Source organism: Rhinoderma darwinii, chromosome 3, assembly GCF_050947455.1.
Source record: "Rhinoderma darwinii isolate aRhiDar2 chromosome 3, aRhiDar2.hap1, whole genome shotgun sequence".
Taxonomy (NCBI): Eukaryota; Metazoa; Chordata; class Amphibia; order Anura; family Rhinodermatidae; genus Rhinoderma; species Rhinoderma darwinii.
The window spans coordinates 122,788,372-122,860,460 of record NC_134689.1 but is presented as its reverse complement, the minus strand read 5'-3'; the positions used below and the strand labels follow the sequence as shown (position 1 = coordinate 122,860,460).

The 72,089-nt window shown below is 44.0% G+C and overlaps 1 protein-coding gene across 3 annotated transcripts; it reads right to left on the bottom strand.

Annotated features, from left to right (window-relative positions):
- Window positions 1-20,673: 20,673 nt before the first annotated feature.
- On the bottom strand, window positions 20,674-56,467 carry B4GALT7 (beta-1,4-galactosyltransferase 7). Of its 3 annotated transcripts, none has more exons than XM_075860055.1 (6): window positions 55,921-56,467; window positions 50,921-51,259; window positions 48,207-48,432; window positions 26,249-26,332; window positions 21,058-21,162; window positions 20,674-20,963 (listed from the first exon to the last, which is right to left on the bottom strand). In XM_075860055.1, exons 1-6 carry the CDS (start codon window positions 55,968-55,970, stop codon window positions 20,808-20,810), a joined length of 960 nt encoding a protein of 319 aa, XP_075716170.1. In that variant the 5' UTR covers window positions 55,971-56,467; the 3' UTR covers window positions 20,674-20,807. The 3 variants fall into 3 exon arrangements, with proteins under 3 accessions (XP_075716170.1, XP_075716171.1, XP_075716172.1); XM_075860056.1 differs by having other exon boundaries at window positions 56,329-56,467; XM_075860057.1 differs by lacking the exon at window positions 26,249-26,332.
- Window positions 56,468-72,089: the final 15,622 nt, after the last annotated feature.

Genomic DNA, 72,089 nt, shown 5'->3' with positions numbered 1-72,089 from the left:
ACACTGACAATACATCTCACACTCAGCACTGCTACATACATACACACACACACACACTCAGCTCTACTACACAGACACACACACACACACACACACTCAGCCCTACTACATCTGACAAGCTTAGCTCCACACACCGTCCACACTGAGAATACATCTCACACTCAGCACTGCTACATACATACATACATACATACATACACACACACACACACAGCTCTCCTACAGACACACACACGCTCAGCTCTACTACATCTAACAAGCTTAGCTCCGCTCACCTTCAACACTTAGAATTCATCTAGCGAAAGGGGGGGACGGCCCGTCGGGTGGGGGGGCCCGTCGGGGGTTACGAGAGCGGGGGTCTGTGAGAGAGAGAGGGACAGACAGAGACACACACCATGCCTGCAGTACAGCCGGCTTCTCTGCTGTGTGACTCTGACCTGCGTCTGCGCAGTACAGAGCCAGATATGCCCTGTAGCTGCCGTATTCCATCTCTGTATGTGTCGTTAATCGACACATACAGAGATGGAAAAAAAATGGCAGCCCCCATAGAGAAGTAAAAGTATGAATACATTAACCCCTTTAGGACACAGCCTGTTTTGGCCTTCAGGACACAGCCGATTTTTTCAAATCTGACATGTGTCACTTTATGTGGTAATAACTCGGGAACGCTTTTACCTATCCAAGCGATTCTGAGATTGTTTTCTCGTGACATATTGTACTTTATGTTAGGGAAAAAATGTGGTCGATAAATTCAATATTTATTTGTGAAAAACTTCAAATTTTAGCAAAAATTTGCAAAAATTAGCATTTTTCTACATTTAAATGTATTTGCTTGTGAAACAGATAGTAATACCACACAAAATAGTACTAGTTAACATCCCCCATATGTCTACTTTATGTTTGCATCATTTTTTTTCACATACTTTTATTTTTCTAGGACGTTACGAGTCTTAGAACTTTAGCAGCAATTTCTCATATTTTCAATAAAATTTCAAAAGGCTATTTTTTCAGGGACCAGTTCAGTTCTGAAGTGGCTTTGAGGGCCTTATATATTAGAAAGTCCCCATAAATCACCCCATTTTGAAAACTGCACCCCTCAAGGTATTCAAAACCACATTCAGAAAGTATTTTAACCCTTTAGGTGTTTCACAGGAATTAAGGCAAAGTAGAGGTGAAATTTACAAATTTCATTTTTTTTGCCGAAATTCATTTGTAATAAAAAAAAATCTGTAACACAGAAGGTTTTACCAGAGAAACGCAACTCAATATTTATTGCCCAGATTCTGCCGATTTTAGAAATATCCAACATGTGGCCCTAGTGTCCTAATGGACTGAAACACAGGCCTCAGAAGCAAAGGAGCACCTTGTGGATTTTGGGGCCTCCTTTTTTTAGGAATATATTTTAGGCACCATGTGTGGTTTGAGGCGGTCTTGTGGTACCTAAACAGTCGAAACCCCCAAAAAGTGACCCCATTTTGGAAACTACACCCCTCAAGGCATTTTTCTAGGGGTATAGTTAGCATTTTGACCCCACAGTTTTTTGCAGACTTTAGTGGAATTAGTCTGTGAAGAAGAAAATCACCTATTTTTCTGTGGAAACATAGAATTTTTTCATTTTTACAAGGAATAAAGGAGAAAAAGCCGGCCAACATTTGTAAAGCAATTTCTCCAGATTACGGCAATACCCCATATGTGGTCTTAAACTGATGTTTGGACCCACAGCAGGGCTCAGGAGGGAGGGAGCGCCTTTTGGATTTTGGAGCGCAGATTTTGCTGGATTGGTTTTTAGTGCCATGTCGGGTTTGCAACGCCCCGGAGGGACCAAAACAGTGGAAACCCCCCAAAAGTCACCCTATTTTGGAATCTACACCCCTCAAGGAATTTTTCTAGAGGTATAGTGAGCATTTTGGCCGCTGAGGATCTTTTTTAGAGCTAAGGTGACCAAAAAACAGCAATTTTGGCGCTTTAAATTCTTTATTTATTACAGCGTTCACTGTGCGCAATAAATTACGTTTTACTTTATTCTGCTGGTCGGTACGATTACGCCGATACCATATGTGTATAGTTTGTTTTACGTTTTGCAGCATTTGCACAATAAAATTAAGTTTCTATAAAATTATTTTTTTTCTTGGACACGCTATTCTGAGCCTTAACTTTTTTATTTTTTCGTCAAAAAAGCTGTGGGTGGTCTTGTTTTTTGCGGGATGGGTTGTAGTTTTTATTGGTACTATTTTGGGGTAAATGTGACTTTTGATCACTTTTTATTCTATATCTTGGGAGGGGTGGTGACCAAAAAATAGCGATGCTGACAGTTTTCCGTTTATTTTGTTTGCGGCGTTCACCGTGCGGAAAAATGAACATTATAGTTTCATAGTTTGGGCCGTTACGAATGCGGCGATACCAAATATGTGTACTTTTTTTAACGTTTTCATTTTTTCCCTATAATAAATGACTTATTATAGGAAAACAAAACCTTTTATTTTTACACTTTTATAAAACATTTTTATTAACTTTTTTTTACTTTTTACACTTTATATTTTTGTTTATTAACTTTTTTTTTACTTTTTACACATTATTTTTTTGTCCTGCAGCTTTGATCGCTGCTAGAATACATTACACTACCTTGGTAGTGTAACGTATTCCAACTGTCATTGTGACGTCACAGTCACTCTGACAGTTGGTCTACGAGGATCAGCAGAGGCTGATCCTCATAGGCTGACATACATGGCAGACTTGGGGGCCGTGGTTTGGCCCCCGGGTGCCATCACAAGCATCAGAAGCCCCCACGATGGCATGGGGGCTGCTGATGCGCTACAAACCCGCTACATGCGGAGATCGCAATCGAGCCCCGCATGTAACGGGTTAATTGCCGAAATCAGCGACGATGAGCCGCTGATCGGCAACACTGGAGAGTGTCAGCTGTCGGGGACAGCTGATCTCCAAGTTCCCGATGCACACTGTTGCCGACAGTGTGCATCGGGAACGGCACAGTGACTTTCTGTCACTCTGACAGGAAGCATATCAGGACCAGCCCAAGGTTGGTCCTGATGGGCTTCCGTCCATGGCAGACCCGGAAGCCATTCTTTGGCTTCCGTTTGCCATACTAACTATCGGCAGACCCCGCGATTTCGGACGGGGGTCTGCCGATATGCTAGAAACCCCTAAAATTCGGCGATTGCACCCGATCGCCGAATTTAAGGGGTTAATTCGCCGAAATCAGCGGCAAAGGACTGCTGGCCGGCAAGAGGGGAGTGTAAGAGCTGTCGGCGACAGCTGACCTCCCGGTTCCCGGTGCACACTGTCGCCGACAGTGTGCACCGGGAAAAACTCAGTAACTGTACGTCCTCATGCGGGAAGTAACCTCCCGCAACGACGGACAGTTACGTCCTGGTGCGGGTAGGGGTTAAAAAGTAGAAAGTGACAACACAAATTAATACAAATTTTGTTTACATTATATTAAAATCAATATAATATAAAAAATACAAATCATGTCACCTTCCCTTTAAAGTAGTTGTCCAGTTTAGAAAACCCAGTTTTATATACTGTATAAGGAAAATCTGCTTAAATAGATGGAGACTCTCTTGCTTTGGAGGACCTGACCAGTTCTGAATTACAGACAACTAATGATTTGAATAAACACTGTGTAATGCCTAATATCCCGTGTGGTGGCTCTGCGGGGAAAGTAAACACTTACTGACAGGTTTCCCTACAGATTACAGCTGATCACTGTGGGTCCCAGCAAAGGGAGTCTTTGTGATCAGCTTATTGTCAAGGGACCTTTCTAAGAAGTAGCAGGAAACCCCTTTAAAGGAATCGATAGTGAAGATCATTTACAACAATCATCATACTAAGGTCTCTGAGCTTCTGTGTCTTCTTCGATTTAAAGACAACATTATCCAGAACCAACGTAAATAAATGTTCCCCTAAATATAATGGCTGAGGAATTTCTATATGTCTTGTTATAACATCTGCCCAAAACATTTAATAGAAGGGATGGATGAGGGCATTAACTTACATCATGTTCACACCAAGAAGTGACTAAAATTTTATATGCAGAGTCTGGTGTCGAAGTCCGTGTTTAAAATTACTTATGTATGGCCTCATCTACTCGGCCGTGCCAGTAATCACGGCCCGCGATTGAAGGCACAGCTGGCCACTGACGGCCCGCATTTTCAGTCCGTGCTCCCATACAAAGTATGGGAGCACGGCCCGTAAAATACAAAAGGTAGGACATGCTCCATAATTCCCGGCACAGACACCTATCCATAGCGATACGGAAAGCGGAAAGGTGTCCGCACCCAATAGAACCGAACGGGTCCGAGATTTTTTTAGGGTCATGTGCATGGGGCCTAACAAAGAACTGTAATTAAATTAGAATAAAACACAGAAATTACACATCCTGCTATATGAGGCCTCATGCACACGGCCGTGTTTGCGGGCATGGCTGGCCGCAGACGACAAACAGCGGCCTGCATTTTCAGCCCGTGCTCCCATACAAAGTATGGGAGCACGGACCGTAAAAAGCAAACTATAGCACATGTCCTATCTTTTTGGTACATTTCTATGGCCCCTTCCCGTAAATAAACGGGAAGGTATCCGTGGACAATAGAAGTGAATGCGATTTTTACGGTCGTGTTCATGGGACCTAATGAGAGGATTCACAATACTCAAACGGCACACACAAGGAAACCTTATTATTGATGTCATTATGGCTAAACTCAGAGCGTACTAGAACAAAAATCCTGACATTCCAATGAGAAACTACCTGCTGCTAAATTTTTTCTCTACATTAATTGCTACCTAAATCCATGACACACACCTACAAAGGTCACATTTGTTTCCTCTGTTTTACAGGAAACATCTAGCTGTCCGATACAAACGCATCAAGTTACTAAGGGTTAGGTCACACGGGCAGATAGCCTTTTGGCTATTTCCAACTGCATACTGCAGAAGGTCCAGGTCTTGACAGTGCTACTATAGCTCATCATTTAAACCCAGCCTCACATGGTAATGGTGGTTACAGGTCGTAGCCCAAAGCAGAAAAGTAGTAGAAAACTCCAGAGGTGGAGTCATTAAAGTCAAACCCAACAAGGCCTTCAGATGCCTCACTGTCAATTTGTTTTATACTGGATCTATACTGGCACAGGTGGGGTTGTATTGTGGTACCAAAAGCAAACCAGTATCTTTAAGTTTTTCTAGTTTTATATAGGGTAAACATAGCAAAAATTAGACATTTGTTTTCTAATTTAATATAATTACTACAACCAAAAAGCTTTAAAGCACAATATAATCCTCTAACTCTCGCCTGTACAATACCAATTATGTGTACTTTGCCCAACATATAAGTTGCTACATGCCCAAGAACAAAGGGCGTTCTATTTATTCTAGCTTTTCCCTCAGTAATAGTTGGTAGAAGGCATCTATAAATCGGTGCATAGTATGGGTGTACATATTTTTATATTTTAGTTGTTACGAGCAGGTAGAGCAGTGCTGGGGCGCCAAAGGCTCTGATAGCTAATCTAATAGGCGCTGATACACTGATAATGCTAGTGAAAATTGCACTAAATCCCAAAACTTTTATTATTTTAAAAGTTATGAGCTTTTTTCTAAATGTGCAAATTAGTCTATACTAGACAAGTGGGTGTCAACACAAGGGAATATCCTGAGGTGGAGCTTCCTCACAGCCTCTGACGCTGTCCTATCAGCATGAAGCTGCTTCACACAGCGTGAGAGACTGAGGCTGGAGGGAAGGGGAAACACTTCAAATTGCCATATCTCCGGCTGTGGACCACCTAGAACTGGTTCTGGAGGAATATGAAAGATGAGATTCTAATCTTTCATGTGACACCAGGATCGCAGTTCTAGCTGTGACACAAGCAGATATATCACCAGTTGAATACACAGTCGAGAATGGAAGCTGTATACTATATCATCACGCTGTGTTGCTGGGCAGGGAAGGGTGAGAAGCTGTCTGCTGATTGGACAGTGTCCTACAGAAAACATTACACCGCCCAGAGTTAAAAGAAAGAGTCACCCCCTAGTTGGCTATTAGAGGCACATTAACATATTTAGGAAAATGTAATAAGGAAGGATTGTTTAATTTTCATATTATTCTATGTGTAATTCTAATATCTTTTTATGCCTATGTGTCAAGACGATGTTTATCTCACATTACGTGACTTGTGCTTAGCTTATCTTGTGTGGTCAAACATCTCAGACAGATCACGCCTTTATTCTGTACATTTCAGCAAATAGCTTGACCACATCTTGCTGAGTAATTGTGGTTTTGTCCTATATATATATATGTGTTATACTTGCCAGTAAAAACAGAGAGATATTCTGACAGAAATTCATGACTGCTGTGCCTGATTTGATGTACAGAGGGCCCATATATATTTCTCAAGGCCGACATTAATTTGAACACCACTCAACAAAGAAGGTAAGTCCATTTTTCTTCTGACAAACACGGTCTACCTGCCGGGGGCTTCCATGACAAATGCTTATAACTTTGCAAATAATAAAGTTTTTTTTTAAACAAACCACACTATAGTGGTTAGCAGCATCATAGAGCCTATTAGATTAGTTAGGAGATAGGGAGTTAATAAACTGGTGACAGATTCTCTTTAAATATTGGTGTGGATTTGGGATAATCCTATTTTGAATGACATGGACACATTATTACAAGGGTCCATGTCAGAGGATAATCCTAATGATACAGGCCTATAGGAGGACGGATTCCAATTTTTTTTAATTTTGATTCTGGTAGCATTCTTAGTGTGTATATATATATATATATATATATATATATATATATATATATATATATATATACACATACAGTTAGGTCCAGAATTATTTGGTAAGTGGCACAAGTTTTGGCATTTTAGCTGTTTACCAAAACGTATTGAATATACAGTGATATAATCAATATGGGCTTAAAGTGCAGACTCTCAGCTTCCGTTTGAGGGTATTCACATACTAATTTGAGGAAGGGTTTAGGAATTACAGCTCTTTAATATGTAGCTGCCTCTTTTTCAAGGGACCAAATGTAATTGGAAAATTATCTCAAAAGCTATTTAATGGGCTGCATGGGCTATTCCATCGTTAATCCATCACCACTCCACCTCTGATCGGCAGCCTCTTCTCTCTACCTGTGCTGGATAGAGAGAAGGGGCAGCCCTTTTGGGCAGAGTTTCCGCAGCGGAACACAGTGATAGAAAGAAAAAGAAGTTCATATGTACCCCGGCCGTTGTCTTGGTGACGCACAAAAATACATGCACAATCAATTGGGAGCTCAAAACATAAAGCAGGATGAAGTATAAAGTACATAAAAAATCCCATAATGCAGTCACATCACATTTCTGGCGTACAATAGCATGTAAAATCCATGACACAGTAGGATCCAAACAACAAATGAAAATTAAAATGAAAAGAAAAGAAAGGAAAAGAAAACTAAAACTAAAACTAAGAGGTACTCATTACTACCAGTTAGTGCCCTTTCAAAAGGCAACTCTTGAATTGTCGAAAAAAGAACTCATTTTGAGTTAGAGAAATCAAAATCCGTACATTTGCAGAATAAAAGAGGGTGCTAGTTCACGTTAGATGGGTCGACTCCCAAGTGCACCACGGGGCCCATAGTTCTATGAATTTGTCATGCGTTCTAGATTCCCAGCTGGACAATTCTTCCAGCCGAAACATTTGCCTGACTCTATTGAGCCACAAAGATGTCAGGGGGTGTCTTGTCTAGCCACTTTATCGGTATTAGAAGATTGGCTGTCATAATGAGCAGTGAAGACAAATCAAATCTAGTGAGACTAGTCAGATGATGGTAAATTGACCAATATTAGAGAGGGAGTGAGTGTGATGGACGTATTACAAATAGTGTTAAACTGCGATTCAATGGATGACCAGTACGGTTTAATTATAGGGCATTCCCACCAGTTGTGTAACAGATTACCAGGAGATCTCCCACATCTCCAGCACCTATCCGATGCAGTATCATACATTTTTGCTACTATATCCGGGGACCTATACCATCTTGTAAGCAGCTTATAGGCGTTTTCCTGAGTTCTAGTACATCTGGATAGACCATGAGATCTCTTAAGTACAGCTGAAGTGTCCTGTGGGGAGAACACCATATTCAAGTCTCGCTCCCAAGCACAAAGATATGATGGCTTTTCCTCCGCATCATAGGTAAGTACCTTGTTATATAGAATGGAAATCAGTTTTTTGGGCAAGGGTGTAGAACTCATCAAGGCCTCGAACCAAGAGAGGGAACAAGTAATATGGTACCTTCTCAGGAATTCTGAACTAGTAGCTTTAAAGTGGTCATATTGTGCTCTGGACCAAAGTCATCCCACTCCCAAGACCTGGAGATATTCTATTGTAGGTACCCTGCCCCCTTTATACAGATCCTCTATTGGAGTCGTTTTCAGTGAGCTCCACAAGTTCAAGGGGTCGTCAAAACTTTGGGAAAGGATGAACGGAATCACGTTTGCCGTCATCAAAGGCGAGGGAAACGAGACTTTGAACATTGGAGTCGTATGAAGTTTCCACAAGGACAATAGATCCTTCATCAATGAATCATCTCTATCCACCCTCGCCAACCCACACACCCCTCCCCATAGAGCTATCAGGGTCTGGGTCTTGAAACTCCTCAAAGCAATTTGTTTAGCTAAGGCCGTATGAGAGCCAGACAATAGTTCCAAATGTGATCTAAGTTGTATAGCCTGGTAGTAGCCTAGTATGTCCGGGAGAGCAAAGCCACCTCTTGCCTTTGGGAGTGTCAGTTGTCTGTAAGAGATTCTAGGCCTAGACTGTCGCCATAGGAATCTAGAGAACAATCTCCTAGTCTCTGTGAAAAAGGTAGCTGGGATGAAAACTGGGGCAGAAACTTAGGTACGATAAAGGATTTTAATAAATTCTTCCGTCCCATCCACAAAATCATTGGCACCTTTAGATCCCTTAACTGAGTGGAGACGGATTTCAACAGGGGGGGGGGGGATTAAGATCATATATATCCTGTAAATGAGTGGATATTTTAACCCCCAAATAAGTGATGAACTCTGGTGCCCACCTAAACGGGAAGCTCCTCAAGAGGCTAGAGACCACAGGTGGATACAGTGTACCATTTAGAGCCTCACATTTGGAATGATTGATTTTAAAATTGGATAAGGTCCCAAAGTCCTCTAATAATTTCAGTAAAGCAGGGAACGCAGACATAGGGTTGGAGATAAGTAAGAGCATATCATCTGCGAAAGCGGCCACCTTATGTTCCTTATTCTCCACCTGTAGTCCCTTAATATTAGTATCTTGTCTAATAGCTTGTATCAGCTTTTCCAAAGTTAAAATAAATAGAGTAGGGGAGAGTGGGCAACCCTGCCTCGTACCATTAGTTATTGCGAAAGGCGAGGACAATAACCCATTCGCTCTCACCCTAGCCGAAGGCGAGGCATATAGAGTAAAGACTGCTTCCACATACGCTGAAGGAAAACCAAATTTAATCAATGTGAGGTACATATACTGCCAGTCCAAACTATCAAAGGCCTTTTCTGCGTCCGTACCTAGCAACATTAAGGGCCGATTAAATTTCTTTGCGTAATTTATAGCATGCAAAACTCTATAAGAGTTATCTCTACCTTCCCTTCCCCTCACAAACCCAGTCTGCTCTGGTGCAATCAACCTCGGCAAAACTAGTGCCATTCTATTCGCCAATAACTTTGCCCACAATTTAATATCGGTATTTAGGAGTGAAATGGGACGGTAGTTCCCACAGTGAAGAGGGTCCTTTCCCTCCTTATGTAGAATGGCTATGTGTGCCTCATGGGCCTGTGGATGTGGAGGACAACCTGCATTTAATGAATTAAAATATTCAACCAGGGGGGTTTCTAAGACGCCCAAAAAATTTTTGTAATAGGAATTTGGAAAGCCATCCGGTCCAGGGCATTTCCCATTCTGGATGGTCTTCAAGACCTTTTTAATCTCGTCTGAAGTGACAGGGGCTAGGAGAGATGTCTCCTCCTCCTTATTCAAAGTAGGTAGTGAAAGTTTATCCAAGAAATCCGATATGGCCCGTCGATTTCCCCCCACAAACGTGATGGGTGCCCTAGGTGAACTATTAGGAGTCGTAGCGTTTTTTTGTAAATTATATAGTGAGCTATAAAAGGAAGCAAAAGCGGCAGCTATAGTAGATGGGTCTTCAGACATGGAGCCCCGCTCGGTCAGTATGTGTTTGATTTCGGTTTTCTCTCGGGCTTTTTTAACTAACGCAGACATAACCTTCCCCCCCTTGTCTCCATGAGAGTAATATTTATGTTGCATACGAAGATAGGCCTTGGCAGACTTCAAATTTAATGCATCTTTAAGAGAATTATGGAGATAAGACAGTGTGTCCTGTTCCAAAATAGCAAGCGACTTCTTATGTATCTTTTCAATTTTAGCTATTTGAGACAAAAGTTCACTTATTCGCTTGGCCCGCAGTTTTTTCCGAAATGCACCCAGAGCTATAAATTATTCTCTCATGCAGGCCTTATGGGCCTCCCATCTGGAAGCCTGAGTAGTGTCTCCAGACCTATTGGTAAGACTTCACCTTCCCCTCCAGAGCCACCAGCGTCTCTTGACTATCCAGTAGAGTCTCATTTAATCTCCAAGACCACTCTCTGGCCGCTTGACCCACAAGTTTAACCTTAAGATAAACAGGCGCATGATCAGAGATCGTTATATTACCTATTGAGGAAGTCAGAATGTGTGGGAGGCAAGAGTCCGAGTAAATATATAATCCAGCCTCTGATATGAATGATGGGCTGTAGAGAAGAAGGTGAAGTCCTTAGTGTCTGGGTGCAGAATCCTCCACACATCAACCAGCCCGATCTGTGCTAATGACGCCATTATACGTCTCTGAGCCCTGAAAGAAACCGCTGACCGCTGTGAAGTAGAGTCTAACATTGGGTTTAAAACTAGATTCAAGTCCCCTCCCAAAAACAGTAAACCATCCGTGAAAGCAGTGACCTTCTCTAGAACAGCAATCATCCAGTGCACAGTATTAGTGTTTGGAGCATATAGGTTACATATTGTAACTTTTTGTGTGCCAAAACTCCCCTTCAATAATAAGTATCTCCCTTCTGGGTCAGCCAACAGGTCTTCGTACAAGAATGAAGAGTGCCTATGAAAACCAATGCTTACTCCCCTAGATGCAGAGGAGGAGCTAGTGGCATGATACCATTTATCGTAAAGACCATATTGTAAATCCGGAATATGACCAGAACGAAAATGGGTTTCTTGTAACAATACAATTTCAGACTTTGTTTTAGACAATAGAGAGAAGATACAACTTCTCTTATGTGGAGAATTACATCCCTTAACATTGAATGTACATAAGTTTAAAGTCACCTCAGCCATAGTCGTAGGAGTAGAAAAATCTCGATAGAGCATGTAGGATGGGTACCAGTAAAACTAAAAACCAACATAAACTGAAACAATGTAAAACCAAACGGCATATCATACAAGAATCTTGCAGAAGTCGTCGTGGCATCTCGAGCAACATCTATTGTATAAAAGACTTCCTTATATGTCCATGCGAACCTGTAGGTGGGGAAAGGAGTGAGGAGAAGGGAGGGGGGGGAGGGAAGAAGTAAGAAAGTGGAAGAGTGGGAGAGCACAGAAAATAGTATCCCTGATCGGAGGAGCTACCAGAAACCTTGTAAGCAGATAAAAACAAGTGTTACCGGCCAATAGTAGCATCTAGGACTTGTGTGTCCCCTTTTTTTTGTTTTTTTGTTTTTGTAGTATAACCAGAAATCAGAATGCAAAAAGGATATAGAATATAGGTATGTAGAGACTTTGCAATGGGAGTCCTAGTTGCGAGATGATCTGGTGAGATGTTTTTTGTGTCTCTGTGATTTCGTCGCCTCAGCAGTGGTCCAAACATCCACAGGTGGAAGAGTGGGCAGATCATCGCATTCATCTATTGGCAACCAGGAAGGAATATCCATCAGGGCAATACGCAGTTCACCCCAGACATATCGGAGGTCGCCTGGTTGCCTAATCATCATCTTCTTACCTCCATGTGTGATGGCCAGGCCAAAAGGATACAGCCAGCGGTAGGGAATTTTGGATTCTCTAAGCTTATCCGTTCGTTAATGGTTTTAGAACTCTGCGTTTCTGTAGAGTAGGCGGTGCCAGATCTTGAAATAACTGGATTGCTGAATCCTCATAAGAGAGATCTCCTCTATCCCTTGCTGTGGAAAGGATAAGTGAAGTGTCCACATAGCTCAGGAGCTTGCAGATGATGTCTCTCGGCGGATCCGACTGTGCCGGCTTCGGTCTTAAGGCTCTGTGCATCCTTTCTATGACTATAGGCGTCGCTCTGTCCCGTCCCAATAGTAATTCAAAAAAATGTGAGACCGTGTTATGCAATACATCTGGGAGATAGGATTCAGGTAGCCCTCTTATTCGTAGATTATTTCTTCTGCTCCTGTTCTCCCGATCCACTATTTGTAGCAAGGTTTGGTTGATATGAGCTTGTTGCGCAAGAACCTTGTCTTTCAATGCAGTGTGAAAGATAATGGAGGATTGGTGTGCTTGCTCCAGGGCCTCCACCCTGCCCCCAACTTGCCTCAGGTCCGATTTAATGTCTGCCAGTTCATTGACCACCGGTGCCAGTGCGGTAGTCAGAGCTCTCTTTAGGAAAACCCTCGATATAGGAAGGTAGTCATCACTTGCCTGTGTATCAGAAGCGCTTTCAGCCTCCGAGTCCTCAAAGTGTTGGGCAGCATCTCGTGGTTCCGGCGCCATTTTAGAAGCTCGCACCGGAGAAGCTGGCAAGTTCTTCTAGAAGAACTTATCGACATCATGCTGGTTCCGAGAGGTTTTCGGAGCCGGTGTGAGTTCTCGGTTCTTCTCTTTGCCTGTCATCTTCCCCATGATCGAAAAACGGCCGGTTTAGCAGGGTTTCAGGTGCTCGACAGCAGGAGACGAGGTATCACACGACTGTAATGTACCGCGGTCAGGCTCCGCCTCTCGCGTCCCTCTTTTGACATCCAGTCCGACCTCCCTGGATGACACGGCAGTCCATGTGATTGGCTGCAGTGGTCACATCGGATGAAACGTTATCCCAGGAGGCTGGACTGGAGGAAGAAGCAGGGAGTTCTGGGTAAGTATGAACTTTTTTTTGTTGCAGGTTTTTGAAGGAAACATTAGAAATCTATATTGTGAGCGTCGTGGATGGTACTCACTGTCCAGCGGTAGTCATGGTCCAGTGTGCTGAAAGAGTTACTGCCGATCAGTGCAGCCCCTTCTCTCTATCCAGCACTGATCGTTTAACTCTTTCAGCACCCTGGATAGTGACTACCACTGGACAGTGAGTACTATGCGTAGCAACGCTCCCGTAATTACGGGTGCACTGTTGTAGCCACTCGTAATTACGGGAGCCCCATAGACTTCTATGGGCCTGGCCGTGCCGTAATTATGGCCTGAAATAGGACATGTTCTATATTTTTCAAAGGCCCGGGCACCTTCCCGTAAGCAAACTGGAAGGTACCTGTGGCCAATAGAAGTCTATGGGCCTGTAATTACGGGACGTAATTACGGGCGTTTTTACGGTCGTGTGCATGGGGCCTAAGCAGGTAAAAGGTCTGGAGTTGATTCCAGGTGTGGCATTTGCATTTGGAAGCTGTTGCTGTGAACCCACAACATGAATTCAAAGGAGCGCTCAATGCAAGTGAAATAGACCATCATTAGGCTGAAAAAAATGTAAGAAATCCATCAGAGAGAGCAAATACAGTAGGTTCACCACAAGGTGCAAACTATTAATCAGCCTCAAAAATAGAAAGGGCAGATTAGACTTTGCCAAACCACATGTAAAGAAGTTCTGGAATAGCATTCTTTGGGCAGATGAAACTAAGATCAACCTGTACCAGAATGATGGGAGGAAGAAAGTATGGAGGAGGCTTGAAACGGCTCATGATACAAAGCACACTACATTCTCTGTAAAACATGGTGGAGGCAGTGCGATGGAATGGGCATGCATGGCTACCATGGTCACTAGTGTTTATTGATGGTGTCACTGAAGCCAGAAGCAGCCGGATGAATTCTGAAGTGTTCAGGGATATACTTTTTGCTCAGATTCAACCAAACGCAGCAAGGTTGATTGGAAGTCGTTTCACAGTACAGATGGACAATGACCCAAAACATACTGTGAAACCAACCCAGGAGTTTTTTTACGGCAAAGAAGTGGAATATTCTGCAATGGCCAAGACAATCACCAGATCTCAACCCCATCGAGCATGCATTTCACTTGCTTAAGAAAAAACTTAAGGCAGAAAGACACACTAACAAACAAACAAACAACTGAAGACAGGTGCAGTAAAGGCCTGGCAAAGCATCACAAAGGAGGAAACCCAGCATTTGGTGATGTCCATGGGATCCAGACTTCAGGAAGTCATTGCCTGCAAAAGATTCTCTTGAAAGTATTAAAAAAAAAACATTTTGTTTATGGTAATGTTAATTTGTCCAATTACTTTTGAGTCCCTTAAATGAGGAGGCTGTGTAGAAAAATGGTTGCAATTCCTGAACGTTTAAAGGGAATGTGTCGCTAGAATTTTTTTTTTTTTTAGTTAAAGGCATGGTGTCGCCCCAAAAACATGTTTTTTTTTTAAAATTTAAACATTTAGTGTGTGGGTGATAAAACATTGTTCAAATTTTTTTTATTTTTTTCGCGAGTCAGGAAATATTATAAATTTTTTTCAAATTTATAATACTACCCATTTTTGGTCACTAGATGGAGCTGTTTGGAGCTAGTTCCCAAAATTGCAGCATTGCAACATTGGGTTAAAAGCTATCGCTCTAGTGAGCGCTCAGCATCCCCCCCCTCCTTTATCCTGGCTAGTGCCGGGATAAACGAGGGGTTTGAAAGGTTTAACCTCCTACACTGTGTGTCGCCATTTTTTGAGGTAACCCACAGTGTAGTAGGTTTACATGCAGTAGTAAACACACACAAACACTAACATACATTGAAATCGCTTACCTGCTCCTGCCGCCGCGGCCCGTCCGCTCCCTTTGCTGCCGCTGTTCCATGTGCACTTGGAAGCCGCGACCGGAAGTAGTAATATTACTGTCCGGCCGCGACTTCCGGTCCACAGGAAAATGGCGCCGGACGGCGCCAATTTCGAATAGGACTGTGTGGGAGCGGCGCATGCGCAGTTCCCACACAGACGCCGTACACGGCAGTCAATGGGACGGGAGCCGTTCGCAGTCCCTATGGGACTGTGGCTGCCGTATTCCATGTCTGTGTGTGTCGTTAATCGACACACACAGAAATGGAACAAAAAATGGCAGCCCCCATAGGGAAGAAAAAGTGTGAAAAAAAGAAACAGTAAAACACAAACACACAAATGAAAATAAACGTTTATATTAAGGCACTAACATCTTTAACATATAAATAAAATATTTGTGATGACACTGTTCCTTTAAACAGTTAGTATATAAATGATTACAAATTGTTCTAATTTTTTTAATTTTTTCACAAGTCAGGAAATATTATAAATTAGATTCTAATTTATAACATTTCCATGTGCTGGTCACTAGAGGGAGCAATTCCCAAAATTGCAGCATTGGCATGTGATAAAGCAACCTCATTGCTTTATGCTGCAAAATTGGAGAAGATACACTCGCTCTAGTGTGCTCAAACAATCCCCCCCCCCTCCTTTATCCTGGCTGGTGCCAGGAGAAAGGAGGGGGTTGAATGTTCAAACCTCCTACACTGTGTGCCACCATTTTTTGAGCGAATGCACAGTGTAGGAGGATTAGATACAGTGGTAATCACACAGTATAACACGAACATACACACACATCACATACACAAACATAACTTACCTGCTCCTGCCGCTGCCTCCGCTCCCTGTCCTTGCTTCTGAACATATGGACGGAAGCCGCGACCGGAAGTAGTCATCTTACTGTCCAGCCGCGGCTTCCTGTCTACATGAAAATGGCGCCGTATGTCGCTCTGCTGAAGACCGTCCTTTTGGACTGTGTGGGAGCGGCACATGCGCAGTTCCCACACAGACGGCGTACACTATAGTGAATGGAATGGCTCCCGTTCGTATTCTCTATGGGGATGTATGTCGTATTCCATCATTAATCGACACATACAGAGATGAAAAAAAAGTGGCAGCCCCCATAGAGAAGTAAAAGAAAAAAGTAAAACACAAAAACACAAATAAATCAAATTTATTTTAATAACATACTAAAAGCACTAATATAAAAAAAAATAAAAAAAATTTGTGACACCTTCCCTTTAACAGGATATTTTTGTTCAACCCCTTGAATTAAACCTGAAAGTTTACACTTCAATTGCATCTCAGTTGTTTCATTTCAAATTCAATGTGGTGGAATGCAGAGGCAAAATCTGCTGGAGCGGAATCCCCAATCCCCAATCCCCGGCCACAGCGTTGTCGAATCTGTGGCTAGGGATAGGGGATTCTGCTCCTACAGGGAGCAAAAAAAATACCCTCCTCCTCCTCACATGCACTTCGCACTGTGAGGAGGAGGAGAGAGAGCGAGCGACGGAAGACACAGTCGTCACTTGGAGCACATTCAAGTGATGGCCATATATTACCCGGCCCCATAGACTTCTATGGGAGCCGGGCGGGCGGCCGAAGATAGGGCATGTCCCATTTTTTCACGGCTGGGTTTCCCGGGCCATCAAAAAATCGGTCGCGTGAATAGCCTCATTAGGGGTCTATTGTTCCTACTGCAGCCGTGTGACGGACACTTTCTGAACGGTCGTTATACGGCCGGGCAACCCTGTCCTGTGCATAAGGGCTTAGGCCCCCCTGTAGGTAATACCACACAGCCTCCCTGAAGGTAGTGCTACACAGCACCATTGTACATAGCCACCCCCTCAGATGGCATCCCCCACATCTTCCTGTAGGGGAAAGCTCCAGGAGAAGTCACTGACTTCACGGTCAATATATGGACAGTGAAGTCAGGGACTTCTCTTGGATCGGAATCAATCGGCCACAGCACCAGGGATTCCGCTTCGAAAGTGCCTGACGTCACTGTCCATATATGATGGCCAATCCGGCTCTGCCCGGGGGGTTGCGCCAATCTGAAATGAAAAAAGCTTAATGCGGAAATCCAAACTCTTAAGGTGTTTGGCATAAGGTTTTTATTTAATCCTGCTTGGAGAAACTCTAGTATCAAGGGTATATCTGGTTTGGCTAGGGGATCTATGTTTATTCCCGCAAAATGTATAAATGCCTTCCAGGCTCTCAGATATCTCCGAGGTAACCAGTTTCCTGCTTACTAGCAGAGTGGAAATAACGTACTCTGAGAACCCTCTGCTTAAGGATTACCTTTTCAGTTTCCAGGCTGTCAGATAGTTTCTGTATTTCTGGGTGCATTACTGGTATAGGAGATCTGGTATGGTCAGGGGAATCCAAGGATAATCGGAGGACATTCTTCTTAACCACGTGAACCATGGTCTCTTCGGACAGAAGGGGGGTTACTAGTATTATTGAGACCCTGTCTTCCCTGATCTTCCTCATCACTCTTGGGAAAAGACATATGGGGGGGGGGGGTGGAGGCATAACCCCTCTCCCGACTCAAACACTGGGGAAAATGCATCGCTGTTGGGAAGTCTGTGGGAGCGAGGTAGGAGAGTCTTTTGACCCTTCTGTTCTTCCTGGATGCAAACAGGTCTATTGAGGGAACGCCCCATTTGAAAACAATCTTCTGAAATATTTCTATATTCAGAGACCATTCTGACTGGCGTAACCTCTTCTGGCTTAGGAAGTCCGCTGCCTAGTTGTCCCTTCCCTTGAGGTGGACAGCTGAGAGGGATAACAGGTGGCACTCTGCCAGAGAAAATATTTGGGAAGATAAATTCATCAGTGGAAATAATCACATCCCTCCCTGATGATTTATATAAGCCACTGTCGTGTTGTCTGAATATATCTTCACATTCTGAAATTGCTGGTATATAGTTTTTCATCGTTTGAAAAACCGCTGCCAGCTGCCTGAAGTTTGAAGACCTTTGGGCAGCCTGACAGTCCCACTGATCCTGAAGAAAAAAAGGAGTCGTAATGAGCTCCCCAACCCCAAGGGCTTGCATCCGTGGTTATGTTGAGAGTGGGTGTTGTTACCCATGGAATGCCCCTCTTGACGTTCCACCTGTTCAACCTCCACCTGAGCGAAAGCCTGGCTGTGTGATCTAGGGAGAGATTGCTGTTGTGCCACTGATCTAAAATGTCCATTTGTAGAGCCCTGGACCTGAAATGAGCCCAAAATACTGGCGGGATGCATGACGTCATTAGGTCCAGAACAGACATAGCTTTCCTGAAAAATGTCGTATGGTTTAAATTTAGCTCTGAGACCCTGTCTATTAGGGGATTGATCTTCCCTTCTGGAAGGAAAAACATCTGCCTGAAGGAGTCTAGACGAATACCTAGAAACACATCTGTTTGAGGGAATCAAGTTTGATTTTTTTTTCAGAATTATGTTCCATCCCAGGTTCAACAGGATAGAACGAATTTCCTCTGTTCGCCGAATCAGGGTCTGAGTAGTTTTTGCCACTATTAGGAAACTTTCCAGTTAGGGAATCAGGAGGATGTCTCTCGTCCTGATGTATGACGTCATTTCTGCTATTAACTTTTGAAAAACCCTTGGGGCTTGTGAAATACCAAAGGGGAGGACTCTGTACTGGAAGTGAAACAAGAATCTGTTGAGGGTTACTACTACCCTTCGATATTTCTGGTGAGGCCTGCATATTGGTACATGATAAACACGCATCCTCCAGAATACCAATCTTTCTATCTGGGTTTTTCCATTCCCTCTTAAGAAGACTTATATTCTTATGGAGGGGAAAGGCTCTCAGTTTTTTTTGGGCCCTAAGCCTTCAAACATAATGTCCCATACAGAACAGGGTACTTTTGGGTCCTCAATATACATCGTTGCCACCTCTTCAAGTACCGGCCTAGAGGATCATGTGGCATCCAAGCGGTCAATGCGTCCTGCTGCTTCTTCTGTCATTTCCATTGTGGAAGGAGATACTGGAGACAGTGGCTCAGTTTTTTCAGGCCTAAAGAGGCCTTGGACTGGTTCGGTAGGCCCTCTGCTTCGGACACCATGAAACACCTCCTCCCCATTAGGGCCACCAGAACCACCACTTCCCGGGACGTGGAAACGTCACTCACCGGAAGTGACACACCGCCACGACCAGAAGTTTCTCCAGAAGGCGGCTTCCAGGGCAAACACAGGGACATGCTTACAGCCCTCAAGGAAGCTGAGCAAGGCCCAGGGAAAACCGCTCTCCCTCCAAAGGAAGGTGCCACACAAGTGATGGACTGGGAGGGGAAGGGAGTACCTACCCCAGGCTTAAGGTTGCTCCCTCCAGAGGAGACTTATACCATCCAGAGCACCCCTAGGGAGAGAAGGTAAGAACCTGCTAGGGGGTCTGCAATCCAGGGAGAAGTGCTATTTTCCAACAGGACAATCCCATCTGGAGGACAGGAAACCGGAATGGATGTGTGGAGAGGTGTGTAAGTTTTTTTTAATCAGGCAGCTTCCTGTCCAGGGGTGCTGTCATAGGTGAAAGCGTAAAAACTGTTGCTCTCTACATTAAAGCGCCTATTAGATTAGGTAGGATTTAGGGTAGTTCTAAACTGGTGACAGAGCCTCATTAAAAGGGGTTTTCCAAAGGTAAAACTGATATGTGTTAATGCTTTTAACTTGTGAATGTAAATACATTTGTAATGTACTTGAAGTTTCCAAATCAACCCCATTTCCCGATGCTGCCGTGGGGCACATGACTGGTGATATCACTCTGCCACTGTGTTTATCATCAATTTTATTCCTGGTACAAGACACGTCACTAGTGTTACACAGCCGGTAACGCACATGCGTGGTCCCTGCTGTTCCACGCACGCGCGGTCCCTGCTGCTCCACGCACGCGCGGTCCCTGCTGCTCCACGCACGCGCGGTCCCTGCTGCTCCACGCACGCGCGGTCCCTGCTGTTCCACGCACGCGCGGTACTTCATGTACAACGTGCATGTATAACGCTCATGCGCTGTCCCTGCGCGTTACTGCCTGTATAACAGAACAGGCCATACATACACGGCACATCACTAGTGACGTATCGTATACCAGGAAGAAAATGGATGATAAACACAGTGGACAGAGAGTGATGTCCCCAGTCATGTGCCCCACGGCAGCATCGGGAAATGGGGCCAATTTGGAAACTGTAAGTACATTACAAACGTATTTACAGTCACAAGTCATAAGCATCTGTATACAAAAGAATGCGGGGAGGACACAGCTCATGTCCTCCCAGCATGCCCCTTCCCTCCATGACAGTTGGAAGCCCGTAACATCCCAGGTTTCCATAGAAGCAGCTCGAATGCAGGAAGGAAGGACCATCTGCACCTAGATCCCATTTTAGGAAGAATGTACTTGTTGTACAAGGTAACCACAACATTACACTGACACCTACCTGTGTCACATGGACTGTTGCTATGCAACACCCTCCAGATACTGTATGTGATTATAAAATATTAATGAAGAAAAAAAAAACAAAAACTAAACTTCCTCTTTTAACCATTTCTATAATCCATCACATCGGAAGTATTTGCCACAATGACTCTTGGCATCATAATATATGAGCCCACCAAATAACAAAATCCGATTGTGCATCATTTTATTACAATATATAAAATTTCTTACAGTTCATTGCCAACTACAGTCGTACATCCTCCAGGTGTACAGACTGTTTGCTCTGTTTCAAGACGCTACAAAAAAATATTGACTTAAGAGTTCAGCTAAAAGCACACCATGGAGTCTCATTCAAGTCACATTCCAGCAGTATATTCAGTACAGTACATGGGGCACCACCAAAGGTCAGTTCAGAACGAGACTCTACGCGATACTGGACATTGTGTACTCCTCCCTCACGATCCACTTTGAACTGCTCCTAGAATGCATTGAAAAAAAAAAAGAAAAAAGGTCAATCATGAACAGTGGGTGGTGGATTGGTTTCAATTCAGTAACCTGCAAGTAATCTATACCTGCTTCTGAGCTGCTATCCTTTTTTGATCCCGCTTCCTCCACGCAGGGTCATGAATATGACGGAAGGTTTGGTATCCTGTGCTGATTCCAGTGGGTCGCAACAACTAGAACGAAAATAAAATATATATGTCAGCGTGTTTTTAAGAGCAATATAATTAATACAAAACCCAAAATACATGAAGGGGCACATCAAGGAAGTGCATCACAAAAATATGCTGTATATCAATACATCCAACAGAAAAGAAAATCCAATTGTGGCTAAATACAAGGGACACATACACGGCAAAAGGAAAAAGTAGTAAATAGTAAAATTTGCAATAAACTCATCATTCATCACTAAATGTCTGTCAGAGTTTGAGAAAACAGTAATTTGCCAAATACAAGTTATAATTTGCTCATAGTATAAAACAGATCTAGCATTATATATAATAAACACATTGTTATGATGGCGACACTTAATTGCTGGGGAGGTCATGCAATTCGAAGAAAACCTTGAATATATTGTTTAATTACATATTAGAGAATCTAAATCTTATATATAAAAAAAAAAAATTAAAACAAAAAAATATATAAAAAGAACGAGGCGGTCAAAGGTGAATGCGTTAAAAATAAGGTTTGGTGGAACTTTTAAACATAGAACAACTGACAACTCCCTGATATTTTTAGAAGTGCTCCCTTATAAAGAGGTAATAACCTGATAATAACCATGCAGAAAAGTGTACATGAGAGGCTGACCCACTTTACACCAGGGTTCTGGATTTCAATGGAACTAAAATGCAACCCCTTTAACAGGCAGTATTCTACAATTAAAGGGTATTCCAAGAAAACCGGATGTAATAATAATTCTGCACTTCTCCAGCACTGCAGATTTCTGGCAGTTCGCAGTCTGTCATTTACCAGCTGTACGTTATGACATGACATCATGTGATCAGGGTGGGCAATCAGTGTTGTACTGTAGGAGATCAGCATGGATGCATCATCACAGAAGGGGGGGGGGGCTTTACTGGTTTCTGCAATCATGTAACGAGATGTCTCATGGCTGTCAAGTCATCGCATAAAGCTTGTAAACACAAAAGGATCAATGACAAAATCGGACTGGCCGCACAGGAATAGCAAAGAATCAATAAGGCAAATAAATTACAATTTAATATCCCTAAATGGGATTACTACAAAGCTTATTAATAAATGGCAAGAAACCCATTAAAGGCTATGTACAACTTTGAAAGATATTTTTTTTAATAAAAAGGTCAGTGTGTTTTATGCAACTTTATAGTTCGTTTTTATTAAAAATTCTTTACTTTGAAATACAGCTGCTCTGCATACAGAGCAGCTGTATCGTGCGCGAAGACCTGAATCCACCTATTATCCATCACATCTAAGTTCATAACAAATAGATTTTTTTTGTAAAAGGAGTAAAACATCAGAAAAAAAACTGTATATCGTATTGAGCAGCAGAATAAAGTTAATTTGTGGTTTTTACCGTGCAGTGAAAGACGTAAAAACTAAAGCCAAAAAGAAAATGGAGGAATCAGTTTTTTCTAATTCCACCCCACATAGAATTTTTTCCAAGTTTCCCAGTACATTGTACAGCACTTTAAAATAGTGCCAAAAGAAGGTACAACTCCTCCCGCAAAAAAAAAAAAAAAGCCTTTACACCACTCTATTGATGGAAAACGAAAATAGTTAAGGCTCATGGAAGGCGGGGAGTGAAAAACGAAAATGGAAAAAAAAAAAATGGCTAGGACTTCAAGGGGTTAACATGGATCACCCGCTGCGATTTGCCTCGAGCTTTCAGTACTTCGGCTTCCCCAGCTACACTGTTAAACGTAAAGACTGTAAACTCAGGGAGAAGAGAGGCCCTTGGGAGCGCAGATCATGCTGAAGAGGTATGCACCAGGAAACATCGGCTAGTAGAGCTACCACGTCAGTGTACCAACAATGGCACGGACATTCCAGAGTAAGGAGGATGGTTGAAGTCCCTTTGGCCTTGATCCTCACGAGAAGCTTGGAAAAAGTGCCAGTGGGGAAAACAGGTAAATCATGCTAAAGCTAAATCAACTGCATACTCATCGGGATCCCAAGACCTGGAGGAGGAGAGAGACCTGGCAATGGAGTCCAGAGGCCAGCGTGGCATGCTCCACCTTGAACGGATTTGTTTGTACACCTGGTCATGCAGGGCCCACTCCCATGCTTTGACACGTTCACTACCGAGATATGTGACCCAATGTTCAACCTTGGGAACGTCGGCTGCCAGGAGATATGGAACATAAGGCTCTGCCTACTCCAGAATCTTTGATGCTTCAGTCATTGGCTAAGTGACTAAGATAGAGGAAAATCTTCATTCCAAAATGTCGATGGGGAGAATAGCTTCCTGTTGGGACTAGAGGAACTCGGCCATGAGATTCCAGAAGGCACCTACTCAACCCTGGAGGCTGAAGTTCATGGATCGAACCTGCCAGCGTAGCGAAAAAAAGGGGCTGATCTGAGGGATCGCCAGGCACGAGAGCCATTAGTGCAGAGATCGGCGGACATTCAAGGGAAGGAAGATGTGGCGGTCTAGGGATTCCAGAGAGCCACTTTACCGGGAGAGGATCGTCCAATGGAGTGGACAATTGTGAAACGGAGCAAAGGTAATGGCATTGATTGAAGCCACCATGGTGCCCAGAACCTTAATACAAAAGCTGAGATGGGTGGGAGTACCCTACCACATAGCTTGGACTGCCTGTTGCAGGGCAGACAGTTTCTCCAGAGGAGGGGGACACCTGAGCAGAGTCTGTGTTGAACACCATTCCCAGGAACGTGATTCTCCAACAAGAAGTTAGGCAGGATTTGGATTGGTTGACAATCCATCTAAAACAAGTTAGGACACCCAGAGTAATTTGTAGGCTCATCGGCTTATCCTCCTGAGTGGGGTTTGAGGAGGATATTATCCAGATAGGGGACAACTTAAATCCCCCTGGAAAGAAAAAGCACCACATTCACAGAAATAATCTTTGTGACAACCCAAGGGGCCATTGTCAGGCCGAAGAGAAGGGCCACAAACTGGTAGTGAGAACTGGAAATCGAAGGAAGCGCTGGTAGGATGGGCAAATCGAGACATGCAGATACATGTCCCCGCTGTGCAATGAGGAGAGGCAGTCACCCTGTTCCATGGAAGGGATTATTGACTGGAGGGACCATGGGGAAATTACAGAGTCCGACAAAGGCGTTCAGCTGTTTTAAGTCCAGAATGAGACAAACTGAACTTTAAATTTTGGGGACTAAAAAATAAAATAAAAATTTGAGTAAAACCTTTAAAATTATTTTACTCCTTGGAGAGGTCACCGACAAGAGGGAAGAAGTCAATTTCTTGACTTGAGCATTAGGCGTGGGCATTGTGTGGGTGGCTGAGATGGCTGGTCGTACACAGATGATTGGCCTGGTCGCCGGCACGCATCTCACAGAGGAGTAGGTTGACCACAAGTGGAACAGGCAAAGTTAACTACATAAGGTACCTTTCAGGAGGATTGTTCTCTGGCGTCTGACATGGCAGTATAGGGGTCACCATGTTTTCAGAAGATAAAGAAAAAGACTGGCACTGTTCCGACTCTTGGAGCACCATAAGTCCCAGCACCATCCACGTACCACAGTCCCCAAATGGTCTCAATTAAATCCACAACAGTTGGTGCTCAGTAGTATGTAGGGTAAGAACTGGCAAAACAATATAAGGAGAGAAATTCCACAGCACAAGTAAAGGCAGCATGGATGTGGAGCAAAAGCCTACGTCCGTTTCTCGTGTACCCCCCGCTTTGTCTGAGGCCTTGACAAAAGCGTGGGTACACGTGAAACGGCCATAGGCTTGTTCTCCACATCCATGCTGCCTTTACTTTTTGCCGAAATAAAAGAATATTTTACTGCATGGAGAGTGCCGTGGAATTTCTCTACTTATATTTTTTATAGTGGTCACGATGTTCCTCAGTTACAACTAGTGACTATGAGTCCACTCAATATACTGAAATAGGCAGGGGTGTGACTCCCACAAAAGAGAGTGTAATACCAGCCTGAGGTTACCTAGAGTGTTTTAGTCAGACACTTAACCAGCAAATTACAGCAGGAAAGCATATGAGTAGAGGTTTAGAAATGAAAAAAAAAAAAGTGCCAAAGGCAGATCATACCCGTTTGGAGATTGAACAATGCGGTCCCAGCGCCAACAGCTGCAGCCCTGGAGGGGTCATGTGATGCGGTGTCCCCGTTGGTTTGTGAGCAGAAGAGCGCAGGAGATCATGACAAGCCCCCTCATTTTGCCGCAATTGTTTGATCGGCGGTCATGTGACTGCTATGCACCAATCACTAGCCAGGAACAGGACATGAGTATCACGCCCCACCCCCTGACCGAGCTCCGAAAAGGTGGCGACCAGCATAGGCAAATGTCGGCTGTGGGATGCAGGACAAAGGCGATCGTGAACCCATATAAGGTTCTCCAGGGGAAAAAGCCTGCGGCTCGCACATATCGGCGCCGTGATCAAGGAGTCGCCCAACGCAGGAGCTGAGTAGAGGAGTGCGCTGAGGGATGTGCCAGAGAAAGGTGCTACAAAAATGTGCCAGGTGCATGGAGCACAAGGATGGAAGGGGGTGTAATACTCACCTGTCCTGAAGTCCACTTCAATCATAGAATGAAAGACCAGCAGGGAAGACTTCTCCGTGTGACCGCTACGTTGAGGAGCAAAGGGGGTCAACCCTTAGGCTGGCGGGAAACAGAGGAGCTTACACTCTTGTCCCTCGTTTTCAGCATGGAAGGGGGACAACAGTGCATTGAAACACTGAGCGCTTGACAGATGTTGGAGAAAGTATGGGGACAGCGTCACCCGTTACTCAGATGGAAGAGAAGTGGAGAAAAAAAAAACGAACATAGAAAATGCAAAATAAACTGCTGTACCAACAGGGGTGTCTGCTGCCTACTGACACTGAGCTAATATGGACTACCCAGTGCCTGTAGAAGGGTATAAACTGAAGGAGGGGGCAACTTTTTTATTCTTAGTGTTATGCCTCCTAGGGGCAACAGTGTATACCCATGGTCTTTGTCCCCAATGGACTAGATGAGAAAACTTAACTTTCATTTAGGGAAGTACTTGGTTCAGACAGAGTTAAATAATAACAGTAACTAAGCACAAATTCAGATACCACCAATCTACACAAATAATATTCTGCTACCTGCAACCCAGCTCCTCTGATTCTTCGGTAAAACTCATCGTCTTCACGACCCCATCCCCAAAACCGATTTGACATTCCATTACACTGTATGAGATAAGGAAAAATAACGTCAAATAAAAACCTGTGTATTGGTTCTGTTTCTAAGTGGTGCCATATTCCATATGTATATAAATCTGTGTTAGCTGCTTATCTTCCAATATAGTACAGGTGAGAATGCAGTGAACGATGTTCGATTAAGCGACCAAATTCTGAATTTAGAATAATTATTTACCAATAAACGGTTAGTGTGAATGCATGTCTAATCGCTGTGAGGTCACTGACAGCGATGCGGATACAAATATCTGCTTGTGTAAATGGGCCTTCACAGTGAGCTAGCAGAGGAGTCTTGGTGGCTTATCCAATATTTTAAAAAACCTGACTTTCGTTTATAGGACGACAACCAAAAGTATAATTTGGGATGTTTTACAGCAGTCACATTATGTGATCATTTATAGATTGAAACAATGAAAACGTGTTACAGAAACCAATAAAGTAAATAGAAGAACCTTGTGTGACTTATAATTATTCCACATTCTAACTACCTACAGAGGGAACAGTCATGCCATGTATTACTACCCCTGTGCTGATGAGTAACGTCCTATTATGCATTTGCTTGCCTCATCAAGTTCTTTAGGCCTCCTTCACAAACCATTTTTTAACGTAATGAGTTGAGCCTTTTTTTTTTTTTTTTTTTTTTTTTTTTTTAATTTAGTATCATTTTGTACATGAATTTTCCCAGCTGTTTTTGAAGTCCTGTAGTGGAACCTATGGAGAACCAAACCTAGAGCATGCTGTTTTTAATTTTTTTTAAAAACGCCCCAAAACAAAAATGCTGTGTATGTAGGCTCACATACTTTATTTTATTTTTCATAAACTTTAACTCCTTAAGGACACAGCCTATTTTGACCTTGAGGCAGCCCAATTTTCCAAATCTGACGTGTCACTTTATATGGTAATAACATTGGAATGCTGCTACCCCTCTTAGGCCTCATGCACACGACCGTATTTTTTCCCACCCGTAAATACTGGCGTAAATACGGGTCCGGTGTCACACGTATTCGACCCGTTTTGCACCAGTATTTACGAACCCGTGCCCGTAAATATGGGTCCGGTGTCACCCATATTCCACCCATATTTACGGGCACGTTTTTGGCGGCAAAATAGCACTGCACTAATCGGCAGCCCCTTCTCTCTATCAGTGCAGGATAGAGAGAAGGGAGAGCCCTTTCTGTAATAAAAGTTAAAGAAATTCATACTTACCCGGCCGTTGTCTTGGTGACGCGTCCCTCTCTTCACATCCAGCCCGACATCCCTGGATGACGCGGCAGTCCATGTGACCGCTGCAGCCTGTGATTGACCTGTGATTGGCTGCAGCGGTCACATGGCCTGAAACGTCATCCAGGACGTCGGGCCGGATGTCGAGAGGGACGCGTCACCAAGGCAACGGGCGGGAGACCGGACTGGAGAAAGCAGGAAGTTGTCGGTAAGTATGAACGTCTTATTTTTATTTTTTACAGGTTTATCCTGATCGGTAGTCACTGTCCAGGGTGCTGAAAGAGTTACTGCCGATCAGTTAACTCTTTCAGCTCCCTGGACAGTGACTATTTACTAACGTCGCTTAGCAACGCTGCCGTAATGACGGGTGCACACATGTAGCCACCCGTCATTACGAGAGCTCCATAGACTTCTATGGACTGTCCGTGCCGTTATTACGGCCTGAAATAGGACATGTTCTATCTTTTTCAACGGCACGGGCACCTTCCCGTGAGAAAACGGGAAGGCACCCGTCGCCAATAGAAGTCTATGAGCCCGTTATTACGGGTCGTAATTACGACCCGTAATAACGGGAGTTTTTACGGTCGTGTGCATGAGGCCTAAGTGATTCTGAGACTGTTTTCTCACGACACATTGTACTTCATGTTCATGATAAATTTTGGTCGATGTTTTACATTTATTAAAAGAAATCCCAAATTTACAGAAAATTTTCAATATTTGAATATCTCTGCTTTTAGGACAGTCATACCACACAATAGTTAATTAACATTTACCATGTCTACTTTATGTTTGCATCATTTTTATTAAGATCCTTTTATTTATTTTTTTAGGATATTAGTAGACTTAACTTTAGCGGCAGTTTTTCACATTTTCAAGAAAATTTCCAAATCGACTTTAACCTCTTCTCGCGCTGCTCCTCAATAGTACGTCCTGCAGAGGGGTTGCTTCCCACATCAGGACGTACAGTTGCAGAGTAATTCCCGGCGCACACTGTCCTAACGGACAGTGTCCGGGAACCGGGAGGTCAGCTATTCCCGACAGCTGACACTCCAGCCTTGCCGGTCAGCGAACAATCACCGCTGATTTCGGCACTTAACCCCATAAATGCGGCGACGATTGCGTTCGCCACATTTAAGGGGTTTGAAGCACATCGGCAGCCCCCACGAAGTGATTGTGGGGGCTGCCGATGCTTGTCGTGGCAATCTGAGGTCAGACAATGACCTCCGGGTTGCCATGTACGGAAGCCTCGGAGGAGCAGCCTCCGGCTGGTCCTCCGAGGCTTCCTTTCAGTGTGACTGGCACGTCACAATGACAGTTGGAATGCATTACACTACGTAGGTAGTGTAATGTATTCCAGCAGAGATCAGAGCTGCAAGTCTAAGTGTCCCCTAGTGGGACAAGTGAAAAAAGTAAAAAAGTAAAAAAAAAAAAAAAAGAATAAAAAGGTTTTAAAAAAAAAAAATTTCAAAATAAAAGTTATTAGTTATATAAAAAACACTGCATTTTTTTCCTATAATAAGACTTCATCATAGGAAAAAAATGAACACGTTAAAAAAAAAAGTAGACATATCTGGTATCACCGCGTTCGTAACGACCCCAACTATAAAACTATAATGTTATTTTTTCCCGCACGATGAACACCCCAAAAAAAAAAAAATGCAATAAAAAAACGACACCAGAACCACAAAAAAGTGATCAGAAAGTCGCATGTACCCGAAAATAGTACCAATAAAAACTACAACCCGTCCCACAAAAAACAAGCCCTTACATAGCTGAAAAATTACTGAAAAATAAAACAGTTACGGCTCTCAGAATATGGTGACAGAAAATAAAATTTTATAAAAAAGTGATTTTATTGCGCAAACGCTGCAAAACATAAAAAAAACCTATATACATCTGGTATCGCCGTAATCGTACCGACCCGCAGAATAAAGTAAAATTGTCATTTATAGCACACAGTGAACGCTGCAAAAAATAAACTAAAAAAAACATTGTCAGAATTGCTTGTTTTTGGTCACCCAGCTTGCAAAAAATTTTAATTAAAAGTGATAAAAAAAAAAAGAAGACCCAAAAAAATAAACAAAAAAATAAATAAAAAAAACTCGCATGTACCCCAAAATGGTACCAATGAAAATTAGATTGTCGTCCCGCAACAAATTAGCCCTCACACAGCTCCAGTGGTGAAAAAATAAAGAAGTTCTGGCTCTCAAAATATGGCATTGCAAAATGTGCAGTATTTTCTAAAAGCGGATAAGATCGGGCACCATTAATCAGTGGCGCTCCCTCGCTTCTGAGCCCTGCAGCGTGCCCAAACAACAGTTTGCGTCCACATATATGGCATCGCCATACCCAGGAGAACCCGCTTAACGTTTTGAGGTATTGGTCTTCAGTGGCACAAACTGGGCACAACATATTATGCACTAAAATGGCATACCAGTGGAAAATTGCAATATTCACACCATCCGCTGTGCATTAACCCGTTTGCGCACTATGACTTAATAGCCCGTCATGGTGCGGGGGTTGATGTATGGAGCGGGCTCACGTGCTGAGCCCGCTCGATACGCTGCGGGTGTCAGCAGTGTATTACAGCTGACACCCGGGACTAACGGACAGTAACCGAGATCGTGCGGTTACAGAAGCCTGTAAAAATAACAATATACTGCAATACATTAGTATTGCAGTATATTGTACCAGCGATCCAACAATCCCTAAGGGTATGTTCACACGACAGAGTCCGTAACGGCTGAAATTACGGGGATGTTTTCAGGAGGAAACATCCCCGTAATTTCAGCCGTAACGGCATGTGCAGGCGCTTGAACGCTGCGTCAATTACGGACGTAATTGGCGCTGCCTATTCATTGGAGTCAATGAATAACGGCTCCAAATACGCCCCAAGAAGTGACTGGACACGTCTTTGACGCGGGCGTCTATTTACGCGCGGGCGTCTATTTACACGCCGTCATTTGACAGCGGCGCGTAAATATACGCCTCGTGTGAACAGACAAACGTCTGACCATTGCTTTCAATGGGCAGATGTTTGTCAACGCTATTGGAGGCGCATTTTTCGGACGGCCGAATTACGTCCGTAATTAGTGTGTGTGAACATACCCTAAGGGGACTAATAAAATGTGTAGAAGAATTAAAGTTATTAGTAGTGAGAAACAAAAAAGTTTAAAGTTAAAAAAAAACAAAAAACAAAAAAAACACTTTTCCCATTTTTCTTCTAAAGTAATGTAAAAAAAATAAAAAAAATTGATATCGCTACGTCTCAGAATCGCTTGGAAAGTTTAAAGCATTCCAACGTTATAACCACATAAAGTAACACGTCAGATTTGAAAAAAATCGTCTGTGTCCTGAAGGCCAAAACAGGCTGGGTCCTGAAGGGGTTAAGGACCGATTCAGTTCCTAAGTGACTTTGAGGGCCCTATAGAATAGAAACCCCATAAATAACCCCATTTTAGAAGTTGCACCCCTCACATTATTCAAAACTGCATTTATAAACGTTGTTAACCCTTTAGGTGTTCCACAGGTATTGAAACAAAATGGAACTGACATTTCAAAACTTTATTTAAGTTTTTACAGATTTTCCATTGTTTTCTGTAACACAGGAATAGTTAACAGAAAAAGAAACCTTAATATTTATTACCCTGGTTCTGCAGTTTGTATAAATATCTCATATGTGGCCCTATTGCGCCACTAGACTCAAACACAGTCCTCTGAAATAAAAGGAGCACCTTATGTATTTTAGGGCCTTGATTTTATTGGGAAGATTTTTAGACACCATGTTGCATTTGCAGAGCCCCTAAAGTACCAGTACAATGGAAACCCCCAAAAGTTACCCAATTTTGGAAACTACACCCCTCAAGGAATATATCTAGGGGCGTTGTTTGATTTAGTACTCCATAGGGGTTTCATATAGGTTATAAACACTGGGCTGTGAAAAACATTACATTTTTTCCAATAAAACGTTGCTTTAGCCCCAAATTTTTCATTTCTACAAATGGCAATAGGAGAAAAAGCACCCCACAATTTGTTTTATGCAATTTCTCTTGAATACGGCAATACCCCATATGTGGTTGTAATCTGCTGTATGGGCACACTGTGGGGCTCAGAAGGGAAAGAGCGCCATTTGGCTTTTGCTGAAATATTTTTAGGGCGCCACAATGTATTTGCAGAGCCACTGGAGGTACCAGTACAGTGGAAACCCCTAATAAGTGACCCCATTTGAGGAAGAGGAAGAATTTAATGTGAAGTGGATGGTGCAAAGTGAAAATTGCAAATTTCCCACCATCATGCCATTTCAGGGCCCAGTTTTTGCCACTACGGACATACACCCTGTATATTTCTATGTGGGTTGTCCCGGGTATGACAATACCCCAAATGTGGCTGTAATCTGCTGTCTAGGCACACGGTAGGGCTCAGAAGGGAGAAATGGACCACCATTTGGGCATTGGAGCACAGATTTTGCGCAAGTGATTTTTGGGCACCAGGTCACATTTGAAGTGCCCCTGAGGTACAAGTACAGTTGAAGTTGAAAGCTCCAAAAAGTTACCCTGTTTTGGAAACTATACCCTTCAAAGAATTCATATAGGGGGCTTAGGGAGTACTTTGAATCCACAGGTGTTTTTGAGAGCTTAATGCGCAGGGGATAGTGCAAAGTGAAAATTTCCAACAATTATGCCATTTCAGGGCCCAATATGCTATGCCCAGCTTGTGCCACTGGAGATATACATCCTGTGCGAAATAATACTCCATATATAGCAGTTACAAAGTTCCAGGTTTTTAGGGCCTACTTTTTCCTTGGATGATTTTTAGGAAACACCTTATGTTTGCAGAAGCTCCAGAACATAAAGGAAGTTCAAGAAATTCCTCATTTAATAAAATTACACCCTTCAAAGCACAGTATTAATCTAGGGGTATAATGGGAGTTTTTAGGTTTTTTTCTTTGGGGGCGTGAATGGAATGGATGTGATGTCAACGGAGAAGTAAAAATTTAATTCAATGAATATCAACAGAGGTGTGATAAAAATGAAAGCATTTTCCGATGCAGTGGCCCAGTTTAGGAGGGACAGGTCATACAGTAGTGAGTAGTGTCTTACCTAATCCCTCTACTTGAGCAAACTAGACACCTTTTCTGGGGGGGGGGGTTCTGTGTGGGGTAGTACTTCAGGGAAATGCTGGCCATGTCCTATTCTGGAGAGGTGCTGCTGCCATAACTGCTGCCCTCTCCTTACTGGTCTCCAAAAATCTGGTTTTTTTAATATATTTTTTCCTGAAATCCCAGGAAAGTCCCCCTATTGAGGTTGTTCTGTAGAGAACAAAAGGCGTTAGAGTGTGCCACTTGGGTGAGGTATGCAGACAATTTTTTTATACCACACCCTAGATTTTCTTACTGCACTGTAGGGCTGCAGTACTTGGTCCGAAAGATCCACCCCCTCCCATGTATTGGTTATAGTTCTAGATGCACACAGGCTTGATGGTCTGCTCTGTGGCCCCACTGTCTCGGACTGGAACTGGGGTGGATTGATCAGCATGGAGTGTGGTCAAAACAAAAATATCAGGCTCGTCTTTGTATTTGACAAGCATTACTTTTTCGGAGCAAACAGTAATGCTTTCCCCACAGCGCAGTGTCTGTTCTATAAAGGACTTGGGGAGACTCCAGTTTTCGCCGAATTGTGCCAAATGTTAATGTGCCCCTGGCAGCAAGGCACTTCAGGAGGGGGACGCTGTTGTAATAATTGCCCAAATACAAGTGGTATCCGCGGTCCAGTATGTGGAGGAGAAAACCCCATACTATCCTCCCACTTAGGCTATGTTCACACGGGGTATTTTGCCGAGTTTTTTGACGCGGAAACCGCGTCGCAAAACTCGGCAGAAACGGCCCGAGAACGCCTCCCATTGATTTCAATGGGAGGCGTCGGCGTCTTTTTCCCGCGAGCAGTAAAACTGCCTCGCGGGAAAAATAAGAGACATGCCCTATCTTCGGGCGCTTCCGCCTCGGACCTCCCATTGACTTCAATGGGAGGCAGGAGAAAGCGTATATCTTGCTGTTTTAAGCCCGCGTTGCTCAATGGCCGCGGGCGAAAAACGGCGCGATAATTGCTGCGAAAATCGGCGTGCAGGGAGAGGAATATCTGCCTCAAAGTTCCAAACGGAATTTTGAGGCAGATATTCCTCCCCCAAAATACTCCGTGTGAACATAGCCTTATTCTCTGGACAGGGGGACAGTCTGGTGGCTCGAACTTTAAATACTTCCCTTCATATATCTTTGTAGCAAGGTTCGGATAGCACTAGGTTAAGGCGTGGGTGCATAAGTAGGGTCCCAACCCGATCCAATGGAGAAAAAGCACTATGCACACCAAAGTGGAAATTCTTTTGCAGATAAATAATTATATTTATAGCCAATGACAGTGCGACGTTTCGGTCAATACCATGACCTTCCTCAGGCACTTCGTCAATGTATGATCCTGTATGGATGGCGCATTCGTATGGCGGCTGAATTACAGCGGTCAGCCGCCATACAAATACGCCATCCTGGGGGGCGTGGCCAGCAGTCGATGGCGCCAGACGCATAATCTAAGAGCTCCGCGCCCTGCCACACAGATCCAGCAGCCTACAGCGGGGAAAGGTGCCTCATATGGGGAAAAAAAGACCCCAAGGGTCTAGACTCACAGCACCAGGTCGCCACCGCTCCACCAACGATAGACGGCTACTTTCTTCGGCGGCAAGCAACGCCGGTCCCTCAGCCTCAGCAGCGGCCATCTTGGACAGCCTCGTGTTGGAAGGAAGGGGAGATGTCCGAGCAAGGAGAGGAGGCAGCTCCCCACGTACAGGGTAAGCTGAATAGCCGGATGGCTAAAGTTAACCCTCCCAGCCCCCCTATGCTGCCCTCCACCTCGTCCTGTGAACAGCAGGGAGGGGGATACCCTATCCCAGGAGCAATGCAGGCCAGGCCACGAGGAGCATCAGCTCAGTCAGAGGCCCCAGTACACCTGCTTGAACCACCAATGTCACAGCCCTCAGCACAAATGGCCCTGCAGGTTTGGCCTGCACCTAAACCTCAACGGCCCACGATCCAGCAGCCGGGGAGGGGAGACGATCTGGGGGATACACCATCTTTGACCCCCTATGCCCAGGCCCCTGTATATGCCTCAGATTCTGACCTGGAGGATTCTGCCTCGCTACCCTCAGATGTGCCCCCTATGTGGAGGGAATGTTTCTCACAGTTGCCCACTAAAGAGGACTTTAAGAGTATGATACAGGAAGTTAAGGCAGCTTTTCGCTCAGAATTGGCGGGGGTGTCGCAGCATATACAGCAGATTGCTACTAGGGTGGAGGCCCTAGAAAATGACCACGATGCCACTAGGCGCCATGTCTCTGTGATACAGTCTTCAGTTTCCTCCCAGCTGGCGTCCATTAGAGATATGCAACTGCACCTGGAGGATTTGGATAACAGAGGTCGCCGTCATAATATAAGGATAAGTGTATACCGGAGCCCTCGGGGTATGAAGACCTCCCCATCGTGTTAGAGACCATCTTTAACGACCTTTTGGGTGCACCCCCCGCTAATCGGATACCGCTTGACAGAGCACTGAAACCAAAATCCATTACATCTCAGCCCAGAGATATCATCTGCTGTGTCCAGGACTTCCGCACTAAGGAGGACATTATGCTTAAAGCCCGTCAGCGTAAAGATCTGGAGTATGCCGGTCTGCCGATTCAGTTATTCCCGGATCTCTCCTGGATTACGTTACAGAAAAGACGTCTGCTTCGTCCGCTACTCGCAGTCCTGCGGGACCACAATATTATTTATCGATGGGGGTTTCCGTTCTCCCTCACAGCCCGAAGAGATGGTGTTTCTGCAACTCTGAGGTACCCGGGGGATTTGCCTCATTTCTGTGACTCCCTTGGTATACCAACGCCCAAGATGCAGAATTGGGAGACTCCTTTGCCGCCTTCGTCTCCACCTCCAGTCTGGCAGTCGGTCCGAAATAAGCGGAGGACCTCTCCAAGACGACAGTCTAACCGAAGTTCACCGAAACCAGATTTGATGTGATGGACGCTGCGCTGATACACGGCACCTCCGTAATATATGTGAAGGAGCCTGGTCACCCATACCAGCTGCTCCCTTCGCCAGTTGCACTATCCTAGGCTAAAAATGCACTTTGAGAGAGTTGCAAAGGGTAATATTGTATTACCAGTTTTTTTTTGCTTTAATATCACCCGCCCCGGGGTATAGTATTCTCCCTGGTAGTACTTTCTGAGTTTGTTTGAAATTCATTGATCTCATGCATTTCTCTTTGTTCTCACTGCAGATATGTGTATTGTCTCCCTGGTACGTCTTTACCCCAGTGTCTTTCCCTTCCCTCCTACTTTCATCCGAAATAACACCTGAGACGACAGTGAATCCTCCAAGAACCTCCAAGGTAGAAGGACGCCATAGAACACTGCCTGCTTTGAAACCGACATGGGACTGGCCCCGACATAACTGTGAGCTGTACACATCCGCACTTTCCACATCCTTCTTTGCTCTTTCATACATCTTTGACCATGGTTAAATTTGTCACACTTAATGTCAAGGGTCTCAACTCCAATGTGAAGAGACGTTTATTTCTCAGGGAGTTGAAATCGCTTGGAGCGGAAGTCGCTTTTCTGCAGGAAACACACTTAGATTCATCCGGAACTTTCCAATTTGCCCGAGGGGCGTATCCTGCTGTGTACTCTGCTTCGTCAGGTCGCAAAAGGGATGGGGTGGCCATTTTGATAGCAGCTTCCTGCCCCATACAAGTTCACACCTCACATCTAGATCCGAAAGGCAGATATGTTATAATAGAGGGGACTTTGTTTGGACAGCCCATTGTTTTATGTAACGTTTACTCCCCTAATACCGCACAGATTCCATTCTTATGTAGACTCCTCTCTAAACTCCAGAAGCTTCCTAGGGGTGCATGGCTGATGGGAGGAGATTTTAATGTCCCGTTCTCCACGTCCATGGATAGGGTCTCTCTTACACACGCTACTCCGACGCCCACCCTTACAGGACTTTCTACACGTTTTAGGCAACTAATTAGGGAGCACCAGCTCTATGATTTGTGGCGAGTGGATCACCCAGGTGATAGGTCCTATACCTTCTTCTCCCATACGCACAGCACTCACACGCGCTTAGATTACTTCTTTGGTAATGTCCCTGCCCTCCGTGCGCTCCAGGGGGCGAATATAGACCCCATCTCTTGGTCAGATCAGTTTCTGTGTCCCTGCAAATAGGGAAACCAAATACGAGAGTATGACATTGGCGCTTAAACGAAACTTTGATTAAGTCCCCTGCTCTTAGGGACAGCCTGGCCGGACATATGCGGGAATTTTATGCACTTAATGAGGGATCGGTTCCTTCTGTATCCACTCTTTGGGAGGCGCATAAGGCGGTGATGAGGGGGCAATGCATAGTAATGGGATCTAGATTGAAAAGAGACTCTAGGGCCAAGCGGTTGGCTCTCCATCGGACAATTGCTAAGCTGGAGAGAGAAATGGGGATTAAACCGGCGGTCCCGACACTACGGAAATTGATAGAGGCTAGAGCACAACTCAAGGACTTAGCTATGAAGGGGGTAGAAAAGTCATTACTATACACGAAAAGGAAATATTACGACAAAGGTAATGAGGCGCACTCGCTTCTGGCCAGACTATTGCGGGATCAGGCGACTGTTCGTACCCCACAGGCGGTTCGGGATAAGGCGGGCGTACTCCAGCATCACCCAGACACGATAGCCACACTTTTTCATGACTATTATAAATCCTTATACCACCTGCCGAATACCTTACCACCTGATCCGGCTCGCCGGAGGGAAACGCTGCAAGCCTATCTCTCTTCCTGTGCTCTCCCTAGACTGAAAGATGAGGAGCTTTCATCCCTGAATGCCCCGATCTCTGCGGAGGAATTGTTTGATATACTGAAGGACCTCCCTAGTGGTAAGGCCCCTGGACCAGATGGCTTTACATATGGGTACTATAAGACCTTTGCGGAGATCTTGGTTCCACGGATGGCTTCGTTATTTAATGAATTCCTACAGGGTTCTCCCATCCCTCAAACATTCCTGCATTCTCACATCACGCTGATCCCTAAACTGGGTAAAGACCACGCAGAGTGCTCCAATTACAGACCCATAGCCCTTCTGAATTCGGATCTAAAAATTTTCACCCGTCTTTTAGCTAATAGACTCAATGTTTGGCTCCCTTCTTTGATTCACAAAGACCAAGTGGGCTTTGTGCCTCTTAGGCAAGGAGGAGACAACACACGAAGGACCCTTGATCTCATTGATGCCCTCCAAAAGCAAAAGGAATCGGCGATCCTTCTTAGTCTAGATGCAGAGAAGGCGTTTGACCGCTTGGGATGGCCATTTATGTTCAAAAACTCTAAATTCATTTGGGATTTCGGGCACTTATTTGACAGCGCTGCGTGGTCTCTACTCCAAACCGACAATTAAACTCCCACACTCCACCTCCCCTCCATTTCAAATCTGGAATGGTACACGTCAGGGGTGTCCCCTATCCCCACTTTTATTTGTGCTATGCATCGAACCCTCAGCAGCTCAAATACGGAAATCCAGCGATATAGCGGGGGTCCAGATACAAGATAAAGAGTTTAAGGTTTCCCTGTTTGCAGATGACGTCCTCTTGACTATCACTAAACCTCATACCTCCCTTCCTACAGTTCTCCGTAGGTATGGGAGGCTGTCAGGGTATAAAACTAATACATCTAAAACGGAAGCGCTCCCTCTTAATGTCCCACACCAGGAGCTCCAGCTACTCAAACACAACTACACCTACAACTGGAAGGAAACCTCCTTGACCTACTTAGGAGTTCAACTCACTCCCTCCTATACGTCGGTTTACAAGGCTAATTTCCCCTCTTTGTTTGTAGAACTACGTCAGCTAATGGCCAGGTGGGATCCTCTTCCCATGTCATTTTTTGGGCGCAGAGCAGCGGTCAAAATGAACTTGCTCCCTAAATTACTGTACTACTTTGAGACTTTGCCGGTAGCAGTACCTATGAAGGAATTGCGGGCCATGCAGTCTTCTATCCTCAGGTTCATATGGCACTCCGGCAGACATCGAATTCCGAAATCAGTCTTATTATCTGGTCGATCTGCGGGTGGGCTATCGGTCCCTGATGTGGTGAAGTACTACTGGGCGGCACACCTCCGTCGCATACCCAGCTGGGTGTCTTTAAGGGCGTACAATAAATGGACCGAAATAGAGAAGCTATGGATGGCCCCGGTTCACACAAACTCCATGTTATGGGGCGACCCACTGGTAATGCCGACTGCATCTTTATTGGGTCCCATGAGATTTCAAAGGGAGGTGTGGGAAACCTGTAAAAACCGCTTTCATTTGGCGTCTGGTTGCCCGCCCTTGACTTCGATACTCTACACTCCCACTATTCCGGGGGGCACTACCTCCCGAATAGTCCGATTGTGGACGGGAATTGAGGTATTTCACCTGCCTGATATGGTTGATCCCCACACGCAAGAGCTTCATCCGTTTTCATACTTTCAAAGACATCATAATATTCCCTCCTCTGCATTTTTTCACTATCTTCAGGTCAGACATTACATGCAGCAAACTTTCAGATCCATGCGGGTCACTGCACCTACAAGCTTTGAAAGGTTATGTCGGTATGCTACCACCACTAGGGGGCTTATTTCAGCCATTTATGCAATACGGCTATCCCCAGAGGGTTCCCCTCCGCCTGGGCATAGATACATGTTGAAATGGGAGGCCTTACTGAATAAATCCATCCCTCTCTCATTATGGCAGATTATTTGGTCGCAAGCAGCTAAAACCTCCATCTGCACTGCATATAAGGAAAACCAATATAAAATCCTTATGTTTTGGTACCATACCCCTGCCATTCTGCATAGCTTCAATCCGGGTATTCCGTCGGATTGCTGGCGTTGTAGAAATCAGAGGGGGATCTGTTCCATATTTTCTGGAGCTGTTCACTGGTACAACAGTATTGGTTGGAAGTTAAGAACTTGGCATTGGCGGTGTTGCAGCAGGATATTCCCTTAGATCCTCTTCATTACCTCCTGAATGTTCCCCCTAGGTCTTTGGGGAAATCACCAGCTCGACTCTTTCGACACTTTCTCACTGCCGCTAAGACGTTGATAGCTTGGAAATGGAGACAGACAACCCCTCCCTCTCACATCGACTTAGTAACTAGAATTAGGGAAATACGTACAGTGGAACATATGACGGCCTCTACTGACAATGAACTGGACAGGTTCAAAGTGGTGTGGGACCCGTGGGACAAGTATTGGATACAGGGATCTCTAGATTAGGTTGTAGGTGGAGCTCCGACTACCCCCCCCCCCCCCCTCACCCCCTTAACCCCCTGTGTCTTTTCCCAGATGTCTTGTTTGTCTATTGAAAGTTACTGTTTTACCATGTGAATTGCATGGCCCTCCATGCTGCTCTAAGCTATATGTATATTTTGAAAAATTTTCAATAAAAACACAGTTGAAACCAAATACGCCATCCATACAGGATCATACATTGACTAAGTGCCTGAGGAAGGTCATGGTATTGACCGAAACATCGCACTGTCATTGGCTATAAATATAATAAATTCTTTATCTGCAAAAGAATTTCCACTTTGGTGTGCATAGTGCTTTTTCTCCCTTCATATACCAGGACACACTTTCACAGGCCTTCTACAGCTTCATGCCATACCTAGCCCTTTTGTTGGGCAGGTAGTGGCAGAAGTGTAATCAGCCTTTAACCCCTTCCCGCAATTTCATGTACAGTTAAGTGATGGGAGCTGGCGTTTTCCCGCAATTCCACGTAACTGTACGTGAAAGAGATGGAGCTGGCTACATAGGTAGTGCAATGTATTAGAACATCAAACAAACAGTTGGAGCTTCAAGTCCTCTAGTGGGACTAAAGAATAGTGTAAAAATAAAAGTTGTAAAAAAATACAATAAAAGTTTCAAGTAATAAAATAAAACACAATCGCCTTTTTCCCTTAGCAAGTCATTTATTATTGAAAAAAATAATAAAGCCATACATATTTGGTATCGCTGCAACCGTAACGACCTGAACTATAAAAACTATAATGTTATTTATTCCGCACAGTGAACGCCGTAAAAAAAAAAAAAAAAAAGCTAAAAAATACTGACCCAATTGTTATTTTTTGGTCACTTTTTTTATTTAAATTTTTGGAAGACAGTGATCAAAAAGTCGCATGTACCCAAAAATGATACCTATAAAAATTATAAATCGTCTCGCTAAAAACAAGCCCTCATACAGCTCAGTCGACGAAAAAATTAAAACAGTTATGGCTCTCACAACTTGGCGACAGAAAAAAATCCATTCTCTTTACAAAAATTTTATTGTGCAAAAAGTTGTAAAACAAAAAAGTGCTATAAATTAGGTATCACTGGAATCGGACTGACCAGCAGAATAAAGGTAACATGTAATTTATAACGCGTGGTGAACGCTGTATAAAAAGAACTAAAAAAATATATGCCAGAATTGCTGTTTTTTGGTCACCTTGCCTCCCAAAAAAAAAAAAAGGATAACAAGTGATCAAAAAGTCGTATGTACCCCAAAATGGTACCAATAAAAAAAACTACAGCTCGTCCCGCAAAAAAAAAACAAAAAAAAAAACAGCCTTCATATCACTATGTCTATGAGAAAATAAAATTAGTTAAGACTCCAATAAGTCAGGAAAGAAAAAATATGCAGTTGTGCCGGCCCGAGGGGAAAATTTCTTCTGTTTCAAGTGGCGAAATATCAAGGCCCCTAAAATTAGGGAACCAGGAAGGGGGGGACCTAAACATATCTGCTGGAAGTGAGGGTGCCCGTATTATACCATGACAACACTTCCAAGCAAAATTCCTCAAACTGCAAAGATGCAGAGTGTGGAGTGTGGACCAAAAGGGGGATAAGTAAGGACCATTTATTAGTGCGACACTGGCCTGTGTAGAAAGGATTGTGTCACAGCGTAACAAAATATCTATGGATTATTTTATTGTTTTTTTTTACCCCATTATTATACCACCTGACTATGCCCCTTATATACTCCGCCCGCCTTACATGTACCCCCACATTATAAACGGAAACACGAGTAAGACTCCAAACAAAACTACTGCCAAGCAAAATCCACGCTCCAAAAGCCAAATGGCGCTACCTCACTTCTGAACCCTACAGTGTGCCCAAACAGCAGTTTACTTCCACATAAATGGCATTGCCATACCCGGGAGAACCATTTTAACAATTTTTGGGGTGTGTGTCTCCAGTGGCATAAGCTGGGGAAAACACATTTCCCACTAAAATGGCACATCTAGGGAAAAATTTAAATTTTTACTTTGCACCTTCCGCAGCGCAATCATTCATGGAAAAGGCCTGTGGGGTGAAAATGCTCACTACACCCCTTAATAAATGCCTTGAGGGGTGTAGTTTCCAAAATGGGGTCACATCTCAGCAGTTTCTTCTATTATTTCACATCAGAGCCCTGCAATTGTGATCCAATACTTTGTAAATTGCCAAATTAGGCCTTAGGGGGGATTCACACGAACGTGTATTGGGTCCGTGCGGGCCGCGTGGTTTTCACGCGCCATGCACAGACCAATACAAGTCTATGGGGCAGTACAGACAGTCCGTGCTTTTTGCGCAGCGTTTGTCAGCTGCGCAAAAAGCGCGACATGCTCAATATCTCCGCGTATTTCTCGCATCACGCACCCATTGAAGTCAATGGGTGCGTGAAAACCACGCAGGTCGCACGGAAGCACTTCCGTGCGAACTGACTGAAACAGCGCACCAGCTGTCAAAAGGATGAATGTAAACAGAAAAGCACCACGTGCTTTTCTGTTTCCAAACATCCAAACGGAGTGTCTTTGCGATGAGCGAACCCGGACAACCGAACCGAACTTCACCGGGTTCGGCCGAACTCGTTTTGGCCGAACCCGGCAAAAACATTTCCGGTACGCGACGTCAGGAGATAGTCACTGTCCAGGGTGCTGAAAGAGTTAAACTGGTTCAGCACCCTGGACAGTGACTTTCGATCCCAATATACGTGAACTTGTAAAAAAAAAAAAAAAAGAAGTTCTGGCTTACCGATAACTCCCGGCTTCTTCCTCCAGTCTGACCTCCCGGGATGACAATTCAGTCCAAGTGACAGCTCCAGCCAATCATAGGCCAAGCACAGGCTGCAGCGGTCACATGGACTGCGGCGTCATCCAGGGAGGTGGGGCCAGATGTCGAGAGGCGCGTCACCAAGGACGCGTCACCAAGGCAACGGCCGGGAGGGAAGTTCTCGGTAAGTACGAACGTTTTCTTTTTTTTTTAACAGGTTTCTCAATATTGTGATCGGCATTCACTGTCGAGGGTGCTGAAAGAGATACTGCCGATCAGTTAACTCTTTCAGCACCCTGGACAGTGACTGACGTCGACTAGCCTCATCTCTATGATGGCGGCTGCGCGAAAATCACGCAGCCGCGCAATATACACGGATGACACACGCAGCTGTCAAGTGGTTTTTGCGCGCGCAAAAACGCAACGTTCGTCTGAATCCGCCCTTAATTTCACATTGTACACTTTCACTCCTGAGCCTGGTCGAATGTCCAGGCAACAGAATAGGGCCACACGTAGGGTGTTTCTAAAACCGGGAAACAGAGCATAATAAGAGAGCTGTCTTGTTATGGTGACAAAAGCTGGGCACCACATATTAGGATATATATGGAAAAAATCCCATTTTCATTCTGCAACATCGAGTGCACACCAATTTCTGCCAGTCACCTGTGGGGTTAATATGCTCACTACACCCCCAGGGGAATACCTTGAGTGGTGTAGTTTCCAAAATGGGGTCACGTCTGGGGGGGGATTCACTGTTTTCGTCCCACAGGGACTTTGCAAATGCGACATAGAGCCCAGAAACCAATCCAGCAAAATCTGTACTCCAAAAGCAATATCTGGCTCCTTCCCTTCTGAGCCCTACTCTGCGCCCAAACAGCAGTTTATGACCACATATGTGGTATTGCCGTACAAGTGCTTTACAAGTGTTGGGGTGCTTTTCTTCATTTATTTGTTGAGAAAATGAAACATTTTCAGCTAAAACTACATCTTATTGAAGAAAAAGTATTTTTTTTATTTTCACTGCCCAATTATAATAAAATCTATGAAACACCTGTAGGGTCAAAATGCTCACTACACCCCTAGATGAATTCCTCAAGGGGTGTGGTTTCGTGAATCGAGTCACTTTTGGGGAGTTTCCAATGTTCTGGTACCTTAGGAGCTTTGCAAAAGTGACATGGTGTCAAGAAACCAATCCAGCAAAATCTGTGCCCCAAAAGTCAAATGGCGTTCCTTCTCTTCTGATCCTTGCCATGTGCTCAAACAGCAGTTTATCACCACAAATGGGGTATTGCCGTACTCCAGAGAAGTTGCTTTACAAATGTTGGTTTTTTTTTATTCCTTTATTTGTTAAAATGAAAAATTTTCAGCTAAAACTACGTCTTATTGAAGAAAAAGGATTTTTTTTTATCTTCACTGACAAATTCTAATAAAAGATATGAAACCCCTGTGGGTTCAAAACGCTCACTACTCTCCTAGATGGATTCTTCAAGGCGTGTAGTTTCCTAAATGGAGTCACTTTTTTTGTGTTTTCACTGTTTTGGTCCCTTAGGGGCTTTGCAAATGTGATGTCTCCGCAAACCATTCCTGCTAAATTTGAGCTCCAAAAGCCAAATGGCGCTCTTTCCATTCTAAGACCTGCAGTGTGTCCAAACAGCCATTTATGACCACATGCGGGGTATTGTTTTACTCGGGAGAAATTGCTTTTTCAAATGTAGTGGTGCATTTTCTCATTTAGTCCTTATGCAAAATTAGAAAAAAAATTAGCTAAACCTACATTTTCTTTGAAAATCTACATTCTTTCATTTTAACGGCCAACTTCCAATAATTTCGGGGTCAAAATGCTCACTATACCCCTAGATCATTTCCTCAAGGGGTATTGTTTCCAAAATGGGCTCACTTTTGGTGGATTTCCACTGTTTTGGCACCACAAGAGTCTTTCAAACCTGACATGGTGCCTAAAATATTTTCTAATAAAAAGGAGGCCTCAAAATCCTCTAGGTGCTCCTTTACTTCTGAGGCCTGTGCTTCAGTCAATAAGTGCACTAGGGCCACATGTGGGGTATTTCTAAAAACTGCAAAATCTGGGCAATAGATATTGAGTTGAGTTTCTCTGGTAAAACTTTGTGTTACAAAAAAAAAAGATGAAAAATGAATTTCTGAAAAAAAATAAATAAAAAAAATTTCAAAATTTCACATCTACTTTGCCTTAATTCCTATGAAACGTCTTAAAGGGTTAAGAAACTTTCTAAATGCTGTTTTGAATACTTTGAGGGGTAAAGTTTTTAAAATGGGGTGACTTAGAGGGTTTCTAATATATAAGGCCCTAAAATCCGCTTCACAACTGAACTGGTCCCTGTAAAAATAGCCTTTTGAAATTTTCTTGAAAATGTGAGAAATTGCTGCTAAAGTTCTAAGCCTTGTGATGTCATAGAAAAATAAAAGGATGTTCAAAAAACGATGCCAATCTAAAGTAGACATATGGGTGATGTTAATTAGCAACAATTTTGTGTGGTATTACTATCTGTCTTACAAGAAGATGTCAATTTAGAAAAATGCTAATTTTTGGCTAAATTTTGCCAGTAACAAAGTACAATGTGTCACGAGAAAACAATCTCAGAATCGCTTGGATAGGTAAAAGCATTCCGAAGTTATTACCACATAAAGTGAAACATGTCAGATTTGAAAAAATTGGCTGCGTCCTGAAGGCCAAAACAGGCTGCGTCCTTAAGGGGTTAAAGTAGACTAGGGATTCATCCACTGCTAGGCATTTTTGGGGGTATAGACCTGACAATTTTGGGCTGTAATGGGGGTAGTTTCGGTGTGGGCACTTATTGTTATGTGAAGGAATTTTAGTATACTTTCAAAACGGGTCCTGGGCATTACAAGAAAATAAAGAGGGGAATGATAAAGGCTGTCTCTTTTCCAAAAAGAACATATTGTGGGTCTTTTGGTAAAGCCCATACTCAATAAAAGGTCCCAGAACTTGCGAATTTCAGTGGGGTCTGTGAGAGTTCATTTTTGAGGCTTGACATAATAGAAATTAGGATTGAAGGCAATAAATTGCTCTCCAGAGATATTTGTTTGTGCCACTATCCAGTTCACAAGGTCATCAGTGAAGAACAGTAAAAAAAAAAAAGTTAATTTCACTGATGCCTGGAGTCAAAGTAAATTCAGTGACCTGGTGCACAAAATTATCTGCGGGGAGTCAGCTGTACTGGACTGCGATTGTGCACTATTGTTGCCTACCCTTGGACACCTATATGGCGGTTCATCAGAAGATGAGTCACTTGAGGAAGATGACACTAAAAATGTCACCTCATCCGCACTGCTGGAGTCAGATTCCTCAAAGATCAAGGCATATGGTTCTTCAGCAGTAGACTGCCGATTACTCGTTTTGTTTTTTTAATCTTCTGTAAAACTAATGTTAAATATTTTTTGCGTTTTTTCTTTGTTTTTAAACAATAACTAATTCCCTATACCCAATGTATTGTGTCCCTCAACAAAACCGCATGGGTAACATGTGTTAGGTCCAGGTGGATGGAGATGAGGTACAGGAGTTTGCTGTGGGCCACAGATTCGTCCCAATTAGGCAAAGGATACAATGAGGGTAGCGATGAGAAGATGAAGGGGTTCATTTATTTTACACCCATCGCTGGGAAGTAAATTACAGGGATCACAGTTGATACTGGAGACACAGAGTGCTGATGAAGCCGATTGGTGCCGATCAGGCACAGGAGGGTAGTAATGCGGCAAAGAAGGGGTTAGTAATTTAATATTTTCCCCACTATTTACACACTTCTATGGGAAGTGAATGACAGGTGACAAAGGAGACTGGGCATTGAAACTTCGGCAAAGGAGACTGATAAGGCACAGGTGGCTGCGAGTCTTATGATGGGGCATCAAGGTTACTGTTCTGTGGTGCAGATGGGCACAGGACAGGTGCATGGGGCACAGTAGTCTGGCTAATGGGTGATCCATTGGTTAATTTTGGTACTTTGTAGGCACTAAATTGTATGTGGCACCTTTACAGCTATGAATCTACACAAGCTCAGTCTCTGATCGCTTCCCTGACAGAAGTAAAGCGATCAGCGAATTAGGGATGCAGGGTGCATCGAAACTTCGATACTGTGCATCCCTAAACGGTTCGATACCGCTATTTCCTGTATTTCGATACTGAGCTGCGCAGCCGCACAGCTCAGTATAGTAATACATGAATGTATGGGACAAACAGAAAAAATGGGACATAGATATCATCAAAACCACAAAAAAGGCCATACTTACTAGGTAGGTGGGTGGGTGAAAACCCGTTCCCATCAGGACGCAGACGAGTCAAAGAATGCTGCAGAAGGAGTGTGCATTAAATAGTGATAGCCCCTCCCACTAGTCTTGAGGGGAGTGGCGAACTAAGTGCTCAAAGGTGTGCAATAAATGAGTGTCAGTGTAGTGCTAGGGTGTGAATGGATGGTAAAAAATAAATATGTATGTATGAAAGTGTCAGAACTGTGTAATAATGTAATAAAAATAAATAAATAAATGTGATGAATAGGGGTCAGTGCTGTGAATAGTACATGGGGTGTCAGTACTATGTGTAATACGTGGAGGGATAATGTGCTGGTCGTCAGGCATGGCGTATCTTGCCGAATAACAGCCTATTTGTAACGCCGCTAGTGTTAGCAAAGAGAATTTGTGAGGTCAGGCACTGATATTGGAGGGAAGAACTGTCTCGCAATCGGCGTTCCAATTCTTCCTGAAGATACCGTATTCAATGAGCTTAAAGAGGCTCTGTCACCACATTATAAGTGCCCTATCTCCTACATAAGGAGATCAGCACTATAATGTAGGTGACAGTAATGCTTTTTATTTAAAAAAAAAACGATCTATTTTTACCACTTTATTAGCGATTTTAGATTTATGCTAATGAGTTGCTTAATGCCCAAGTGGGTGTGTTTTTTACTTTAGACCAAGTGGGCGTTGTACAGGGGAGTGTATGACGCTGACCAATCAGCATCATACACTTCTCTCCATTCATTTACTCCTCTTATACTGACATATTAACGTTACTGAAGTGTTTAGAAAGTGAATGTCTATTCACAATCTCTGCACTTCGTTACTCTGTCTGTGGTAGTTACAGCAGAGGAAGCGTAATCTCGCGAGATCTCGCTGTAAATGACAGGTTACAACGACATCACGCTTCCTCTGCTGTAACTACCACAGACAGAGTAACGAAGTGCAGAGATTGCGCGATAGCCGATCCACTCAAGATCATTCCCACTGCGATCGTGCAATGAGGAGGAAAAGGGGTCAGGACCCCATTTCCAGTGATCGTGGGGGTCCGCTCGTGGTGAGCTCCAAGCAATCATACATACAGTGGGTAGGGGATAAATGTGCTTAGTGGAAAACCCCTTTCAGGCAATCATATCTCAGCATAAATAAAAAAAAATTTTTTACATTAAAGGACATTTTAAAAATGTATTCTCATAGGTCTTCTATTATGTGAACATTAAACACTCACCAGTTCATAATGCTGTTTGGTAAGTAGCAAAATCCCCCCGACGTAGGTCTTGTAATGATACAGGGGATGCAGTTCTGGGGACGCCACGTGAAAGGGACCCTTTTCTGGGAATCCATAGTCCAGATTTGGGTTAAGAGGTAGCAGGTCAACATCATGCATTGCGATGTAGTCCGTATCGTTCCCACTCTCCAAGAAGCCCACATTTATCAAAGAAGCCCTGTTAAACCTGATGAAGAGCATAAAATGTGTCAGGCTATTACACACTACTGGTGATTTAAGTAAAAATTGCCTTTAAATTGTGTTCCCCGACTCCATTTAAAAAAAAATAATTATATATATATACATATATATATGACAGGGTACTTGGATTATCCACAAACTATCACCTTTCAAGCTTACATGTTTTTTTTCAGACATTTCTGATTCTGTTTTAAATGAAGAAAAACAGAGAGGAGAATAAATAAGCAGCGCAGTCAATGAATTGTAATAAAAGATTTTAATCCGGTTTGTCATAAATTTAGCATCGGTCTGTTTTTTCCTTAAACAGAGAAAACAATTCAGATTTACAAACCAGGAGGAGAATTGAGAGCAACTTGGGGAATACAGATTAAAAAACAGATGCACGGAATCAGAATAAAGAAATGTGGTGCGCATCATTAACCCTTAGGCCAGGTCCACACGTACCAGAATGGATTCTGATTTTACCTGCAGAATTAGCCCCACTTACATTGCATTGTACTTTGTTGCAGAATTGTACTGCACTCTACAACTGGAAATCCATGACAAATACACCATGTGTGAACCCGGCCTGAAGAGGAATCCCCATCTTATTATGAATCCACACCCACTAAAGAATGGGGGTCAGACGATAACCGTTCGTCGATTCCCAGCCACCGCACTCTTCATACAGTTAAATGGAGAAGGAGGGCGCTTGACCCTCTCAACTGAAGTCTACAGGAGTGACAGAAATAGCCGAGCAAGCAACAGACTTCGCTAACCAACTTCTTAGCCATTAGGTGTAAGGATCTGTTCACACGGAGTGTTTTCAGGCTTATTTCGGGGCGTTTACGCCTCGAAAAATGCAAGCAGAACGCCTCCAAACTTCTGCCCATTGATTTCAATGGGAAATACGGCGTTCGGTTCCGACGGGGCGTTTTTTTTACGCTTCGTTTTCCAAAAACGGCACGCAAAAATACGCCCGTGAAAAAGAAGTGCATGTCACTTCTTGGGCCCTTTTTGGAGCAGTTTTTCATTGACTAGAAAAACAGCTACAAAAGCAACCGTAAAAAATGCAGCGAAAAACACGAGTTTGATTAAAAAACTTCTGAAAATACGGAGCTGTTTTCGTGTGTGCACATACCCTTAGACAACGTGAACAATTATCTTATTTCTAGCGAAGGAGAATGGCCAGCTATAGTCAAAAAGCACAGGTTTTAGATAAGCAGATTAAAATGGCTTTAATCAAATATTTTGCAAAAAAATAATATTATGGACAAATCGAGGTATTGGTTAGATTATATTGCAAATAATAAAGTTATTAACGTCACAAAATATAATCATATACCGTACATCATTTATTAAACATGTCCCTACCATAATCTATACTGCAATCCAAAAAAATATATGTCTGATGCTCCTAGACACAGCCACCTTGGGACTTTAAAGATGTAAGCGCATACTAGCGCCCCACGTTCTTCCAGCCACCTACGCAGACTTCCTCTCAGAAGCTGCCAATAGACGTTATTAGAACAGCTCCAGGCATGCGCAGTAATGCATAATCCGTCCTAATGCAATTAACCCTTCTTGTGCTGCCCAACTGTCATGCAGCTGCCGGCTGCAAGCCCACCCACAGACATGGAAGTAGCTTGGACGCATGCAGCGGGGGGTCAACTGGGTTTAAAATAGAGGACGATTTTACATTTTTAAAGGGGTACATTGGCTTCTCTACCTAAAGTCAGCAATATATGCTATTTATTAAAAATACAAAGAAGTAGAAAGTGAACTACTAATAAAAAAGGTAATGTTACCAAAACAAAGATACTCAATATATATACACGAGGTGCATCCCAAAAGTAATGAGAATGATTTCCAAAGAAATCCTTTAATTCAAAAAACATACAATTAGGCTCGATCACCTTCAAAGTAAGTCCCTCTCAGACTAAACGCAACGATTCCAGCGACACTGCCATTCTCTGAAATCTTCATGTGAGAGGTTGTTCAGAGCCCCGGTCGCAGCTGACTGGACGTTTTCAACAGTAGCAAAATTATGTCCTTCCAGGTGTTTGTTTTTTGTTTGTTTTTTGTTCCCCAAAATCAAGTCACACAGTGCCAAGCCAGGGCTATAGGATGGCTGTGTCTGCATTTCCGTCCGTGACTAGAGGAAAAACAAGGGTGCACTTTTGTAACATACAGATGCTTCAAAAGGCTCGGGCTCAGCTGAGGATAGTCCGGCCGTAGTATAGTTGGGATACCCACGCAACAAGCTCCATCCGCACTTTCCTCACAGAGCAGTTGTGGGAGCGTAAAAAAAAAAAATCATTCTCATTACTTCTGGGACACCCCTCGTGTAGCTCTATAGGAAATAATTTTTTTTATTTACTTTTAAATGACAATCACAATAACACAGGTGTTGCTATCTTAGTCAATTCGAGCTAACGGTGCACTGTAATAGTATATCATAGTCAATGTTGAAACATAACCGAGGCCATACAAACCTGTAATGATCCACCTGGTTTATGACAAATATATGGTGTCGAATCTTTTTCTCAGACAGGTACTGGTGCATATGGGGGACAAAACTCAAGAGTTCCTCAAATCGTTCCCGAAAAGGAACAAGCAAAGCAAGACGATGTGGACCCCATGAAGGATCCTCATTCACAGTTCTAGAAATAGGGGGACAGGACTGTTTGGGCAGCACCTCTTCTTGCTTCCTGACATCACCTGTACAGCTGAGTTGCAGCCACAGCATTGAAAGAAAACCAAGCAGCAAGCAGGTGAGGAACAGCTTGAAGATGCTGCATTTTCTGGGGAGAATCCCAAGAAAAAGACCTGACCTACAATAGAAAAAGAAATGGTAATGAATATCTCCAAAGGCAAGCTGAACCATAATGTTAGGATAGATGTTCTGCTGTAGGATTAGAATATGGGAACGGTTTTTGGCTTAAATTGAGATTAAGCCTGTTACATATACAGTGGAGGAAATAAGTATTTGATCCCTTGCTGATTTTGTAAGTTTGCCCACTGTCAAAGTCATGAACAGTCTAGAATTTTTAGGCTAGGTTAATTTTACCAGTGAGCGATAGATTATATAAAAAAAAAAAACAGAAAATCACATAGTCAAAATTATATATATTTATTTGCATTGTGCACAGAGAAATAAGTATTTGATCCCCTACCAACCATTAAGGCTGGGTTCACACTACCTATTTTCAGACGTAAACGAGGCATATTATGCCTCGTTTTACGCCTGAAAATAGGGCTACAATACGTCGGCAAACATCTACCCATTCATTTGAATGGGTTTGCCGACGTATTGTGCAGACAACCTGTAATTTACGCGTCGTCGTTTGACAGCTGTCAAACGACGACGCGTAAATTGACTGCCTCGGCAAAGAAGTGCAGGGCACTTCTTTGACATGTAATTTGAGCTGTTCTTCATTGAACTCAATGAAGCACAGCTCAAGATTTACGAGCGTCTCAGACGCCTCGTAAAATACGAGGAGGAGCTTTTACGGCTGAAACGAGGCAGCTGTTTTCTTCTGAAAACAGGCTGTCATTTCAGCCGTAAAAGCAAGCTAGCATGTGAACATACCCTAAGAGTTCAGCCTCCTCCAGACCAGTTACACGCTCCAAATCAACTTGGTGCCTGCATTAAAGACAGCTGTCTTACATGGTCACCTGTATAAAAGACTCCTGTCCACAGACTCAATTAATCAGTCTGACTCTAACCTCTACAACATGGGCAAGACCAAAGAGCTTTCTAAGGATGTCAGGGACAAGATCATAGACCTGCACAAGGCTGGAATGGGCTACAAAACCATAAGTAAGACGCTGGGTGAGAAGGAGACAATTGTTGGTGCAATAGTAAGAAAATGGAAGACATACAAAATGACTGTCAATCGACATCGATCTGGGGCTCCATGCAAAATCTCACCTCGTGGGGTATCCTTGATCCTGAGGAAGGTGAGAGCTCAGCCGAAAACTACACGGGGGGAACTTGTTAATGATCTCAAGGCAGCTGGGACCACAGTCACCAAGAAAACCATTGGTAACACATTACGCCGTAATGGATTAAAATCCTGCAGTGTCCGCAAGGTCCCCCTGCTCAAGAAGGCAAATGTACAGGCCCATCTGAAGTTTGCAAATGAACATCTGGATGATTCTGAGAGTGATTGGGAGAAGGTGCTGTGGTCAGATGAGACTAAAATTGAGCTCTTTGGCATTAACTCAACTCGCCGTGTTTGGAGGAAGAGAAATGCTGCCTATGGCCCAAAGAACACCGTCCCCACTGTCAAGCATGGAGGTGGAAACATTATGTTTTGGGGTGTTTCTCTGCTAAGGGCACAGGACTACTTCACCGCATCAATGGGAGAATGGATGGAGCCATGTACCGTCAAATCCTGAGTGACAACCTCCTTCCCTCCACCAGGACATTAAAAATGGCTCGTGGCTGGGTCTTCCAGAATGACAATGACCCGAAACATACAGCCAAGGCAACAAAGGAGTGGCTCAAAAAGAAGCACATTAAGGTCATGGAGTGGCCTAGCCAGTTTCCAGACCTTAATCCCATCGAAAACTTATGGAGGGAGCTGAAGATCCGAGTTGCCAAGCGACAGCCTCGAAATCTTAATGATTTACAGATGATCTGCAAAGAGGAGTGGGCCAAAATTCCATCTAACATGTGTGCAAACCTCATCATCAACTACAAAAAAACGTCTGACTGCTGTGCTTGCCAACAAGGATTTTGCCACCAAGTATTAAGTCTGGTTTGCCAAAAGGGATCAAATACTTATTTCTCTGTGCACAATGCAAATAAATATATATAACTTTAACTATGTGATTTTCTGTTTTTTTTTAGATAATCTATCTCTCACTGGTAAAATTAACCTAGCCTAAAAATTCTAGACTGTTCATGTATTTGACAGTGGGCAAACTTACAAAATCAGCAAGGAATCAAATACTTATTTCCTTCACTGTACATAGACAAAATTAAACTGCATGACTGTTTCACAGCCCCATTCTGTGGTCAGCAAGTCAATTCACCTTATAGAAAGATTTATTATCTATCTCGTGTTAGATTGCTCGGGGTCCGACCGCTGGCATCCCCTGCCGATCACTAGAACAACTGCGACTAGGAGTTTGCAAGGAAGGGGCAGTCGAGCATGTGCCATAGACTTTGAATAGAGCGTCAGGACGCAATCTGAACCGCCACTCCATTTAAACTCCTCCTAGCCGCAATCATGCAGCAGGGGGTGGCGGGTGCAGGGGACTCCCTTTCTAGTGATCTGTGGGGACCCGAGCGGTTGGACCGCCACCGATTTAACACTTATTACCCATCCAATGGATAGGTGATAAATATCTCAAGTAGGAATATCACTTTAATATGAATACACCACAATAATGAACCGAGCAAAGATTGTGGGAGAATTAAAGGGGCTCATTACTCAAAATGAATTGACTGGGTAACAAAGCATGTCATACGGGGTAGAAGAGGGAATAAAGTTAAGGCATGTATCGCCTCAATTATTTTCAGCGGGCTTGTTCTGTGACTATTACTTCAGGGTCCCGCTCAAGCACGATCCCGTTCATTTAACCCAGTTAAATGCCATGGTCAATAGCGGCTGCGGCATTTAAATGACTAGAAACCGGGGCGGCCCCCTGTAATGTCCCATTTAGTCTGCACGGTGAACGTCGTAAAACATTAAAACCACCAGAATCGCTGTTTTTTGCCACCTCATCTCCCATAAAAATAAAATAAAAAGTGATCAAAAAGTCTCACGTACCCCAAAAGGTTACCAATAGAAACTTCAGCCTGCTCGCAAAAAATAAGCCCGCATTCCGCTCAATGGAAAAATAAAAAGAGTTATGGCTCTCAGAATACGGCGACAAAACTCAAATTGGGTTTTTAACAATCAGTTTTTTCCTTGCAAAAGTAGTAAAACATAAAAAAAAAAAAAAAATAGTTATCGCTGTAATTGTATTGACCCGCAGAATAAAGTTAACATGGACGTTTTTACCACACGTTGAATGTCACAAAGACAAAACCCCCCAAAAAGGATTGAGGAATCGCTGTTTTTTTTCCCCTATTACACCCCACGAATATTTTTTCCCCAGTTCCCCACTACATTACATGGTACAATAACTGGTGCCGTGAAAAAACTACAACTCATCACGCAAAATAACAAGATTTATGCTAATTAGTTTCTTAATAAACAACTGGGAGTGTTTTTACTTATGACCAACTGGGTGTTGTACAGAGGAGTGTATGACGCTGACCAATCAGTGTCATACACTTCTCATTGTTCCAGCTCGGCTTCTTTCACTGCACAATCACGCTGGAACAATCACGCTGGAACAATCACGCTGGGACAATCACGCTGGGACAATCACGCTGGGACAATCACGCTGGGACAATCACGCTGGGACAATGAGCTGGGACAATGAGAAGTGTAGGAGGCTGATTGGGCAGCGTCATACACTCCTCTGTATAACGCCCAGTTGGTAAAAAGTAAAAACACGCCCAGTTGTCTATTAACCCCTTAATGTAATAGACATCACTACCAGACAGGACGTGATGTCTATTCACAATCCCGTCACTTCAGTAACGTTTGTGTGGGACTTTCAGCACAGCAAGCGTAATTTCGCGAGATCACGCTGTAAATAACAGCACAATGTGATCTCGATGTGCTGTGCGTCCCACACAGACGTTACTGAAGTGTCGGGATTGTGATTAGACATCCCGTCCTGTCGTGATGTCTATTCACTGTCAGGACACTTCAGTAACGTTAATGTGGGTGTAAGTGACACCACAGCGTGAACAACGCAGGACCACTATGTGCAGAGTAAATGAACGGAGGGAAGTGTATGACGCCGATTGGTCAGCGTCATGCACTTCTCTCCACAACGCCCAGTTGGTCAAAAGTAAAAACACGCCCAGTTGGGCATTAAGAAAGTCATTCGAATAAATCTAAACTAGGTCATAACTTGGTGATAATAGATTGTTTTTCTAAATAAAAAGCACTGCTGTCACCCACATTATAGCGCCGGTCTCCTTATGTAGGAGATAGGGCACTTATAATGTGGTGACAGAGCCTCTTTAACTAAGACAAGGGGGTCCACTGCCAATAACCCCCCACCACCCATTACGCTCTGTTCAGATCTGCATTCCTTTCTGCAAAGTTTCTGTTGCTCAGTACAGCCTAGCATGCACCGCTATGCCATCCATGAATGAAACCTGGCCCCCACTAAAAGATAGAAGTCATAACACAAGTATGAACAGAGGCGTATATATATATATATATATATATATATATATATATATATATATGGATAACACATCAACGGAGTAAGACCACAATTCCACCTAGAACTAAGTACTGTTTGGATGCACATTGACAACGCAGATTTCCAGAGCCAATGGGGGCAGACGCGAGTCCCACTACAGCGACCTGCAATACTAAACAGATAAAGGATACGAAGCATATGAAGTGCTCACCTACTGTCCTCTCGCAGATACAAGGCCGGTTTCCTTCGGGTCAAGTACATCTCTGATTATGTGCAACTTAGTAGTACAATAAATTCACATATTCATAACCATCTATGGCCAACAATAAAAGCATTCTACAGCCTGAGCTACATCTGCCTCCACATCAGACTATTCACCTAGTCCCGATAGTAGCACAGTCGTGACTGTATGACATGATTCTCTTCTAACAGACAAGGGAGGGGGCATAAAATCAATATCTAATGTACATGGTAACTTCTAGCAAAACCATTTAGTTATATCTGCCATATTAAAACCTCAGAAAAGACGACGCACCAATCCATACAAAGCCGTGTCTAATGTGGTAGTACAATTTACTAAAGTACGTCTAGAAAAGAGTTCCGACAAGAAGCCGCTCACATGCCCTGCAGTATCCAACGCAAGTCAGTCTGTCCGGATACACAAGCAGATCTATACTCTCACACTAAGCCGACAGTACAGGGTCCATAACGCCCGGAGCACCACTCCAACCCGTTACACGCTGGCTTTTTAGACACTGGTCCTTCACTCAACTCATTCCCCCCAAGCAGGGTCCTAAAGGTTCCGGCGCTAAACGTTCCTATGCATTTTCTAGACTCGCTGCATAAACTAGTGTGGGAAACATAAGCTGTATTTACTTTTGAAAAAATAAAATATATATGATTTTTTTAAATGTTTTTATTTATTTTTAAGGAAATTGGCTTTGGATTAGCGTTTCTGCTAGAATATAAATATAGATCTACTTTTGTGAGCGGAGAGAGAAGGCGATCACTTATTACTAAAGTTTGGAACTTTAGATGAATGATGTACAATTTTTCATAGTGGAGTAATTGGTAAAGGGTGCAGCTGGTCAAAACATGCCTGATGATGCCAACATGCCACCCAGGTAAATACAAACAAATATTGTTACATTATTAACCAGTTCAGGACCGGGCTATTTTGAGCCTTCAGGACCAGACACCGTTTAGCCATTTTTAGCACGCGTTAGTTAACCCCTTAAGGACGCAGCCTAGTTTTGGCCTTAAGGCTCAGAGCCCATTTTTCAAATCTGACATATTTCACTTTATGTGGTAATAACGTGGGAATGCTTAAACCTACCCAAGCGATTCTGAGATTGTTTTCTCGTGACACATTGGGCTTCATGTTCGGGGTAAAATTTGGTCGATATATTCAGTGTTTATTGGTGAAAAATTGCAAAATTTAGAGAAAATTTTGAAAAAATTGCATTTTTCAGAATTTAAATGCATCTGCTTGTAAAACAGACGGTTATACCACCCAAAATAGTTACTAGTTCACATTTCCCATATGTCTACTTTAGATTGGCATCGTTTTTTGAACATTCTTTTATTTTTCTTGGACGTTACAAGGCTTAGAACATAAACAGCAATTTCTCATATTTTTAAGAAAATGTCAAAAGACTTTTTTTTAAGGTACCTGTTCAGTTCTGAAGTGGCTTTGTGGGGCCTATGTATTAGAAACCCTGATAAAACACCCCATTTTAAAAACTAGACCCCTCAAAGTATTCAAAACAGCATTTAGAAAGTTTTTTAACCCTTCAGGCATTTCACAGGAATTAAAGCAAAGTGGAGGTGAACTTTGCAAATTTCATTTTTCTTGCGGAATTTCAATTTTATTCATTTTTTTTTCTGTAACACAGAAGGTTTTACCAGAGAAACACTACTAAATATGTATTGTCCAGATTCTGCAGTTTTTAGAAATGTCCCACATGTGGCCCTACTGCGCTCGTGGACTAAAACACAAGCCCTAGAAGCAAAGAAGCACCTAGTGCATTTTGAGTCCTCTTTTTTATTAGAATATATTTTAGGCAGCATGCCAGGTTTGAAGAGGTGTTGAGGTGCCAAAACAGTAGGAATCCCCCAATAGTGACCCCATTTTGGAAACTACACCCCTCAAGGAATTCATTTATGGTTGTTGTTACCATTTTGACCGCACAGTTTTTTCACAGCACGTATTTGAATTGGGCTGTGAAATGAAAAAAATTTCATTTTTTCCAATAAAATGTCATTTGTGATCAAAATTTCTTATTTTCACAGGGAACAAAATACCCCATTTGGTTGCCCAATTTGTCCTTAGTGTGGCAATACCCCATTTGTGGTGATAAACTGCCGTTTGGGCCCATGGGAGGGCTCAGAAGGGAAGGAGCGCTGTGTGTTCTTTGGAGTCCAGATTTTGCTGGATTGGTTTTCGGCTGCCATGTCGCATTTGCAGAGCCCCAGAGGTATCAAAGCAATGGAAACCCACCAGAAGTGACCCCATTTTGGAAACTACACCCCTCAAGGAATTCATTTATGGGTGTTGTGACTATTTTGACCACATAGTTTTTGCACAGAACTAATTTGAATTGGGCTGGGAATGAAAACAAAATTATTTTTTTCAAATAATATGTAGTTTTGGCTGAAAATTTCTTATTTTCACAAGAAACAAAATACCCCATTCTGTTGCGCAATTTGTTCTGAGTGCCGCAATATCCCATTTGTTGTGATAAACTGCCGTTTGGGCCCATGGGAGGGCTCAGAAGGAAAGGACCACCATTTGGCCTACTGGGGATTTTCTAGTGCGAAGTCATGTATGCAGAAGCCCCTGAGGTACCAGTACAGTTGAAACCCGCAAGAAGTGACCCCGTTTTAAAAACTACACCCTTAAGGCATTCATCTAGAGGTGTAGTGAGCATTTTGACCGGAGACCTACACCCCATAAACTGTAATGTGGGTTCTCCCGGGTATGGCAATACCCTACATGTGGCTGTTATCAGCTGCCTGGGCACACAGCAGGGCTCAGAGGGGAAAGACGAGGGGGGATATGCTGTGCGGAGTGCATCAGGGTAAGTAAAATTGGGGTAAATTATAAACCGAGGGATGTATGATAAATTTTAAAACACTTTCATACAGAGCTCTGGTTATTCGGGACACGTGTCACATTGATATATTGTCTCATCCCTTATCGCCCTCTTATAGCAGACTTTGCACCTCTTTTGACTTTTTCCCTTCTTGCCAGTTTGGGGAACTTCCCCTGGAAAGTGTTGCCGCCCTGGTACGATGCGTGTGGCCCCGCTTCCAGAAGTACTGGGTGCCCCCCCTTCTTGGTCCCTAAAGATTAGGTACTTGATAATCACCTCTTGAAATTCCAGGAAAGTTCCCGTCTGGCCTGCACATCGACGTAGCACGTACGCATTGTACAATGCTATCTGTATGATGTGCACGGCCAGCTTCTTATACCACACCGCATAGCGCTGTAGGGCTTCAGGGCTTGATCTTACAAGTCCATCCCTCCCATGTACCTATTGTAGTCCAGGATGCAGTCTGGTTTGGGGGTGGCCTTTCCTTCATATATCCTAAACCTGTAGGTATACCCTGATGCACTCTCGCAGCTTATACATCTTCACGCCATACCTTGCCCTCTTACCCGGCAGGTACTCGCGGAATTGAACCCTCCCTTTAAAATGTACCAGGGACTCATCAATAGAAATACACTTCTCGGGGTGTATGCTGGGGAAAACCGGGCACTGGAACGGTCTAATAGGGGTCTCCGTTTATACAAACGGTCAAAACTGGGGTCATCTCGGGGTGGGCACGGCTCATTATCAGTATAATGTAAGAAGCGAAGTATTGCCTCATTTATTTATTTTTTTAGGTTCCAGTTCAGTTCTGAAGTTGCTTTGAGGGGCCTATATATTAGAAACCCCTATGAAATACCCCATTTTAGAAACTAGACCCCTCAAAGTATTCACAACAGCATTTAGAAAGTTTATGAACCCTTTAGGTGTTTCACAGGAATTTAGAGCAAAGTAGAGGTGAAATTTACATTATTTTTTTTTGTCAGAAAATCCTCTTTATACCATTTTTTTTATAACACAAAAGGATTTATCAGTGAAACGCAAATTAATACTTATTGCCCAGATTCTGCAGTTTTGAGAAATATCCCACATGTGGCCCTCGGGCGGTAATGGACTGAAGCAGCGGCCTCCAAAGCAAAGGAGCACCTAGTGGATTTTTTAGGCCTCTTTTTTATTAGGCACCATGTCCGGTTTGAAGAGGTCTTGTGGTGCCAAAACATTGGGAACCCCCCAAAAGTGACCCCAATTTGGAAATTAGACCCCTTGAGGAATCCATTGTAGTTTTCTTGGGGTGCATGCGGCTTTTTGATCAGTTTTTATTCTATTTTTAGGTGGCGTGGTGACTAAAAAACAGCAATTCTACTATTGTTTTTTTATTTTTATTTTTTTACAGCGTTCACCGTGCGCTATAAATAAAATATTCACTTTATTCTCCGGGGCGATACGATTACGGCGATACCAGATGTTTATAGTTTTATTTTATGTCTTATGGCGTTTGCACAATAAAATACGTTTTGTAAACAATCATTCACTTTTTGTGTTACCTTATTCTAAGAGCCATAACGTTTTTATTTTTCAATCAATAAAGCCGTGCGAGGACTTATTTTTTGCGTAACGAACTGTAGTTTCGATCAGTACCATTTTTAGGTACATGCGACTTTTTGATCTCTTTTTATTCCATTTTTTGGAAGGTGAAGTGACCAAAGAATTGTGATTGTGGTACGGTTTATTATTATTTTATTTTACGGCGTTCACCGCGCGGAATAAATAATGAAATAATTTTGTAGTTCAGGCCGTTACGGACGCGGCGATACCAATTATGTATAGTTTATTTGTTTGTTTATATATTTTTATTAATAATAAAGGACTGATAAGGGAAAAAGGGGGATTTTTACTTTTATTACTTTTAAATCTTTTATTTTCTTATTTTTACACATCTTTTTGTAACTTTTTTTTTACTTTATCCCACTAGGGGACATGAGGGCAGGAGGCTCTGATCGCTATTCTAATACACTGCACTACATGCGTAGTGCAGTGTATTAGAACTGTTTAGCTACTCACTGACAGCAAGCATAGTGGGTCCTGACGTTGTCAGGACCCACTAGGCTTCCGTCTATGGCATAGCCGGACGCCATTGTTTGGTTTCCGGTTGCCATAGTCACCATCGCCGGCCGCTATCGCGTAGCAGGCCGGCGATGGCAGCTTAACCCCTAAAAAGCCGTGATCTCTATAGAACGCGGCTTTTAAGGGGTTAATCAGCGGGGACACAGCGATCGGTCCCCGCTGTAGGAGCTGTGACAGCTGCTGAACAAGACAGCAGCGTCACAGCTCCTGTATGTGTCGGGAGGACGGCCGAAACGGGCGTTACTCCCGTGACGTACTATTACGTCATGGAGCGCGAACGATACAGCTGCCATGACGTAATAGTACGTCAAGGAGCGGGAAGGGGTTAAATGGCTATAACTTTTTTACTTGCTGGGCTAGTGGCGTGATTTTTGCGATGTTTTTTCCGTAGACAATGCAGGTTTCTTTTTTTTATCATTTTTATACACATCCTTTTTGCTATTTTAGAATTTTTAGGCTTAGGCCTCATGCACACGACCGTGTTCGGTCCGTGATATACGGTCCGCATGTCGGCCGCTTGTCCCGGACCGTACAAAGTACAGGGAGCCGGGCTCCTAGCATCATACTTATCTATGACGCTAGGTGTCACTGCCTATCCACGTAACTACTGTCACACACTAAAACATGATTACAGTACGGGACAGTAGTTCCGCGGACAGGCAGTGACCCCTATCGTCATAGATAAGTGTGATGCTAGGAGCCCGACTCCCTGCACTGTGTTCGGTCCGGGACATGCAGCCGACATGCGGACCGTATATCACGGACCGAACACGGTCGTGTGCATGGGGCCTTAAAGTTTGAAAAGAATAGTAAAAAAATAAGCTTTTTTACAATTCAGCTATTTTTTGGGGGGTAATAACATAGTTTTACCCTAAAATAGACCTTTTATTTGTGATCGTCATTGTCTACCATAAATTTTAATATGTTACATGTCTATATTAGGGTAATTGGGTCAGCACTAGCGTTACGAAAATGATTGGCGGTGGGGACTTTTTTTTGGGGTGGGTATTTTATGTACATTTATTATACATTTTTTTTGTACTATACTTTACTTTTATTTTTTGATTACTATGGTTTGTCCTTCACAGGTCAGAAAAGATTTATATATATTTTTTCTTTCTTTTACACCATCTTTTTCCACAGCAGCCCCAGTTACAGGGGAAATCAGCCCGTACATAGTGACTATTGTCACTAATAGGGCTGTGCTGGGTAAGACCCAGCAGCAGTCTGCCCCTAACGGCATCCCGGCGATCATGTGACCAGTCACATGATCATCGGGACCAATAGAGACAGCGGCGCGGCCGCTGCCTCTATTCCTATACACAGAGCTCATTGAGTGCTGTGCAGTGGCGGATTATCATATGGATGGTTCGGGCGGCCGAACCGCACATCGTCTTACAAAACTATTCAGCGCGCTAGCGCTGATAACCGCCGCTACGAAGATGGGGAGGAGCAGGGAATTGGCCGGCTTAGGACACGCCTCCCTGACAGTGCGGGCGCCGCCATTGAGTAACAGAACAGCGACGGACGGCTGTTCTGTTACTCCAAAGCTGGAAGAGAAGAGCCGGGCGGGCGGTCACCGTCGCTGAGGTGAGTACTGGCTTATCCTCCTGCCCAACTGGTTCCCGACCGCTGGCTTTATTTTTACGGCCAGCGGTCAGGGACGGGTCCTTAAAACCCGAGCCATAGACTTTCTACGACTCGGGTTTTAACTTGCTGCCCGCGCGATCGGGCAGCTGAATGTCGGGTCTCCGGCTGTCAGTGACTGCCGGGGACCCTGAGGAGAAGATAAAAGCAGCTTTCACTGCTTCTGTCTTCTCCGATGTCTTTTTACACAGCGCTCAATGAACGCTGTGTATAGGAATAGAGGCAGCGGCCACGCCGCTGTCTGTATTGCTCCCGGTGATCATGTGACTGGTCACATGATCGCCGGGTGCCGTTACTGACAGACTGCTGCTGGGTCTTACTAGACCCAGCACAGCCCAGTTAGTGACAATCGTCACTATGAGAGGGCTGATTTCCCCTGTAACTGGGGCTGCTGTGCAGCTCCATTTACAGTGGAAAATCATGGTGTAAAAGAAAGAAAAAAAATATATAAAGTTCCCCAAAGGTCTTTTTTGACCTTTGAGGGACAGACCATAGTAATAAAACACTAGTAAAGTAAAGAGCAAAAAAAATTAAATAATACACATAAAATACCCACCCCAAAAAAAAACTTTCCCCCTGCCAATCATTGTTGTAACGCTAGCGCTGACCCAATTACCCTAATATAGACATGTAATATATTAAAATTTGCGGTAAACAATGACGATTACAAATGAAAGGTCTATTTTAGGGTAAAACTATGTTATTACCCCAAAAAAATAGCTGAAACGTAAAAAAGCTTATTTTTTTACTATTATTTTCAAACTTTATGAATAAAAATTCTAAAATAGCAAAAAAGGTGTGTATAAAAACGATAAAAAACGAAACCTGCATTGTCTACGGAAAAAACGTCGCAAAAATCACGTCGTTAGCCCAACAAATAAAAAAGTTATAGCCATTTAACTAACAAGTGCTAAAAATGGCTAAACGGTGTCTGGTCCTGAAGCCTCAAAATAGCCCAGACCTGAACTGGTTAAAGTCACTGGCCGATGCTAGGTGGGGGATTATGCAGTAAGGGGGGAGGGCTAACCATCTAACTGACGGCAGCTAGCTCTATGGGGGGGATAATAGTTTCCCCCCCATAGAGCTCTCTTCAGTCAGTTAGACGCTCAACACCCCCCCTCCCCTTGCAGTATAGTAACTACTGAGGACCCTATGGGGGAAGGCGGGATTATTCCTAGAGCCCTCTGCCTGCAGTCAGATGGTTAGACCCCCTTGCAGTATAACTCTCCCCCCCCCCCATAGAGCTCTCAGCAGTTATTATATATATATTTTTTTAAATAAAAATGTGTGTTTGGTGCAACTTTGTAATTACGTTTTATTAAAAAATATTTTCACTTTTTGAGATACAGCTGCTTGTATCCTGTATCCGTCAGGTCAGCAGGACTGACGGGATCAGTGAAACGGGCCCTGCGCTAAATTATAATCTTAGATGTGATAGATTTGAGGTGGAGCCTGCGTGTCACTGATCATGTCATGTCAGTCCTGCTGACCTGACGGATACAGGATAGGATATAGGACAGCTGTATCTCAAAAACGAAAAATATTTTTTAATAAAATCAATCAATCACACTGATACACACACATACATTTTATTTATATATATATATATATATATATATATATATATATATATTATAAAGTTTTTAAATGTGTACATAACCTTGTGCCACTATATACAAGGGGGAGCGCTGTGAGGCACTATATACAAGGGGGAGCGCTGTGAGGCACTATATACAAGGGGGAGCGCTGTGTGGCACTATATACAAGGGGGAGCGCTGTGTGGCACTATATACAAGGGGGAGCGCTGTGTGGCACTATATACAAGAGGGAGCGCTGTGTGGCACTATATACAAGGGGGAGCGCTATGTGGCACTATATACAAGGGGAAGCGCTGTGTGGCACTATATACACAGGGGGAGGGCTGTGTAGCACTATATACAAGGGGGGGCTGTGTAGTGCTATCCACAGTGGTATGTGTGTGGCGCTCTTTATAGGGGGGGCTTTTTGGTGCTATTTACAAGAGGGGGAGGGCTGTGTGGCGCTCTCTACAGGGGGGCTGTATGGCACTATCTATAGGGGGCTGTGTGTAACGCTCTCTACGGGAGGATGTGTGATATATAGAGGGGGCTGTGTATGGCGATATCTATGGGGGTGTGTAATATCTACAGGGGCTGTGTGTGGCACTATGTACAGGGGGCTGTGTGTATGTGGTGTTTTACAGTGTGTGGTATTATTATATATTTAGGCGCGCAGTGTTTGGTGCTATTATATTTAGGGGTACAGTATGTGGCACCATGATAACTTTATTTTCGTTTATAGGTGTGGAAATGTTGGAAAAGTGAGGAGACGTCTGAGTGGCAAATTCTGCAGAAATGAGTCATGGCCGGGAGAAGTCATGAGCGCTGGACCGGATGGAGAAGAAAAGAGGAAAAAAACTACTAGAATCTGAGACGTCGTCACCTGTGAGTCACTAGATTTATAGAGAATCTGTCACCTCTCCTGACATGTTTATTATAGGAAATCCTTGTATTTCACAAAAAGTCTTTCTGCAGTCCAGTCACTGACAGCCGGAGACCCGACATTCAGCTGCCGGATCGCTCGGCAGCAAGTTAAAACCCGAGCCGTAAATCGTCTATGGCACGGGTTTTAAGGACCCTGACCGCTGGCCTTTAAATACACAGTCAGCGGTCGCAAACCAATTAAGGGGGCAGAAGCCCAATGAGATTTCATGCCAGCCAGTACTCCTGACATTTGACACCATTCCGGACTGTGTTGAAGATATATGGGAAATGCCAAACCCATGCCTTAAAGGCTATGTACACCTTTCAATCTTTGCTTTATTTATATATATATATATATATATATATATATATATATATATATATATATATATATATATGTCTATCTATGTGTTTGGTGCAACTTTCTAGATACTTTTTATTAAAAATTACCTTTACTTTTTGAGATACCGCTGCTTTGTATTCTGTATACAGAGCAGCTGTATCTAGCACTGAAACCTGTATCCATCAGATTGACGGGTTCAGTGACAGCGGGTTCTACATGTCTCTGACACATAGAATCTACCTGTTACATAGTTACATAGTTACATAGTTAGTACGGCTGAAAAAAGACACATGTCCATCAAGTTCAACCAAGGGAAGGGAAAAGGGAAGGAAAAATTTCTACACATAGGAGCTAATATTTTTTTGTTCTAGGAAATTATCTAACCCTTTTTTAAAGCCATTTACTGTCCCTGCTGTGACCAGCTCCTGCGGTAGACTATTCCATAGATTCACAGTTCTCACAGTAAAGAAGGCTTGTCGCCCCTGAAGCTTGAACCTTTTTTTCTCCAGACGGAGGGAGTGCCCCCTTGTTTTTTGAGGGGGTTTTACAAGGAACAGGATTTCACCATATTTTTTGTATGTGCCATTAATATATTTATATAAGTTAATCACGTCCCCCCTTAGTCGTCTTTTTTCAAGGCTAAATAGGTTTAATTCTTTCAATCTTTCCTCATAACTTAGATTCTCCATGCCCCTAATTAGCTTTGTTGCTCTTCTTTGTATTTTTTCCAACTCCAGGGCATCCTTTCTATGAACTGGAGCCCAGAACTGAACTGCATATTCTAGATGAGGCCTCACTAATGCTTTGTAAAGTGGTAATATTACATCCCTGTCCCGCGAGTCCATGCCTCTTTTAATACACGACAATATCCCGCTGGCCTTTTTTTAGCAGCTGATTGACACTGCATGCTGTTATTGAGTTTATGATTTACAAGTACACCCAGATCCTTCTCAACAAGTGAATCCGCCAGTGTAGCTCCCCCTAGGACATATGATGCATGCAGGTTGTTGGTACCCAGATGCATAACTTTACATTTATCTACATTAAACTTCATCTGCCAAGTGGACGCCCAAACACTTAGTTTGTTTAAATCTGCCTGCAATTCATGAACATCTTCCACAGACTGAACTATATTACATAGCTTGGTGTCATCTGCAAAAATAGAAATAGTGCTATTAATCCCATCCTCTATATCATTAATAAATAAGTTGAATAATAGTGGTCCCAGCACTGAACCCTGGGGTACACCACTTATAACCGGTGACCATTCAGAGAAGGAATCATTGACCACAACTCTCTGGATACGGTCCTTGAGCCAATTCTCAATCCAATTACAAACTATATTTTCTAAACCTATAGTCCTTAATTTACCCATTAGGCGTCTATGGGGGACAGTGTCAAATGCCTTTGCAAAGTCCAAAAACACTAAATCCACAGCGGCCCCTCTGTTGTCGATCACATCTAAGTTATGATGTGATCGGTAAGGGTATGTTCACACGGCCTATTTTCGGTCGTTTTTTGGGCCATAAACGCCCGAAAAACGGCTCAAAAATCAGAAGCAAAACGCCTGTAAAGGATCTGCCAGGCACTGCGGGGTTAACTCCCAGAACTTATCAGTCAGCACCTGAGAATACATCCCTGAGACTGACTCCTGCTTCCACCATTCAGGCTGGCAGGCTTAGGAGTGGGAGAGCCTATCGTAACCTGGCCAGACTCAGCTAGCTCCCGCCCTCGGTCTATTTAAGCCTGCACTTCCTGTCCCTCGGTGCTTGTTATTGCTTTGGTTTCCTTCCTTGTGGTTCCTGGCCCAGCTACAGCTCCTGCTATTTTTGATCCTGCTCCATACCGACCCTGGCTTACCGACTACTCTTCTGCTTTTCGTTTTGTACCTCGCACACTCCTGGCTTGACTCGGCTCGTTCACCACTCTGGTTGCTCACGGTGTTGCCGTGGGCAACGGCCCCTTTTCCTTGCTTGTGTTCCTTGTATGTTTGTCGTGTTTGTCGTGCACTTACTGAGCGCAGGGACCGCCGCCCAGTTGTACCCCGTCGCCTAGGGCGGGTCGTTGCAAGTAGGCAGGGACAGAGTGGCGGGTAGATTAGGGCTCACTTGTCCGTCTCCTTACCCCCTGCCGTTACTTAATAACAAGCCCATACCTAGTCTACCCCTGGTCCCTGACACCACTATGGATCCCCGTGAGACCCTGGCTCAGCAAATGCAGGGACTCTCCCTACAGGTCCAGGCCCTGGCTCAGAGGGTCAACCAGCCTGATGCTACCCTGGTAGTTCCCCGCACCGCACCTCTTGAACCCCACCTCAAGTTGCCCGACCGGTTCTCAGGGGACCGGAGGACTTTTCTCTCCTTTCGGGAGAATTGTAGGCTTTACTTTCGTTTAAAGCCTCATTCCTCAGGTTCTGAGAGCCAGCGGGTGGGTATAATTATGTCCCGGCTCCAGGAAGGGCCCCAAGAGTGGGCCTTCTCCTTGGCTCCTGACGCCCCTGAACTTTCCTCCGTTGATTGTTTCTTTTCTGCTCTCGGACTTATTTATGACGAGACTGACAGGACTGCCTTTGCCGAGAGTCAGCTGGTGACCTTAAGTCAGGGTAAGAGACCTGTTGAGGAGTATTGCTCTGACTTTCGGAAGTGGTGCGTAGCTTCTCGGTGGAATGACCCTGCCTTAAGGTGCCAGTTTAGGTTGGGTCTGTCGAATGCCCTGAAAGACCTGCTAGTTAGCTATCCCTCTTGTGACTCCCTAGACCAGGTTATGGCTTTAGCGATACGACTTGACCGACGTCTCAGGGAACGACAACGTGAACGTTTATGTGTTTTCTCCTCCGACTCCCCCATGATGCCTCCCGAAGCTCCGTTGCTTCGTTCCTCCCCGAAAGATTCAGAGATACCTATGCAACTCGGGGCCTCCGTGTCCCCCCAACAACGTAGAGAATTCCGCAGGAAGAATGGTCTCTGCTTCTACTGTGGGGACGACAAGCATCAAGTGAACAACTGTCCTAAGCGTAAGGTTGCAGCCAGAGAACTTCCGCGTCTAAGTGATCATCGGGGAGGTCACTTGGGCGCACAGGTATTTCCCGTAAATATGAAACGTACTAAGATCTTGCTTCCCTTTCAGGTCTCTTTTGGTGGTAGGTCTGCTACCGGCAGTGCTTTTGTGGATTCAGGGTCCTCTACTAATATCATGTCTGTGGAATTTGCTATGTCCCTTGCTATGCCTCTTATTGATTTGCCTAAACCTGTCCCGGTAGTGGGTATCGACGCCACTCCTCTTGCTAATGGTTATTTTACACAGCATACCCCTGTTTTTGAACTCCTTGTTGGCTCCATGCATTTGGAGCAATGCTCTGTACTGTTGATGCAGGGATTATCGTACGATTTGGTGCTAGGTCTTCCCTGGTTGCAGTTGCATAATCCTACGTTTGACTGGAATACTGGGGAGCTAACCAAATGGGGTAATGAATGTTGTACGTCATGTTTTTCTGTTAATTCTATTTCTCCCCCTAAGGAGGCGAATACGCTACCCGAGTTTGTTCAGGACTTCGCTGATGTTTTCTCTAGGGAGGCCTCCGAAGTGTTACCTCCTCATAGAGAATACGATTGCGCTATCGAATTGGTACCAGGAGCTAAGCTTCCTAAGGGTAGGATATTTAATCTTTCTTGTCCCGAACGTGAAGCTATGAGAGTGTATATCCAGGAATCCCTGGCCAAGGGTTACATTCGTCCCTCTTCTTCTCCGGTAGGTGCTGGCTTCTTCTTCGTGGGGAAGAAGGATGGTGGTCTTAGGCCATGCATTGACTACCGTAGCCTGAATAAGGTCACGGTAAGGAACCAGTATCCCCTTCCTTTGATTCCTGATCTCTTTAATCAGGTTCAGGGGGCCCAATGGTTTTCTAAATTGGATCTACGGGGGGCGTATAACCTTATTCGCATCAAAGAGGGGGATGAGTGGAAGACTGCGTTTAACACGCCCGAAGGCCATTTCGAATACCTCGTCATGCCCTTTGGGTTGTGTAATGCCCCTGCGGTCTTCCAGAATTTCATAAATGAGATTTTGAGAAATTACCTGGGGATTTTTCTGGTAGTGTACCTTGATGACATACTGGTGTTTTCCAAGGACTGGTCCTCCCACGTGGAGCATGTCAGGAAGGTGCTCCAGGTCCTTCGGGAAAATAAACTGTTTGCCAAAACCGAAAAATGTGTGTTTGGGGTACAGGAGATTCCATTTTTGGGTCAAATCCTCACTCCTCATGAATTCCGCATGGACCCCGCCAAGGTTCAGGCTGTGGCGGAATGGGTCCAACCTGCCTCCCTGAAGGCGTTACAGTGTTTTTTGGGATTTGCTAATTATTACAGGAGATTTATTGCTAACTTCTCGGTCATCGCTAAGCCCCTTACGGACCTCACTCGCAAAGGTGCTGATCTCCTCCACTGGCCTCCTGAGGCTGTCCAGGCTTTTGAGGTCCTTAAGAAGTGCTTTGTCTCGGCCCCGGTGCTGGTTCAGCCCAACCAAATGGAGCCATTTATCGTGGAAGTTGACGCATCTGAGGTGGGAGTGGGGGCTGTCTTGTCCCAGGGTACCAGGTCCCTCACCCATCTCCGCCCCTGTGCCTACTTCTCCAGGAAGTTTTCGCCAACTGAAAGTAACTATGATATTGGCAACCGCGAACTCTTAGCCATTAAATGGGCATTTGAAGAGTGGCGCCACTTCCTGGAGGGGGCTAGGCACCAGGTAACGGTCCTTACCGACCACAAGAATCTGGTGTTCCTAGAATCTGCCCGGAGGCTAAACCCGAGACAAGCTCGATGGGCGTTATTTTTTACCAGATTCAATTTTTTGGTTACCTATAGGGCTGGGTCTAAAAATATTAAGGCTGATGCACTGTCGCGTAGCTTCATGGCCAGCCCTCCTTCGGAGGAAGATCCTGCTTGTATTTTGCCTCCAGGTATAATCATTTCCTCGATCGATTCTGATTTAGTCTCTGAAATTGCTGCTGATCAAGGTGCAGCTCCCGGGAACCTTCCTGAGAACAAGCTGTTTGTTCCCCTGCAATTCCGGCTAAGGGTACTTAGGGAAAATCATGACTCCGCTCTATCTGGCCATCCAGGCATCCTGGGTACCAAACACCTCATTACCAGAAATTATTGGTGGCCTGGGTTGCCTAAAGACGTTAAGGCCTACGTCGCCGCTTGTGAGGTTTGTGCTAGGTCCAAGACTCCCAGGTCCCGACCAGCGGGCTTACTGCGTTCGTTGCCCATTCCCCAGAGACCTTGGACACATATCTCCATGGATTTTATCACCGATTTGCCTCCATCCCAAGGCAAGTCGGTGGTGTGGGTGGTGGTGGACCGCTTCAGTAAGATGTGCCACTTTGTGCCCCTCAAGAAACTACCCAACGCCAAAACGTTGGCTACCTTGTTTGTCAAACACATCCTGCGTCTCCATGGGGTCCCTGTCAATATTGTTTCGGACAGAGGGGTACAATTTGTTTCATTGTTTTGGAGAGCCTTCTGTATGAAGTTGGGGATTGATCTGTCCTTCTCCTCTGCCTTCCATCCTGAAACCAATGGCCAAACGGAGAGGACTAATCAGTCCCTAGAACAATACTTAAGGTGTTTTGTCTCTGACTGTCAATTTGATTGGGTCTCTTTCATTCCCCTCGCCGAATTTTCCCTTAATAACCGGGTCAGTAACTCGTCTGGGGTCTCTCCTTTTTTTTGTAATTTTGGGTTTAATCCACGGTTCTCCTCCGTTTCACCTGGTAGTTCCAACAATCCTGAGGTAGAGGTCGTTCATCGGGAACTGTGCACAGTCTGGGCCCAGGTTCAGAAAAACCTAGAGGTGTCCCAGAGCGTACAAAAAACTCAGGCTGATAAAAAACGTTCTGCTAACCCCCTGTTTATGGTCGGGGATCTGGTGTGGTTGTCATCTAGGAACTTGCGTCTCAAGGTTCCGTCCAAGAAGTTTGCTCCCCGGTTTATTGGGCCGTATAAGGTCATTGAGGTCCTCAATCCTGTCTCCTTCCGGCTGGAGTTACCCCCGTCTTTTCGGATACACGACGTGTTTCATGCCTCCCTCCTCAAACGCTGCTCCCCGTCCTTGGCTCCCTCGAGGAGACCTCCTGTTCCCATCCTCACCCCGGAGGGGGTGGAATTCGAGGTGGCCAGGATTGTGGACAGCAAGATGGTCCAAGGCTCCCTCCAGTACCTGGTCCATTGGAGAGGATACGGGCCCGAGGAGAGGACTTGGGTACCCGCCCGGGATGTTCACGCTGGGGTATTGGTCAGGAGGTTCCACCTGCGTTTCCCCAGTAAGCCAGGTCCACTTAGAAAGGGTCCGGTGGCCCCTCATAAAAGGGGGGGTACTGTAAAGGATCTGCCAGGCACTGCGGGGTTAACTCCCAGAACTTATCAGTCAGCACCTGAGAATACATCCCTGAGACTGACTCCTGCTTCCACCATTCAGGCTGGCAGGCTTAGGAGTGGGAGAGCCTATCGTAACCTGGCCAGACTCAGCTAGCTCCCGCCCTCGGTCTATTTAAGCCTGCACTTCCTGTCCCTCGGTGCTTGTTATTGCTTTGGTTTCCTTCCTTGTGGTTCCTGGCCCAGCTACAGCTCCTGCTATTTTTGATCCTGCTCCATACCGACCCTGGCTTACCGACTAC

What these genes read in the sequence shown, in the direction of transcription:
- B4GALT7 (XM_075860055.1), bottom strand. Translation starts at nt 55,970, where the DNA reads ATGTACTTGACCCGAAGGAAACCGGCCTTGTATCTGCGAGAGGACAGT. An exon ending in TATCTGCGAGAGGACAGTAG is followed by an intron (nt 51,260 to 55,920) that starts GTGAGCACTTCA and finishes TTTCTATTGTAG; the next exon opens with GTCAGGTCTTTTTCTTGGGA. An exon ending in TCAGAGGAGCTGGGTTGCAG is followed by an intron (nt 21,163 to 26,248) that starts GTAGCAGAATAT and finishes TTTTCGTTCTAG; the next exon opens with TTGTTGCGACCCACTGGAAT.